The 66,385-nt window shown below is 41.8% G+C and overlaps 2 long non-coding RNA genes across 4 annotated transcripts; one reads left to right on the forward strand and one right to left on the reverse strand.

Moving 5' to 3' along the window:
- Positions 1 to 18,650: 18,650 nt before the first annotated feature.
- On the forward strand, positions 18,651 to 27,440 carry LOC109197371 (uncharacterized). The gene is made up of 3 exons (XR_002058490.2): positions 18,651 to 21,079; positions 23,915 to 24,029; positions 26,847 to 27,440. It is a non-coding gene; the product is annotated as an uncharacterized LOC109197371 (long non-coding RNA).
- Positions 27,441 to 47,773: 20,333 nt separating this feature from the next.
- LOC102081689 (uncharacterized) lies at positions 47,774 to 57,255 on the reverse strand. 3 transcript variants are annotated; one of them, XR_003216723.1, is made up of 6 exons: positions 56,992 to 57,255; positions 55,432 to 55,500; positions 55,199 to 55,273; positions 54,055 to 54,204; positions 53,366 to 53,521; positions 47,774 to 48,389 (listed from the first exon to the last, which is right to left on the reverse strand). It is a non-coding gene; the product is annotated as an uncharacterized LOC102081689 (long non-coding RNA). The 3 variants fall into 3 exon arrangements; XR_265970.3 differs by lacking the exon at positions 47,774 to 48,389 and adding an exon at positions 51,721 to 52,455 and having other exon boundaries at positions 54,055 to 54,158; XR_003216722.1 differs by lacking the exon at positions 47,774 to 48,389 and adding an exon at positions 51,721 to 52,455.
- Positions 57,256 to 66,385: the final 9,130 nt, after the last annotated feature.

The following is a 66,385-nucleotide window of genomic DNA, read 5'->3' on the forward strand; positions in this document are numbered from 1 at the left end:
CTGTGTGTGTGCAGTCAGTGGACCAGTGTGGAAGGCAGTCATAATTGGGGACACACATTCGGCACTGGGGACGTAGAGGAAGTAAAACCCTAATTCCAAAAGAATGCAATCGTCTGGAAATCTCACAAACCCACATTTTATCTACAGTAGAACAGATCACATTTAAACACTGTTTAAACTGAGTTCCTTTTAAACTTTGATGGCAGAAACATGAAAAAACTATTATATTTCATCTGCTTTGGTTTGAGAACCTGCTACAGACAGTTGGCCCCAGTACCATCGTTTGTCCACTGATGGTGGCAGACTGGTAAACCTCTGCCTACCTCAGAGAAACTGATCAGCTGCCGGTTAACCTAATCAGTCACATAATGTTCTCATAGATGGTTCATGTTAATATCACTTACTGTTTTTGTTGCTCCCACTAAATTCAACATGAGCAAATATTTTATATGAAATAGTAAAATGTCTCTATTTAAACCTTTAATATGTTTCTATGTTCTAATGTGGAAATATATAGTTTTATGGGATCAAATCATGGTGTTCTCTTCCTGTTTACAAGTTTTTTGGAACAGGGTTGTAAAAGTTTGGACAGTCTGAACAAAGCAGCACATAACACAGAGCTAACCCTCCTCACCAAACCATCAGTATCTGTTGTCATTGTGCGTAATGATGACGTGCACAGTGGGTCGATGTCGCCTGCATACAGACTCACTGACTCCTGCTACAGCAGCATCACACCAGGATCTCTGTTTGTCAGCTCATAGCAGGAGCCTGACACTGCACTTCAAACAGACTCTGGACTATGGAAGATTAAGATTAAGGTTTATTTCTTCAAGTAACTGAGAAAACAGTAATTTGAAGAATTTTGATATGTAATTTCAAAGTGTGTTGGAGACTGTGATACTGTTGTCAGTTTCACTGGATGATCAATAAACACAACAAAGTGCTTGGAGAAGAAAACAAGACCAAAAAATTGCAATGATTAAAAAATGTAAATGTAAATTAGATAAAAGTTTGTGACTTGTGACTCTGAGCTGTGAAACCAGCCTGACACGAGTAAATACATGAAGGTGATAAACTGAATTACAACCATACTGACTGTAGTGTTCATGCTAGACAGCCCATAAATCCTGTTGTTTAGAACATCTGGGAAGCATCCTGAATGGTGATTGTAAAGAAGAGAGAAAGACATAAACGATGTCTTCTACATTTAGCAGCAGGGCTTCAGACGGCAAACAGCCTTCAAAGACACGTGTGACCGGTCTGTGCCCAAAGCTGGCTCCACTGGACGCCGAACACGACCGTTTAGTCCGATATAAACACCGTGTGGGGCTCAGCTCCTAAATCTGGTTTGAATCTTTGTTTCTTCTTTTTGGCTGATGTGTAGTGTTGGTGTGCCACAACGATGAGATGGGTCACGCACATGTATTCCTCTTTAAACTAAGCTCTGTGAGCCTATTAAGGTTTAATAAAAGGACAAATGCAATAATATCAGAAATGAAACCATGAAACAGCGCTGACAGCACTGTCTGTCTTATCGCTGTGATTCCAATGAAAATGAACCATTTCCAGTAGTTTGTCATGCTTGTTGTTTGTGAGTGATGCAGTGATTCAAACTCACTCTAGTTCTGTTTGACTTTTTAAAGGTTCGACATGTTGCCGTGTCGCCGTCTGGCTTGTTTGTGGCTACGTCCACACGTACACGGGTATTTTTGAAAACGGAGATTTTCCGTTTTCGTTTTAAAAAATAATCCCGTCCACACGTAAACGCAGAAATGAAGGAAAACGCTGCTAGGAGCATGCCAAAGCAACAGGTGGCGATATATTCCTAACCGTGTAGAAATGTTGGCCAATCAGAAGTCTAGAAGCCTCGGTGGGAAATAGTAAACAAAGATGGGGAGTAGAAGCAGAACCGAGTCGTATGTGTGGAGGGACAGTAACTGTGTGTGTATATGTAAGCATTTAAACACTGCAGAGAGTACAATTAACAGTAACAGTATTGTAGAAATTCATTTTACCGAAACAAAACGTGGCGCACAGTGTGACGTCAAAAGAGGCGCACACCTTTGACGCTGCGTTTTCTCCGTTTTTCTTGTCCACACGTAAATGCAAAAACGGAGTTTTCGAAAATATCCACCCTGGCAGGCGTTTTTAAAAATCTCCGTTTTCAGTGACCGAAAACGCCGTTTACGTGTGGACGAAAGGTGCAAACGCATAGAAAAATCTGCGTTTTCAAAAATACCCGGGTACGTGTGGACGTAGCCTGTGTCTAACGTTTGCTGTTGAGAGCAGCTCTGCATTGATAAAGGTACAGTAGAGGGCAGTAGAGCACAGTAGAGGACAGTAGAGCGCAGTAGAGGGCAGTAGAGGGCAGTAGAGCGCAGTAGAGCGCAGTAGAGGGCAGTAGAGCGCAGTAGAGCGCAGTAGAGGGCAGTAGAGCGCAGTAGAGCGCAGTAGAGGGCAGTAGAGCGCAGTAGAGCGCAGTAGAGGACAGTAGAGCGCAGTAGAGGGCACTAGAGCACAGTAGAGCGCAGTAGAGGACAGTAGAGCGCAGTAGAGGGCACTAGAGCACAGTAGAGCGCAGTAGAGGACAGTAGAGGGCAGTAGCGCGCAGTAGCGCGCAGTAGAGGACAGTAGAGCGCAGTAGAGCGCAGTAGCGCGCAGTAGAGGGCAGTAGCGCGCAGTAGAGGACAATAGAGCGCAGTAGAGCGCAGTAGAGCACAGTAGCGCGCAGTAGAGGACAGTAGAGCGCAGTAGAGCGCAGTAGAGGGCAGTAGAGCGCAGTAGAGGACAGTAGAGGGCAGTAGAGGGCACTAGAGCACAGTAGCGCGCAGTAGAGGACAGTAGAGCGCAGTAGAGCGCAGTAGAGGGCAGTAGAGCGCAGTAGAGGACAGTAGAGCGCAGTAGAGGGCACTAGAGCACAGTAGCGCGCAGTAGAGGACAGTAGAGCGCAGTAGAGCGCAGTAGCGCGCAGTAGAGGGCAGTAGCGCGCAGTAGAGGACAATAGAGCGCAGTAGAGCGCAGTAGAGCACAGTAGCGCGCAGTAGAGGACAGTAGAGCGCAGTAGAGCGCAGTAGAGGGCAGTAGAGCGCAGTAGAGGACAGTAGAGGGCAGTAGAGCGCAGTAGAGGACAGTAGAGCGCAGTAGAGCGCAGTAGAGGGCAGTAGAGCGCAGTAGAGGGCAGTAGAGCGCAGTAGAGGGCACTAGAGCACAGTAGAGCGCAGTAGAGGACAGTAGAGCGCAGTAGAGGGCAGTAGCACGCAGTAGCGCGCAGTAGAGGACAGTAGAGCGCAGTAGAGGGCACTAGAGCACAGTAGAGCGCAGTAGAGGACAGTAGAGCGCAGTAGAGGGCACTAGAGCACAGTAGAGCGCAGTAGAGGACAGTAGAGCGCATTAGAGGGCAGTAGCGCGCAGTAGAGGACAGTAGAGCGCAGTAGAGGGCACTAGAGCACAGTAGAGCGCAGTAGAGGACAGTAGAGCGCAGTAGAGGGCAGTAGAGCGCAGTAGAGGGCACTAGAGCACAGTAGAGCGCAGTAGAGGGCACTAGAGCACAGTAGAGCGCAGTAGAGGACAGTAGAGGGCAGTAGAGCGCAGTAGAGGGCAGTAGAGCGCAGTAGAGGGCAGTAGAGCGCAGTAGAGCGCAGTAGAGGGCAGTAGAGCGCAGTAGAGCGCAGTAGAGGACAGTAGAGCGCAGTAGAGCGCAGTAGAGTACAGTAGAGAACAGTAGAGTATATCACAGGTGTTTAGGGGAAGTAAAGCTTGGCCAGGCACATGAACATCTCTCTGCTGAGGTCTGAGTTTCTCTCATCGGTTAACTAAGAACACGGCGCATGTTGTGATAAAACAAATTTAAAGAGTTTGACTGGAATCAGATACTTTGATGCTTCAAAGCTTCATGCATGGAGGCTCTGATCGCTGTGTGCAGCTCTCCTAACAGCAGTTAGACGTGTAAACAGATGGTTCCTGTTGTCAAAATCCTAAAAAACACACTGCTGCATTATTTTGCTGACAGTAAGAATAAACATCTGGACACACGTCTTTATGTTCATGTATTCTTTTTATTCAGCGCACATGCCGACACACTCACTTGTGTTTGTATTTATGCATTTCTGTAGTTTCACACTGATATTCAGGACGTGTTATTGAATCATATACTTATATATCCTCACACTGGAATTAGTTGGTTGGCAGCTGCATTTAAAATGCTGGTGAGATGTAAAATAATCCAGTTTGTGTAACTGATTCATGCACAGCCCGTAAGATGCTGTGAGACAGGAACACACGTGTGCACTGGACACACGTGTGTTGCTTTGCTTGCACTGTGCAGTGAAAGTGTTTCTGTGTTTCTGCCACACGGCTGAGCTGCTTTATAAAGGATGTTTTTCAGTGCAGCTCTCTCTGCAATAGTCTGCTAAATAATTTAAAAATGAATCCAATATGAGAGATCACTCACCTTATTTTCCAGCTTAGCTGTATTAGATGCCATTCTGTCCTGTTGTTTGCATACAGACTATCTCATATAAAATAATCTCTGAACTGGAGACTCTTCCTGTGCCCACTGAAGGCTCTGAGTGTCAGTCCCACTTAATCTTTGTCATTCTGTAATGTATTATTCCAAAGATAATCCTACAGCAGCTTCATTCATTTGCATGTGATAATTGGTTTGCATCGGCGAGTGCAGCAGGTAATTGCCAATAACCAAGTATTTGGGCTTCTCACCAACTACGAGGCGCAGACAAATAAATTGATGGTGAAGTCAACCGACGCGACTCAAGGTGAGCTTTCCACTTCACAGTCTGAGCATAATGCATGCATATGTGGAGATGCAGCCTCAATCCTATCAGTATGTGTCAGACACAGAGTCCCTGCCGAGGCCTTAATTGCATCTCTCGCTAATCCCGTTGCTTGTTGGGTCCGCGGCTGCTGATGGCCCTTTACAGATGGATAATCGTCAAAGCTCGTTGGGAAAGACCGTGCACACCTGCCTGCCTCGTGCACTTTGATGAACATTTTTTTGCATTGCAGGCGTTTCGGTGTGAGTCTGAACTCAGACGTCCACATTACTGTTTAAGTGAAAAAGTGAAGATCAGATTTTAGACGTTATAATCGCAGGTCGTTATCCAACAGCGATAAATGACAAAGAGGATGCACGTAGCTCTTATATGGTGAAAAAGGGGAAAAATCATTTTTATTGAGTTCATTGTGTAACAACAACAAAAAATGAACTGTTATGTCTGCCTACTGACATCTGATCAAAGTACAGGTTTAATATTATATTTCGAGTACTTGCTGACTCATAAGTCACTTTGTCAGTGCCTGAGTTCATTCACAGCGTTTCTGAAATACACACTTTTCTTTTCACATTCATCAGAGTCCAGGGAGGAAACACAAGTGACTCAGCTTTGCTTGTGATGTTATATTTTACCAGTAAAATCATCTGATATGATTATACCGTTCAACCTTTTAATACTTCATGGTGACTGGGAGGACGAAGCAGTGGTCCAGACTGGTTCTCAGTGACTGGTACCAAAGGGAACAGTGCAGCCAAAGTCCTGCTTTAACCTGGATTTTAACATCTTTAAGTACTAAATTAAAGAAGGTTTCACTTTCTGGCTTCTTACATTTGAATCTTTGATGTTTTGTCAAACGTTCCTCATCTGTGAGGTCCTGCTACTGTTTGCATTCACACTGTCGAGAGCCAACCCCAGTATGGGCTCCTGTAATCCTGTGAGTGAAGTGCTGCACCTGGATATTTGATTGGTTTTCACTGGAAGGAAGCAGACGTGCTGATATCACCAGTTACATTAACGATGCTCTCCAGGGAGCTTCTGGTACCTGCGACGGTTTATGAGTTTATATTTCGATATCAAAGCCACCAGTGCCACACCTGCTAATCCCACTTTCCCTACATTCACAATAGGAGCTTATGTGCTCTGACCCATCCAGCTCCACCCGAGGCTTATTGCCGGCATCCAGGGCTCGGACCTCTGGCAGGCAGATTAGTCCTTCAGCAAGTCATCGGTGCAAACATCAGGAGGAGAAAAAGGATGATCTCATTCAGCGCCAACACTAAATATTAGACCAAAAGATCGTATAACCGCATGAATCCTAGAAGCCATTGTTATTTATCAGGCACAAGTCTGGGCTGTTAAATCAGGACTGTGGCCTTCTGCTGCTACTCTGCATTTAACGCACATAAAACCTCACTTCAGCTGAAGGACTCTCTGACAGAAACTGAGGTTTCAGCTGTAACAGTGATCGTCAGTTAGCCAACACCTCGTGGTTCAGGCAGCATGTAATTACATGTTCACAGACGTGACTGTCAGTGACTCGTGTGGTTTCTGCATGTGCTTTACAAACATGGACGCTGCATTTCGAGTACGATCCTGTGCATCAGCAGCTTTAACAGAAATGCTGTGATTGAAAATATTTAGCCTTTTTGTTCATAATGTCACAAAAACATAAAAAACGTACAAAATGTTCCTGCTAAAGCTGCTTTACCTGTCGAAGTATAATTAATAAGTACGGCAGGTGCAGTGGTGCTGAGACAGAGACAGGCTATTCATCCATGTTTCTCAGTTTGTGTGTTTGTTAACGTCCTTCTCACAGAGGAAACCGTCGGCATGTCTGCGTCTCTCACAGGTTTTAAGAGCTAAGGTGGGTGTAACGCAAACTCACTCGCAGTCGCATGTTTTTCATGTCGCTGTCAGAAGGAGCAAGTTTGATCTGAATCAGACCGAGTAACCCGAGCTGCTGATGTTAGACGAGGTTAGCTGCAGTGTTGCATGAGAGGAGTCGCCGTCCTATCAGTGCAGAGGCACAAGAAGGACACGGACACTCGGCTTTGCCACTGTGGTGTGAGAATGAGGTCTGTAACCCTGGAAACAGCAAAATCACAATTGCAAAAACATTAAACCTTTTGATACAAAGGACACATGAAATTATTGGTTTAATCAATCTGTTAAATCGATGGCGTGGCTCGGGTCGAGGCTGCATTAGCACAGAGCACTGACAGCACATCAAATACATTTAGAGTTTTGGTGTCTTTGTTTAATAGTTGCAGATTTTAGGTAGTACATGAAAGCTCACATGTCTTAACTGAATAGGAACAGAGTATCATTTGTAGTGAGATCCTCATTAATCATAATGTATTGAGAGCATATTATCAGTGCTGCAGACATAAGTGAGTGTGTGTCATATGTGTGAAAGGTTTCCTGGGACTGTGGAGGTCTGTGTGCACCCTGGAAACTAAAAGCATGCAGAATGTGATTTTCATGCTCTCTGTGGTGTTCTTGGTAAAATGTGGGAGTGCGTCATGATGTGCACTTTGTGTACAACCTTTTTTTCATAAAGGAGCAGCTTCGGTTTAGCTACAGTGGGACTTTTAAAATGTTATTATAATGATCTCAGGAAAAAAGTATTTTAATGAGTGGATGAACTGAAGACGCCTCAGATTGGATCCAATCCAGACAAACAAACTCATCCACCTTTTCTCCGGCTGCTTGGGGTGGCTGAGTTGGGATCTGGAAACTATTCCAGCGGTCAGGTGAGAGGTGGAGTGCACCACAGCACTGACACAGACACACAAACACACATGCTCTCTGATGATGTCACCAGTTTGCCTCACAAGCATGTGTTTGAACTGTGCAGGAAAATCAACACAGCACAGGGACAACATGCTGACATGTGCTTGCCCACAAGGAGGCTCAAACCCAGAACCTTCTCTCCGCTGCACCTCTGTGAAAACCAAATCACTGAAATACATCTGTGAAGGTTCCAGGTCACCCAGGTCATCGTAGTCTGAGGAGCTTGGAAAGAAAAGCGTCTGGACTTCTTCAAGTTTCTTGGAGATGTTTCATCCGAGAAGCTTCTTCAGTTCTAAGATCAACTGGTGTAGAGGAGTGTCCCCAAGAGGGTCGTGGACCCCCTGTTGATCCTCTACCTAATCACACGCGGCAAGGTGTGGAAATGGGGGTGGCTCACAATCAGCCAAAGCTTCAGGTGAGCCCACAGTAACACATGCTGCCCGTGGATGTGAACACTGAGAGTATGAATAACCTGTTTGATGCTACACTGAGAATCTCTGCAGGCGTACTGACCAAAATGTGCTGACCGAGACAAACAAATGTAATTGGTACAGAGTGGGGCTGCTTTCAGCCATGTAAACAGAGACAGATGCAGACATCGTTAAAACTGTCTGGCTTGTCATCATGTTGTCTTCTCATAAAGCTTCTCGGGTAAACAGCGTGTGCAGAGTTGTTCTTGTGAAAACTGATATCTACCTTTGTTCACATACACGACTGCGTCTATCGGGCTTCTCCATGTGCAGCTAAACACAAGAAGTTCTCTGATATTTCAACACACTTTCTTCTGAAAGTAAAATTTTACACGTGCATAAAGTTAAGGGGTTAAAATCACACAATGCTGATAAACAAATAACCATAAAGTATTGACCAAGACAGAGAGGGCTGTTAACAAATCTAATATGTACAAAGCACGCCTGCTTTCAGCCATGTGATGGATGCAGACAGATGAAAACACCATTAGACCTGTGGTGAAAACTGATATCTGCTGTTATACCTGCACCTCTGTTTATAGGCAACAGTCAGAGAGTGAAAACACTCACATCTGCACAGTCTGTGTACTGCACTGCATGCCCTTCTGTTGGAAAGCATCACTACAGCCAGAGAGGCTTAAAGAGTGTTTAAAATGTGTTTCTGATGGAGGTGGTGGAGTGCTGTGTGTAGCCCTCTGTGTTACAGCGACCTGCCTGTGCCTGTCATTATATTTACTGTTGATGCTCCAAACGAATCCAGAGTTTGACCTGTCGTTGGGAAAACAGGAGCAGGCTTAGTTTAAGCACAGAGTAAATGATGTTATTCCCTGTATGTGCATGTTCCTAATGTTTTGGTCTACAGACATGTTAAATGATGCAAAGAGCCGGGACAGCGTCGTCATCTTAGTTTGAACACTTTCTTAATAATCTGTGGGATTATTTTGGTGACACTGCTTTTGTAAGATCTGAGCTTTAAATCATTTCACTTTGAACTCGTTACCTCTCAGAGTTCCCTGCAGTTATTCTCCTTTCCTACTATGAAAGTGTGACATTTTCTCCAGTGGACTTTAGTCAGATGTGACTTCTCATGTTTTTTCACAAACACTACAAGCAGGGCCCCTGCTTGTAGTGTTGTAGCCAGTGCAGGTTAATTTCCTCAGTTGTATTCTGTGCTCCACTCCAGTATCCAGTAGTAAAATCTGTATTGGTCTCATCTACAGGATAGAGGCAGCCTGGGGTTTATAATGGACGTATACTATTCTTATACTATTTTATTTCTACGGTGTAATAATATTATAATGTAATACTATTATTGTACAAGTATTCATATAATACAATTCAGGTAGCAGTGCTACTTGGGCACCACAGCAAGTGGCATGGACCACAGACAACGGTAAGGATGGTTTAGGCCAGCGGCCCCCAACCTTTTTGCACCACGGTCCGGTTTATGTCCGACAATATTTTCACGGACCGGCCTTTAAGGTGCCGCGGATAAATACAACAAAATAAAACCAGTACTGGTACCAATAAAAGAAGATTTATTCATAACACACGGGAAAAGACCCAGGGAAACCGAGTTAAAAAACAATTAAAGAATAACGATAAAAACGACTCGCAGCCCGGTACCGGTCCATGGCCCGGGGGCTGGGGACCGCTGGTTTAAGCTGTTTGGAAGCAGATCTGCAGTTGCGTTCAAGTGATGATGATGATGATTATTTATATGAAATTATTTTTTTAAATATATGATTTAGAGTTGGATTAGACACAGAGTGAAACATTTTATTGACCATATATGTGTTTCTTTAGCTTTCGCCTCACCTGTGTGGACAGGCTTTGGGGTTGGGTGTGGTGTGAGGTGGGTGGCAGCCAAAGTTGGGGGCCTGGGTGTGGGAACCCTGGCATCACAGACTGGTCTCTGGGACTGGAACCACACTGGCAGGGGTGGAACCTGCACTGTCGCAGGAGGTGGAGCTCTGCTGAGCAGATCTGGTTGGGCTCAGCTGTGCAGGCAAGTGTTCAGGATCCTGCAGAAGGGCTGGACTCGTTCCCTTTCTGTGGATCGCTGTGGGGATACTTACAACCATTCTGAAGGGTTCAGAAAGTGAGAAGGTGACCTCTGTGTGACTTCAAGCCAAGGTAAAAGGTAGAAGGTAAGGCTTTGACTGTTGTCTGTGCATGTACTTCAGAGTACTCTGCCTTTTTGGAGTCTTTGGACGGATCATAGAGGGCGCGCCATCTGTGGACTCCATAGTTCTCCTGTGAGACTTCATTGGTCACATGGACAACGATGAAGATACCTGGAGACGGGTGATTGGGAAGCCTGATCTAAACCTGAGTGGTGTTTTGTTCATGAACGTCTGTGCTAGACAAGGGCTGACCATAACACACACCACGTTTGACCACAAGGTCAAACAACAGTGCATTTGGTAGCAGAGCAACTGGACTGAGGCAGGACGTCCTGGACACTCGAGTGAAGACAGAAGCAGAGCTCTTGGTTGGTGAGATGGATCAGATGGCAGGGAAGTCTGCCGGACAAACCTGGAAAACCCAAATGAGTACTGAGGATGAACTGGAAACATCTTACTGAAGCTTTTGTCTGTAGTGGATTTAACTCCCACATCTGGAAGGATTTCTCTTCCATCCCAGGAGAGATTAGGGACGTGGTTGGGTGGGTAATGCCGAAGATTGATGATGATGTTTTGTTTTATTGAGATAAAATGATCTGTTTAACATGATGAAGGTTAATCATAAAAGTAGATACACTTGTAACATCCTGAAGGATCCAAACAAACCAGCCAGCAATGAGAAAAGTAATAATCTAATATTCTTGGAAAATAAAAATGTATTTTCAAAGTTTCTGTGTTTTGGGAGAAGGACGGGGTAAAAATGGCGGTGCCTCTCCATGTGTGTCGAATCATAAAGAGGAAGAAAGACCAAATGATCATTATGCTTCAGTTCTAATGACTTCCACACTGAAATGTGCTTCAGTCTTTTGAATGAAATATCAATCTGTGCTCCATGAAAGGCGAAAAATCCTTCTTCTTATTGTCACGCCTTTTCTAGCAGTCCGCAGAAAGATGATCTAAAGTGTCATTATGTGGTTTCATTATGTAATCGCAGAGTTTCTGCAGAGTTTAGGAAGCTTAGATCTTATCTGGTCAGCGCCCATTCGGACTCGTTTCAGGATCCTTTTGGCAGTTTTATCCTTGTTATCCTTGAGAGTATGATGGACTCCCATGCAGAAGAAAATTCCTTTGTTCTGTTTTGAGTCTATTTATGTTGGGAACAGAAGGTCCTTGAAACGCCAAGTGTGGCTGCAGGGCTGCAGGCCCCCCCCCCCGCTGTGCTTGAATCACTTCTACTGATAGGTAGCACCAGATGCATCATCCTCTGACTCTCTGGGGTCATAAAATGCAGGGTTTGGTGGCTGGCTTCAAAGAAAGTTGAGAAAGGCCTGTCAGAAGGCATGAAGAACATCTCCCATTAAACTCTTTTTCAGAAAGTCTCTTGGGGTAAAAAGATATTTCTGAACTCCTCAGATGAATTGTTGAGAAGAAAGCGTGAGAGAGAAAGGAGCAGCAGGAACTCGTACACAAGTCCAGTAATAAAACACATCTGACAACATGTCAGCTGCTCTGAGAGGATTCACAAAAGTAACAAGCTAGTCAAATCAAAGTAGAGCAACGTGTGCAGCATTTGTCATTTTTTAATGGTATCAATATAACTTTGCAAAGACGAGCTAGTTTATTCACTGCTGGCACGCTCTTTGCTCTCTTTTATCACGAGGATCTGAGCAAGTTCCTGGACTCCACAGCAAACAGCAATGTCTGGGGCTGAAAACACACACGCCAACACAACGCAGCCAACAATGCAGCTCCTCTAGGCTGGCCTGAACGAATGAGTCGATCCCAAAAGACCTTCTTGTAAAAGTGTCCAATTTTAGAGGAGAAGTAAACACGCTGGCAGCCTGGTTGCACTCTATTACTAATTTCCCCTTTCATAGCAGCTACATAGGTGCGATTTATTAATACTGCATTAAGGCTTAAACACAGACTATTAGAGCTTTGGCACCTTGGAGTGACGCGAGGCTGCAGCTGTATCTGTGCACGAGGCTTTGCTAGATAATTCAGGTCATTGTGCTATCAGACGGTTTATCCTTAGTGCCAGTTATCCATACAATAATATGACCTGTTGAGCAATGCATTGTACTGAGACACAGCATCCAATCAGTCTGTAGGTCTACTCCAGTTTTGGTAACTGCGTGATACTCCTGTAACTAGCAGGAATATGCACCTGTACAGCAGCTAGCAGTTTATGAGTAGCTTGCTAATGAAGCTTGCTAGTGTTAGCTGACTTAGCACTCCACCATCTGATGGGACGTTGCAAACCAGTGGGTGATGTCATGGGTGGCTACATCCATCCTTTATATACAGTGTATGCCCCGGAGTAGCACAGCGTAATGCTAATCGTCCTCGTCTCTTATGACAAGCAGGGCACACTACACTTCCTCCACACTCGCCTCATCTCGTCTTATTTCTGCTGGATGCTAACGAAGGATCTGTCACGTCTCTGGTTTTTGCAGCACCTTGATCGGCCTGTCTTTTTGGACCAGTAACCTCTCTCTGCACCGCCCTGCAGTTTCATCTTATCTATTTTGGCACATTTTTTCTTTTGGTGCACCGTTTAATGAAGCAGCTGAGCCAAAGAGGGGGACGAATTTCAAGATATGATTGGAGCAGCCAGGTGTCAGGTAAGAAAGAAACCCCACAGCAGGCTGTACTACCTGTTTTTACTGAGCCGGGAGAAAAAGAAACGTCCATGCTGGCCTGCTGGGAATTCGCTCTGTTGGCCAGATGGCCGGTCTTGCCTGAGTACAACAGAAAATGACAAACAGCAGCACCAAAATCAACCGAAGCTTCATTATTAAAAAGAACTTAACGTGTTTTTTACCGTGTCGCATTCAACTGGAGCTGAGAAAGCCGTACGCGTAAACGGTTGGAGACGCTGTGTATGCACAACTTGGCTTAGCCAGGGGCTAACCCACATGTGATGTATATTTTTCTGTTAAGAAGTCTGTGTTCTGTATTCTGTGGATAAGTGCCAGCGTGTGCATCTATTATCAAAGCAACAAATTTCAGAGAATAATGACAACACCATATCCCAGAGGCTCCATGTCAGTTCCTTCAGTCGCTGTCAATCCGGATGAAAACACTTACAATAACATCATCGAGTCCCTTGTTAGCAGAAAAAAGAAGAAAAACACACAGACTCACATTAATACGGAGAACAACAGCAACACCACAGAGATTCCTCTGCTGTTAAAGAGTGAACGTGATCTCCCCGAGCACGACCACCTCAGGTGTGATTTTGCAGTATGTGACATAAATGTCAAATATTATCTTGTGTAATATCTGCAGCAGCAATTATGTCTATTTTTAGGTGAAGTGGTACCTGCTTCTGCTTAAGCGGCCATCATTATTCTGCACAGCTCCTCGGCTGGGTTGTCATTCTTTATAAATTGTTACCTCAGCGGATCTCCTGAGAAGCTGCTCTTACTGCTTGATTGACACACACACACACACACACACACACACACACACACTCTAAGCGGTAAAAGCTTTGTGGCTTGGCTGTCAACTTTTATGTGAGTGTTAGCTTTTATGCCCTTTTCCTATTACTTTAGCCTTGAAGCAAAGCGACGCCCCATCTGCAGATTATGCTGCTGCTGATAATTATGGCACAAACATTAAGAGGTAAAATGATTTACAACCATTTAATCACTGAGATACACTCAGAGGTGGGTAGAGTAGACCAAAAATGTACTCAAGTAATAGTAGCACTACCTCAACATAGTTTTACTCAAGTAAGAGGAAAAAGTGTTTAGTAAAAAAGGCTGTGAGTGTACTGAGTGATCATAAAGTGCGATTTAATGTTTAAAAATGAGAAAATCAGACACAGTACAAATATTGGTATTTTAAAGACTGAAAAGCAAAAATAAAAAAAGCAACATATAAACAACATGTTTACAACATGATAACTTTTCCAAATCATTATTAAACTAAAATTTAAGAGTAGCTAATATACCTCATATATGTGCTCATATAAGTATGAGCACATTACCCCCATTTTAATTTCACTCCACTGGCTGCCTGTACATTTTAGGATTGTTTTTAAATCTCTTAATGCCCCGCCCCCACCTCTCGGAGCTGCTACAGCCATATACACCTGCCTCGTTCCCTTAGGGCCGCCAATCAGCAGCTCCTTAAGGTACCAAAAACTAAGTATAAATTTAGAGGTGACCGTGCTTTTGCTGCTCCAAAGGATACTTTCACTTTGTGTTGTACTTGCATAACTATAAAACTCTTCTTAAAACATATTTATTCTTTAAGGGGTTGACTCAACTTGTTTATCAACTTGTTTTAACATGTTTTATTTTATTTTATTGTGTTTATGCTATTTACATATGTACAGCACTGTGTGAACCCTGGCTTTGTGTTAAAGTGCTTCATAAATAAAGCTGGAGCTGGATATATATATATATATATACATATACATATAGATAGATGGGTAATGTAAGAACAGGGTAAAGTACCTCCAGTTACATTCATGGTGTTACTTTACCAGGAACATAAACTGCAGGTTTGTGTCAGGGTTTTAATAGTTTTGCAATTTTCATTAGTTTTTATTTTTATTTCGTTTTGACTTCATTTTTTCAATTTTATATTAGTTTTAATTAGTTTTTACCAATTGTTTGCTAGTTTAGTTTAGTTTTTATTTTTTGGAAAATCCTTAGTTTCAGTTTAGTTTTGATTAGTTTCAGTTATAGTTTTAGTTGTGTTTGCAATAAAGTGTAACAAAATCCCAGTTTCATCATATCAGTCATGCTCTTCTGCTTATCCTTGGGTATGTTGCTATTCCAGCTACCATACCCTGCACCCTGGACAGGTCGCCTGTCTGTCGCAGGACTAACATGCAGAGACAGACAACTCACATTCCCACCTATGGGTTCTTTAAATAAATAAATAAAGGCAGATGAACAACCATTGATACCAGGCAACTATAAAATGTATATCTTGGCCCCAATGAGACTATTAACTCTTGCAGCACCGGGTGTTAAGGCAATTGACTCACACAGTTATGTAGATATCCCAGTCCTGTTGTCTCGGGATGCATCACGCTGCCTTGCCTGGTGTTAGCTTCTGTTTCTGGGGATGAGGGTTGAGTGTGCTCGATTAGCCTTCTTGTGTGAGCTTTTCAAGTGCACTTTAAGGTTTGTGGGATTTCTTTCCCTTTAGAAATGTCCCTCATAATTTGTCTCGTTCCACTACAAGACACTTGCTTTATCCAAAACACAGTCATATTCAAAGTAATCCCAAATTGGACTCTGGCGCTTTCTCCAGACTTTTCCTGACATGATTCTGCGCGTGGACGGAGCAGCGACACAGACGACTCGACTAACGTACTGCCACCTGCTGGCATAATGAGACACAGCAAGAAAAAAACCTGGAAACTAAACTTCATTTTCACCCTTGACTATTGTATGACACGCAAACATCAACGAAAACTAAACGCATTTTTGCTATAAATTCAGTTAATTTTAGTTAGTTTTGTGAACACTCATTACAGTTTTAGTTAGTTTTCCTTTTTTTGTTTTTATTTTTATTTCCGTTAACGAAAATGTTTTTTCACTTCTAGTTTTTGTTATTTCGTTAGTTTTCGTTAACGATAATAACCTTGGTTTGTGTCTGTGTCTCCATTTTTGGTTAAAACGTGTTCATTATTCACTGAACTTACTCACTCTGAGTAGAGTAGTGATACTTTGTATTTGTCCTTGAGTATTATTAGTATAATCTAGTAAAACTACACCTGAAAGTATTTTTTTTTCCAAAAAATTACTCAAGGAAATGCAACCGAGTAAATGTAATTAGTTACTAACTCATTGATTAATCAAAGCACAGACTGTAAATATCAAAATCCAGTGACGGTGATCTACATTTATTATTCTGTGAAATGTGAATTGCCGCCTAAACGTGGGGGTTGTGATGGAATAGCAGAGCCAATCAGGAGCAAAGAAAATGTGAACGTGGCTCCGGTCTCACCTGTTTGTCCTGTCAGGTCTCTGCATCAGTAACAAAGGCGGCTGCTGGAATCCGTTAATCACGCCTTGCTACGTTACAGCACGGCTATAAATATTCTCTCAGGTTTTAATTAGGCTTTGATCTTGTTAACAATCAGAGGCGGGACGCGGCACCTTACACACACCTGACCGCTTTCGCCGCTCGGCTGCGAGATGGGGTGACCTCTCCAGGGGCGCGTAGAGAGAAAGAGTGGATCTTATTCTTTCTTTCCATTTCCTGCATGAGTGGATCTGAGCGCGAGCTTTGGTCTGCTTTTGTCTTTACTCTCTCATCTGCTCCCGGCCTTACGCTTGACATTTCTTTTCCATATAGGTCAGTCTCCGTAGGACACAGAGGGGAGGGAACAAACAGAACACCAGGACAACAATGAAAAACAACTATTTAGGCAACCTGCGAAGTTACGTGCCACCAAGGAAAAGATGCTAATTGCCTCTACTCAGAGCACGATCCACGCTTCGTTTTATTTCTCGCCTCCACAAACCCCTGCGCTGGTTAATTAGGAAATGAAGGATCATGTTCTTGTCTGTTGAAGGAAAAATAAATGAGAGACAGAAGCACACAGAGGTTTCTTGATTACACAGAAGTATCTTTTAATAGAAAAGGACCTGAAACGAAGACCTGATCAAATGTGATTAGCAGCACGTTCAATGAGAGCTGCAAGTGAAGAAAAATACCTGTTTTGGAACTAATGGGAGGAGGCTTGGTGAATTTTAAGTGCCACTGAGTGAAAAAAGAAAATGACAAGACATAGAGAGGAAGCGCGTGGAGATCAGATCAGTTCTACACCCTCTTAATCATCCAGCTGTGAAGTCAAACACCAGCGCCTGGAGATAGAGTCATTTGTAAGATAAATAAAGCTAGATGCAGAGGCCTGCCCTCCTGAACCAGACTAAAGCAGAGTAGCTGGGCGTCTCTGTCATCTGTCGCAGGGCCGAAGCTCAGCCTAGAAACTATCAGGAGGATGATGTGTCTCCAGAGACGCCGACGCCTGGGGAAAGAGGTGGCTCTTAATCATCTGAGACCCACTTCTCTGGCGTTTCTCTCATTGTTCCAGGACACTCCGAGTCACGCACACACACACCGCCTCCTTATAATGCTATTTGCATACTTGCAAATCCTCACAAAATGCAATTTTGAGCTCCCATTTGTTTTGGACTTTCAGACAAAGGCATCTCTAAACTGCGAGTGTTAGTTATTTCCTTTCATGGCTCTGCAGCGGCTGCTATTAGGCAGTGTAATAACTCTCCGAACAAGGCAAAGGCCTATGTGGCTAATTAGAGATGTGAATTCAAACATGGCTCATCTCTTCAAATAGAGTCTGGCATGCTCGAGTGGAGAATGACAGAGGGAATCCATCTCCCGTCATCTCCTCCCTCCATTAGGTCTGTATGGGAGCGCTAGCCAGCCACTGTGGGCCATTTTAGTGAGGCTGCAGAGAGCAGCCGGGAGGATGATCATTTGTTAGGAGTCAGTCAAGAGGCTCTAGACCACACTGAGACAGGATGGTGTGACCTCAGGCAAATCTGCCAGACGCCAACTGTGAGAGAAATTAGGTATGATATGTGATCAATAAGGACGGTGTGAGTCTGTTTGAAATCGAGCTGCCAGACTCTATGAATCCTCTGCAGTTCGTTGTGCCTTATAATGTTATAGCAACTCACTATAGATCAAAGCATCTCTAACATATGCATGTTATATATATGTGCTCTAGTCCTAATACTCCATGAGCATCATTAGCATTTGCATGTTCAAATAATCCCAATTAACAGTGCTAATGTTGGAGTATTACGAGCAGCTATGCTGGTGTGTTCTGACTGTAGTATAATATCTGCACGGAGGCTCGTCAGACTCATTCTCGTGTTTGTTGTTACTGGTGTGGCCTACAGGGGGCAGTAAGCCACCAGAAACAGACATCTCTGCAGTCAGAACCAAGGAGAAGTAAGGACAAGCAGTATCTGTCTGCTCCTCCCTCGCTCTCCTTCTCTGTCACACAGCCACACAGGAAAATGACTCGTATGAGGCAAAAGAGAAAAAAATCTGCATTCATTGTTAGTTTAGGGGCTCATTTAATACTGCCTGAGATGAAGCCCCTCTCAAATGCTAACCTGTTAAGTAAACAATCAATGGGTGAATGAGGGAAGGGAAAAGCTGCCCTCATTTTGCCTTGTTTGGGAAACAAGGGGATCCAATAAAGGCTGCAGACACAAGGTGGGACTGCAATTAATATTCCTGTGCTGAGAAGTGGGCTTGATTTTAGGCTGGTCACGAGGACCTGCAGGCTGCCTCTCGCTCTCTCTCTGCCTCCGCTTCACACAAGTCAGATAATTACCTATTTAGATTTCACCCTGACAGCCTTTCTACCACAAGTGAAGAAGAGCCCCAGTGTGTGAGTGATGGTGAGAGGGCAGGGTGAGGCTGAGCAGGGATGAAATTCATACGCCGTCTTTCCCGCACATGTAAAAAAACGGCGGAGGCGGTTTCTATAGTTGGGAAGTGTTTTAGACGATATTTGTTTTCCACTAAAAGACAGCTAACAGATGTACTTTGATGAGCAGAGCGCCAGCCTGACCAATTGGATGTTGATGTCCTTTGGCTGATTCATCTAAATCAGTGGAAAAGGAGGGGACATTTGTTTTCAGCGGAGAGGGCTATTTATCAGCAGTGATTGATATCCAGCAACACCGGACCGCCTCAGGCTGCAGCCATCCATCCGCTGCCAATCACCGAGGTTTGCCAGAGAAATTCACAGCACCTTCAGCGGTGCAGCCGGTCTGCTGTACAGGCACACACTGGGGACGCCGCGTTCATACATTTCATTCACGGAGATGGAAAACTGTGGCATATATAAACACACAGCACTGAATTATTAGCGCTGCTTACATTTATGGTGAATTCGATTGAAAGAAGCACAACAAACAGGACCTCTCTGTGTCTTTGGAGGACTGAGTGAGGCCAGTCCAGTGTTTTTCAAACTGGTTGGCACGAGTCAAGACCGCTAACTTCAAGAAAGAGTACAATCACTTTGTATCACAATGACTGTTTGCATGCTGGCCATGCTGCCTGCTCGCCACCGTTAGCTAAAGAGGAAAAAGAAGAAAGGAGCCTTTTGAAATCCTGCCTGTGTGTACTCGGCTCTCCTGTGGTTATCTGGCCTGGTCCTCTCCGTTTTTCTCCTGTTTGTATGTCTGCTCACTGCTGTGCACATGTGAGCAGCATTTTGCTGTTAAACTAGCACTTTCTTTAAGGTGACTGGTATCTGCATTTTTTACTTTGGCTTAATTGCTTAGCTGGAATACAAATATTTAAGTATGGAGCTGCGTATACATGTCCATGTAACTGTTATCGCTCTCCTGTCATGCACACTTGAGGTCCTGCTTTGTTGGTCTTATTACGTTAAAAACTGTCTCAGTGGTGCGTCGTCCTCACTGACAGGTCCGGAGTGCCAACAGAGCAGTCTAAGGAACGCTGCTTTAAACTTGTTAGAGCAGCAATGCAGACAGTGTTATGGATGCAGGCTTAACTTGGACCGGATGGAAGTGTGTGCTTGTTACATTGATTAGAGCTTAGGAACAGAAGGGATTACATCTCAAGAGGAGTCCTGAATTGATTTTGGCCTTCGCTGTGCATGTTGTTAATGACTGAGAACTTTCAGTTTGTCAGTAAAAACAACAGGGCGGTTAAAATTAAAGACAAATAATGCTAACGCTGAGAGCGCTAACATGAATGTTTCAGCCTTCTGAAAGTGACTTCTGCACACGATTCAGGAGCTCGTAGAACCACATTTAGCAGCCATAACTCTTTCTTTTTCACTCTCTCGCGTTGCTGTGGAGGAGTTTGGGTCCACTCTTCAGTTCACTGAAGGTCTCAGCACAGCGTCTCAGCTAGGATGAGGCCTGGACTTTGGACCATTGCAGGTGATGCTTTTCTTTTCCAGCCGTTCTGTGTTTGGGTTCATTGTCCTGTTGGTTGAATGAGTTCAGACTTTGGCTGTCGGCCTCACATTTGACTCTAAAATTCTTTGGTGTGCAGACGAGTCCACGGCCGACTCAACGACTGCACGGTGCCCGGGTTCTGTGGCCCTCCACCCCCGGCCGATCGTTTGTGCCCATGCGCTGTGTTTGCTGTTCGTCAAACATGGCTTTATGCATTATTACCAAAAGTCTCCCCTTTGGTCTTGTCTGCTCAGAGGACATTGTTCCAGAAGTTTTTACTTTGTTTCAGATGCAACTTTGCAAATCTCCAATGTGCTGCCATGTTCTTTTTACAGAGGAGACGATGTTTTTCCTGACTAACTTCTGGTGTTCACACATATCGATGTTGGTGCTAAGATGTCCAATAAAAACTTTCTTTTCATATGACTGCATCTTGAGCTGCAGGTAAATAGATTCTCACAAGATCCATATAATGACATGCTACCCTCATGTGCTCACACTGATGCTAATATGCACCAACTGCCTGCTTTCTTTCAAACCTCCTGAGGCTGTCTTGGTTTCCTCTTTGGCTCCTAAAGTTTACTCACAGTAGGCACGGTTGCCTTGTACCATGCCTGAGCACGATTAGCTGCTCACACTGTGCGTAACGATCCAGGCCAAGCATGCTTCAGTTTGTCTCAGCATCTCACCCTCTCACATTTGTTCTCTGTCGCTTCCTAAAGCAGTCTTGCAGAGCACACTGGGATCTTGTTCATTTTGTAGACTGAGGCCATTTGTAGAAGCTATGACACACGCTGTCCTCTCACATGCCTTACAGAGTTTACTAATTACATATATTTCTGTTTTTGGTGTTTTGGAGTTCTGTGTTAGGGTGCAGATAGCAACCAGTCCAACAGCACCCAGGCCCAGCTCCTCAAACCAGTCAAATCAACTGGATCTGAAACCTGCACGAGGTAAAGGACTCTGCAGTGCTACAGCGCTATCATTTCACATGGTTATCTTATTGAGAAGTTAGCTATGCTCTGAAAACACTCCCAGGTTAGCTGTTAGGTGTAACGTCACAATGATCGATGATGCAAAACCTTTTCACTGGATGGAAAAATATTAATTAAACGTGAGAAAACTGAACTGTTTTAAAGTTTAAGGCTACCAGAATGTATTATGTATGTTATTAAACTATCAAATATACCAAGTGCATTTCCCTCCTCATGAAACACTAACAGAGCGTGCATGCAGTCTCTGTTAGACAGATCTATGCACGGTATTTCAGCATCGCCACCTGCAGATAAGACAGATTATGTGACACCCGATGCCAGCTCTGTATACTGCATCACCGCTGTGCATAAATATGTGCACATGTGCATGTGTGTCCTTATGCATATGCGATGGATAAAACTGGAGGCACCGTAGTGCTACAAGAGGCCAAGAATGATCTCACTAATATATTCCTACCACTAAGAGTGTTTTATTCACATGGTCCAGTGCGTACAATATAACCACACGTAACAACAAACGAATAGATTTGCTACTAACAAACCAGCCGCGGATGACTCCGGGGATCCTGTGGCACAGTTTAGGTAAAGTTGGTATGCAACAGTAAATTTAATCATTGTCAAATAATGTGAGTTGGCTGCTGTTTACCAGATGTCATTTCATATTCAGAGCGAATCCCATCACGGAGATACAACAAACATTTAGTCCCATTAATGTATCTTTGATATAATAAAGCACTGTGGGAAATATACAAATACAATATACAAACACACTGCCTGTGTCGTTCCTTTGAAAGTGCTTATTACGGTTTATTCGAGTTGTGGAAACTGAGCTGTTGTAATATTGTAATATAGGTAATATTGCACAGACCTGCTGGTGCTCTGGGACAGGGAGGCGTGTCAACTGCAGGGAAACTCTTTCTCTTGTTTTTAATAGCGCATAACTGATTAATTTAGCTTTCATAGTAAATAAATTCAAATGAGCCCATCAAGTTTGCATGAAGTATATTCATAAGTTACATCTCCAGCCTTCAGGCAGAGACTCAGTGAAGCGGCTGGCCCAGTGGCTCTGACTGACTGTCTGCCCTGATAAAGAGATGCATGAAAGATAGATAAACAAGTTTAAACTGCCAGTGGAGTTGTATCATGACACTTTTGATATAATTTAAAATTCTCAAAGACAGCTCAAAAGCTTATGTTTCACCAGTATCCCAAAATGATATTAAATTGGCTTTTTACCCAGTTTTGTTTAATGACTTTGCTCGAAATGTCACACAGAGTTCGACAGCTGGACACGGAGGCGTTCGTTTCTTTTTAGAATAGATCTGTAGAGAGACTCTCTAACTCATCTGCTTTTGTTTGTTTGTTTGTTTGTTACCAGATTCTGTTGATTAAGAATCAAGTATGTGGATATTAATTCAGTTCTGTACCTGCACCAGTCTGTTCACACTGGAGCGTGCAGTAGTTTCCAACATTAAAATGTAAATGATCCAGTCACTGTTAGATGCTTTGTTCTGAGCGTGTGTGTGTGCAACAGTATCACGGGCCTCTCCTCAACACTTCAGCTCAAAGTCATTCATATGTGCACAAACTGTGGGCCTAACAGCAGTCCTTGATGTGCGCCCATTGTATATCAATAGGCAGTGACTCACAGAAATCTGCACGTTCAGGTGACGTTTAAATAAAAATCAGTGAAACAATAAATAAATCTGAGCCAATATCATTTTTATTCCCTTCAGTTTGAACTGAGGCAGCAGAACGTTAAATATAGCGTTAGTGTTATGAGTAAATGAAGTTTACTGCAGAGGACAGAGCAGTGTGGATGTTTTTGATCTGCGCTGACAGTAAATAGCTGACGAGATTCAGTGACAGTACAAAACTGTGCAGCACGTGGAATAATTTCTTTTGTTAGCACAGATACTTTCTATTCTGCAGAAACGAGAAAAAATCTGCTTCCTTTTAAGAAGCAGCTACAGCCTCTAAATGACGGCTATTATTTCCTCCTTTGATTTAAAAAAAATACCCATTTCATTTCTCGTAGCTTCAAGCAGCAATTTAATGAGAGTTATTCTACAGTAGAGAAAGGTGTGGGTTTTTTATTATGTCTTGATACAGAAAACCTTGAACTGAAAGAGAGTATACTTTCTTTTTCACAGGACTGTGTAAAAGGTGTGGACTGTACAGGCACTTCATTTTTGATCCATCAAGCGCGTCCAGCCTTTATGCTTTTGTGCCGTTTGGTATAATACAGCCGACGTTATAGACACACACACACATCATATATATGTACTGGAAGTTTAGAGCGTTGTCTTTGGCTTCATTCTTATCTTTTGAACGAGGCTGCAAACATCATTTATCCCTTGATAAAATGTCTCTGGCATTAACAGGGTAGAAACAAACAGTGAGCAGGTAATTCTCTTTGCTCTGCCTGTATCCAAACATAAAACAAACAAAGGAAGAAACTGCCTGCTCAGAATTCATGCACAGCCCTCCCGCGCCGTCGCTGCGCGTCATTTTCTATATGAAACTGACATGAAGCAAAGTTCTTATTCTCAGTGCGACGAATGTTTAGTGTCCCGAGCTGCATTTAGAAAAGGAATCAAAAAGCTACAAAACATCAAGGTTTTCTTCACAGAGCTGCTTATTTTAGCTAACTTCAGGTCCTGAAAGCAAACGCTGCATGCAAACCGCTGTTTCTGTCTGTCAGCAGGATTTGAAAAATATTCCCCAAACTGTGACAATCAGTCGTTAATTGTACACTAATTGTGTATATTTTTGTCCTTTTGGTGTGCAAAGATGAAATGAAGACGAGGACAGAGCAGTGCTGCGGTGCGTCCCTGTAAACGGTGACCACACCAGCACAGAGATGGCGCCCCTGCAGCCTGCACCTGTACCACAGTCGTCTCTTCAGGTAGAAGACTTTGAGTATCATATACGGTCAGAGGATGATGATGATGAGAAGTTACAAGTTCTTATGAAATTTAGCAGCTAGCATCACTTTCCCTGCAACCTGCACATATCTGCAAATGTAAAGTGGGCCTGACTGCAGGTCCTCAGTTAAAAGAGATCAGAATAACTCACTGGGTCGCTGACTTTATAACACCCGAGTGCACAAACCTCATAGATTGTGTTCCAGTTACACAGTTTTACTCTTTTTGTACAGAAATGAGTTTTTGTGTCCGTTATGTCACTTTGTGTCCCAGTGTTCCCACCATGAACCCGTCTGCCACATTTATATTAGAAGCTGGTGTTGAGTGAGACAGCTGTGTGACGCAGTTTGTTGTGGATCATTCAAACAGCATCTGTCAGATTCTGCTTTTACTTACATTTTAATGGGCCGGCGCTTCCATTCCCGTCCACATTACATTAGCTGAGCGCGCCGTGCTTCAAAGTCAATGAGACGAACGCTGAGCTGGAGCGCCGTTACAGGTAATGGCAAATGTACAACACCTACAGTTCCCCTGAAGTGTCCTTTGTACGACATCTGTTTACGTCTGGATCAGAATGGCGTGACTGTCTGTTACAGCGGCGTAATTAACGGTATAGACGGGCACGCGCAAATGCTCGTAGCTTATTTCAGATATGTCACGAGGACAGGAGCTTTCAAGGACTTTGAGAACGATTTGTCATTATATGATCAATTTATAGCTGCAGGAAACTACAGAGGAAACTGAATTTCACCCACTTCCAGCCGAGATTACATTTTTCCGGGTGCATTATAATGACAGATCGCTTCTTTTTATTGCACAGTAGATTAATTCAAATACGTACGATCTGTAAAACACCTTGCCACACCGACCTTATGCAGTTTCTGCTTAAATGAGGATTTATGCACAGCTTTGCTGTCCCGAGGTTATCCCTCTCCTTTTGCCTCCGGTGCGGTGTACCTCGCATTAATTCTACCAGTGATGAATATATTCTTTAGTTTTCGTGGCCGTGTGGGGAGAACTGTTTCCTGACTGTTTCCAAAGAAGTCTAGCTTCACGTTTAGATGGTAGTTTCATATGACACCACTCAGTGTAACGCCACTATCTCAGTAAGACCAGCCACCTGGCATCGCGTCACTGTACAGGGAATAAATATATGCTTTTGTAAGCTGTGTTTTTATTTATTTATTTATTAAAAAATCAGCAACTATGGAAATTAATCTTCACTAGTATATTGGATTTATCCAGTCTCTTCTGTGCTGTGAAAACTAATTTCATTTCATTTTAATTTGTTAGGAAAGATCATAAACGGTTGATGTGGACAGTGGCTTTTTAATCAAATCCCTTCTGGGGATGGAGAAAGTTTTGAATGCACAGCAGAAGGTGGTGTTTGATGGATGCATGAGCCCTCCAGTGATGTGAGCACTGACTGCTGGACCATAGAAGTAAAAACGGTGCAGTTTGTTTTTGTGTGTGCATGCTGTCCCTGCATGCACATATACATGAGTACATATGCACTAAACACTGGATGCTTCTGCTAACTGCTGAACCAAAGAATGCTGAGGAGAATGCCTTTGAGATGTGTTCATGTGCCAGAGCTGCAGCAGACAAAGTGCTTGGCTGATACAATAATTAGTTTTGTTTGTGTAAATAGCATTAATTTTTCTAATTTATGTGGAAGTTGTTGTTTTCCTTTTTGCATAGTTAATTGAGTTGGCACCAAACTCTCTGTTCTCCACACAAAGAAGAGAGAAACATCTTAGTTTCCACATAAGACTCGTGTGCTTCGGCTAACCCGCGTCGAAAGGGGAAAAGCTCAGTTTTGCCAGCTGATGTAAACAGAATGATGTTAAAAGAAGGAGTGATTTAGCATAAGGTTTAACTGTATGGATGCAGATTACTGACAGAAACTTTGCTCGTCCAAAGTTGTCTACATTTAAAGGCGTTAAGGACAAAATCCAATCCCGAGAGAATGAAAACGTTTAGAGCTTTTTTACTTATTTGAAGAGTTTCAATTTTCACTTTCTGAGGAATTCTCAGTTGATTTCGGAGAGAATGGGCTTTCACTCAGAGCTGCGTGGGGTGAGGACAGTATTGATGCTGCCTGCTCTCACCGAGGAGCTTCCTGAAAGCAGGAGGGGTAGATACGACTGATTGAGAGCAGAGACACCTCATGATAGCTTATCCAAAGGTGAGCTTCATACCACCCACCCACCCAGGGGAATGAGCTGTTTCCACTTAGATGTCTCCCCAGAGAAGGTGGCTGCACTGGGATACAACATCATTTAATCTTGCAGGGGTGGGATGAAGATGAGACACCTCCTCCCTCTGATCTTCATCCTCTAAATGAAGTGAGAGTGAAGATCATCATCATCACCTGAAACCATGTGGAGTCTAATAAATCAGACATTATGAACTTTGGCTCCTCCTTCCTGTCACTGTGCGAGGAAAAAACAGAAACGCATGAACTGCAGCTGTCATGTTGAGCTGCGTCTGATTGCTTTTGATTTTTTTCGGCTGTGCTTTGCAAAGAGGATATGAATGAGCTTCTGAATATTGGAGTTAATAATATTGAACTGCTTCAGCATCTACAACAGAATAGAAGAATAGAATAGCCCTTTACTGTCATTGTTCAATTATGGAAATAGAAGGAACTTTTTAAAAAATCGGAAAAGTACAATCTGAAGAGAAGGGATGAGATTTTTAATATTGCTACAGTAAAAATCAGTTTTTAACTATGTTGTCATTTAATGTTCTGTCGTTCTAACCAATCAAACTTAAAATATCCTCTTTATCTTCAGGTTTAGGTGACCTGTGTGAGAATTTGGCGTCTCTGCAGGTAACAGGAAGTGCTTGTATATAAAATGGATCCACTGATGTCTAAACGAATGGGCTCGGATGCTTTGGTGTTTAGAAGATGTCCTTGTGCCTGCAGAGCCGAGCAAAGAGGCCGGTGCAGGATTCACATCTCAGGGATTCAGCTGTGATCTGAATAGTGAAATACAAATCGATAAAGCACCTTATACCCGTACAGACAGCGCTTCACAGGGTGAGCTTTTTGTTCCTGTCTCTGTTTTCTGCACGGGGTTTTTATCAATAAGACGAGTGACACCAGCCCGAGGCTTTGATGAAGGGCGGCTCAGGAGGCCTTCTAATTTTAGGACAGTTAAAGAGTTCACGCTGATGCTACAGCACAGTTATATAAACAGGCCTGCTCTCTGTTATCATCTGTGTTTGAATATTGATCAGATTTTTTGTTTTGATTGCTTATTTTTGTGTTTTGATGGTTTGCCAAGTTAACATGAATAAAGAGAAGTTTGCATGAATTTAAATCTTTATGGATGTATATACGTGCATTTATGTTACAACTGGTTTCACATTTGTTTTAATTTGTGTAACTGTAATTGTTTCCTGTTTCCTGTCAGTCTGCCCCAGGGCAGCTGTGGCTACAACTGTAGCTTGCCTCCACCAGTGTGTGAATGTGTGTGTGAATGGGTGGATGACTGGGTATGTAAAGCGCTTTGGGGTCCTTAGGCGGGGCTAGTAAAAGCGCTATACAAATACAGGCCATTTACCATTTACCATTTTTTACCATCATGATGTCTGTATTGTAAGGGGAGAAAACATGCTAATTGGCCGTGGGTTGGTGTAAGAAGGGTACTGCATGCAGATGATTGGCTCCTACCTGAGGACCACACTAAGGAGCCAAGATGTCCTCCACCTGCAAGGCCTCTTCCTTCCCTTTCACCCCAGTCAGCCTGGTCAGTAGTAGTTTGTGTCTGGGAGGAAGCAGGGGTAAGGTGTTTTCTCCTGTTGTTGGTGTCACTGAGCTCCCGTGTTAGTTTTAAACAGGTCAGGTTGGGTCTTGTTTGTTTGGCCGTAGCACATTGTGATGTTATTTTACCCTCCTGGTTTTGTAAATCTACAGAACAATAAATACAGCATTGATCTTGTAATATTACCACTTAAAAAAATCAAAATAAATACCATACATGTTTTTTAGGGTAAGATGAACTTCCCAAACAGTTTCTCCCTGATCCTGAGATTAAAAATGTCTGTTTTTAAAAATATCAGATATATTGAAGTTTCACAGAAAAACAAAAACAAACAACAGATGAATGTACACAATAACAGCTCAACTGGAAACACATGGATCAGTTTCTTTTCCACAGACAAGAACCAGAGTTCAGTAATACAGCTTCACTAGTTTTCCCTTCTTGCTCATATATTTGAATAAAAGTCATTTTTATCCAGACACGCAGCCGTGTTCTCGTATATGACGTGAACCGGTGACTGTCTCAGACCCTGATGTTAGAGTTTAACAGCACAGCCACCAGAGAGAAGACGTCTGGGCACATTTTGTTGAAGTGTCTCTTAAAATAATGAGAGCGGAGAGAAGCTACGTCACATTTAGCAACGTGGTCTAAAATTCAGAGTTGGAGGATGAGATTTGTGTCAGGATGGTTGCTTGTAGTACCTTACCCTTAAATATTAGAATGAGCAGGTAGTGTCGTTCTGCCATCAGCATCAATAGATTATTTTTCATTAAATATTCAACCAGAAGCCACAAACCAAATCCGGTCTTGCAGGGATACAATTCAAAGGCTCTAAGATGCTACAGAGGAATACTCAGCTTTGACTGTGACGGTGTTTAATGTGGCACCAGAGGAGTGTGACAGTTTGGAAATGTGGAAGTATGTTTAGGGACCACGGTGCGTGATCTCAGTGAGGACTTTGACCAAATTATGTTGAAATGATCTAAAGCCAATAGGATGGGCTGATGGATGGATTTCTTCTAAAAAGCAAGTTCCTGTCATGAAAATAAAGTTATGTATTTGTTTCAGAGACTTTAAAAAGACGGCAGAACGCTTTGCTGTTCCAGCACTTTCAAATCCCATCTGCAGAAATCAAGGGTGACCTCCATTAGCTGCCGCTTGATGCTAAAGCAAAGCACTAAAGCAAAAATGTTGGACAAAAAAAGTGATAGTAATAGGAAACTGAACATCCAGAGACATCAGTGCTGATATTAAATGGGATATCTGGCTCTGTCCCAAGACTCACACTTGTGGTTTGTGGATTTTTTCCAGGTTCCGACCTGCGTCTCAGGTTTCTGGTAATTACCAACGATGTTAAAGTGATAAAGTGAGAGATGTGGAGGTTTTTCAGAACAGGCTGGGACGCTCCGGGACAATGAGATCAATCCATCCCTTGGGCAAAAGCACTACTCACTGTCACATGATTTTTTTTTCTTCTGGAAATACGATCGGCTATGAATAATACATATGTGCAATTACACTCTTTGAAAAACATCCAGCCGCGAGCTGCATGCATGTCTCACAGTTTATAGTTCAATGCACTTGAACCTAAATTCAGATTAACTTCTCTTTTTTTTTTTTTTGCATTTTACCTCATTTCTTCTGCGTTGCTGCAAACACATAAGCAAACACAGCTGTCAATCAGCTTTTTGCCCTTATGACCTCTGAGCTACAGTACATGGACTCAAAGACAAACATGGACTCAAAGACAAACATGGACTCAAAGACAAACATGGACTCAAAGACAGTCTTGTAAAAAGCACATGTCCCTGAGGTAATGATGGTGACAAACAACAGAGAAGGATCTGGAAGGCGCGGTCCTCTGGATGATGCCTCGTTGGTCCACGGGACAACAGCCAGGACCTTCAGCCTCACAGGGAGGAGGCTCTAACTCACAGTCTGATCGACTAAATATCAGAAGATTATCATAGATTCAATCTGAATTTGATTCCTTGATGAAAACAGTGTTTGTCCTGTCTTGATGCATTCTCAATCATCCAGGAAATAATAATAATAATAATAATAATAATAATAATAAATTTTATTTATGAGCGCCTTTCAAGTCACCCAAGGACACTTTACAATAGGATAAAACACTTAGTAAAACAATGACAGAATAAGAACAATAAAACAAAAGCACAAGCTAAAATTAACAAACAGTGGATTCGCAGTGAATATGCAGATTTGAACAGATGAGTTTTGAGTTGGGATTTAAACTGGGGGAGAGAACCAATGTTTCTTATTTCTGGGGGTAGAGAGTTCCACAGCCTGGGAGCAGAGCAGCTGAAAGCTCTGCTTCCCATGGTGGTGAGGCGGAAGGAAGGAACAGCAAGCTGGATAGAAGAGGAAGATCGAAGTGAACGGGCAGAACAGGTAGTGGTTAACAGGTCAGAAAGGTAAGGAGGAGCGAGCTTATGAATGGCCTTGAAGGTGAGCAGAAGAAGTTTGAATATTATCTGGAATTTCACAGGGAGCCAGTGAAGTTCCTGCACTGTAAAATGTAATTCTAGCTGTTTGTTATTTCAACATATTATTCTATATCAGTTTGACGATAGATGACTGAAGTTGTTGTTATAACATAGAATTACAAGTTAAAAACGTCCCAATTACACCAAAAAAAGCTAACTTGAAAACTCATGTCCAGCTAAATCAGAAACTTATGTGAACTTGACAATGCGGGTAAGTTGAGCACAGCAGGATTCAAAACTGCCTCACGTGACTGCTACCGAGGTGCATCATGGGGAATTGGCGGTTAACGACATGCTCACTTTACTTGGACGTTTTCTAATCGTCTTCTTTGGAATATGCTTTCAAGGTGAGTAACATTGGTTATAACTATAAGGAAAGAGAGCTACAAAAGTTGGAACATGTTTTGAATTTATGGCATGATGTGTGTTTTTCTCTTTTACCGAAATGTTTGCTTTAGCTAATGTAACTTTAGCCAACAAGGTCCAGCTTGTGTGTCATGACCAAACTTGACCTAATAAACTGACACATGGCCTTTTTTTATGGGTTTAATGTGGCGCTGAGCAAATCACAAGTATTGTGCCGCTAGCTTTAAGGTTGTGCACTCACCCTGTTGCGATATTAGCAAGCTAACTCAGCTAATTAATAAAGCTTATTTCATATTGTCTCTGTACTTGTAAATTTCTTTCAAGTTCACAGGCTGTTGTATTTTGGTGGAAGTTCATTTTGGCAATATTTCCAATAACTGGCTGGGTTCAAAAAGAATTTTTTGGCAGGACTCGGATGCTTGTTGTCATCTGTTTATCCCTATGTAATCACTTAAGTTGTTATTAACTGCTGCATGCTAAGCTGCAAGAGTGCACTGAGGACTGAGACAAAATATGGTCTACAAACCAGCATTATATTAGTTTTTATCAGATAGTCCTCCAGTGTGCTTATTTTTTGCTTTAATTATATTGTGCAGTTATTTGTTACCCTGAAATGCTTTATGCTTAACAACAGCTCACTATTTTGACTTATTTTTGAACTCTTGTGATCAGTATGACTAGTTTGTGTGAGTTTCCATACTAAAAGAGCTGTAGTGATAAAATAATTGGCATCAGAGACACTGATTTTTGGCATGGTATACTGCAGAAGTTTGTTTTTTTTTGCATAATTTACCTTTTAATTAAACTGCATTCTCTGTATTGTAACAAAACTAACATTGTTTATATGTCAGAAAATTAGCAAACATGAATAAATGGCGAAAACAATATAATTATAACATATATTTTTATTTTACTTATTTTAGGTCTGTGAAGCCAAACTTGATGCTGGGGATTTATTTTTGTCAGTGGAGTCAAATGGTAAGTTACAATTTGTGCATTTTGTCATACTGGAAACACCTCAGATTATATTGTAATTTAATAGCTCTGTAGAACAAATGATATAAAGATTGTAGTGTCAGGGTACTTCTTAAGAAGTAATATGGCACTGTTGATGATCACATGCAGGTGGCATAAACTAAATATTCAGACGTGTTACCAACAAATGATTCATTAACAAAAGCAATGGAGCAGACTGTTTAGGTTCTTGTGGTTGTAATAACATCCATAACTGCAAGTTTGTCATTAATTTATTTTCACAGGTCTAGATGATCACATCTGACTTTGTCATTTAAATGAGGTGGACTTGCAAACTTTGCGCTCTTTGGGGTAAATTGCTGTCCACTACATATACACAGAATCTGCACAGTATTTCAGATCTAAAAAGGGAGTATGTAATGGACTTGCTGGCTTTAATGTAAAAAGCCTGTTGTGTAACTTTAATGAGGCAGTTGGACTAAAACAGTATTGCTCATCAAGGTAAACATCTGAGGAATAAGGAAATTGTTACTTGTCCTTTTACTCAGTGTTCTTTTAATCGCACGTTTACTAAAGTTTTACATCACATAAGTCATTTTCACAATCATTCTACTTTAAAAGATTTCAAGACAGAGCTTATTGTTCTCTGAACTTCCTTGTTTGCTGAACGGCAGGTAAAGTGCATCTTTTTGTTTGTTTGCTTTTGTGTGTTTGTGTTTTCTCTAATGGGCCTCAGATGACTGTTTGCTTAAATTTGGGTCTCAAAGAATCTTTTTTTAATTCTGCCTGTACTCTCCACCCCTCTTCTTCTATTGCTCAGGTTGAAGCAGAATTTGCCCGTCTTACATCTGTTGACCTGAAAGGGTTCCTTTTTGCTGTGCTTGACCATTATGGAGAGGTTCGTGGAGCTGTACAAAATCAAGAGCGGCATAGGAGGGCTAACTAGGCTCATAAGATGCTTCGGAGATGATGTAAGTGTTCAACTGCGAAATCTAATCCTTTGTTTAAGTTTTAGGTTATCCAGTTCAACTGATGAACTCATTGAAAGAAAGCTGATAAGTAAAGTCTGTCATCATATTTCACAACTGGACATTTAGTGTGGTAACTTTTACAGAATCTATGTATATTGGTGGTAGGTTGGATATCATATTCTACTTGAATGTCCTGATAAGCCTGATTCAAAATCTCCAATGATAATCATATATTGATGGAATTATGCATCAAAAAGCTGTGAATTTGGAGCTGTCTACATGCTTCATAAACACTGTTTAAAAAGTGTTTTTGTTTTCTTTTTGACTTCTTTGACCAGAGCCCTACACAAAGGAAGAGGACAGAGGACCTCATTTTCTAAAGGAAGATCCCTCACACACTTTCAAGACTGTGAAGGTTAGCATTGTTTCTTTTAGTAAATTTAATAATGACAGCACCACAGTGGATTTTAAATTAAAAAGTACATGTGTACTTTTTCCTCACCAAATGTATTATTACAAGATCTTTGACACTGGATTTGGTCTGGGTTTCAGAGAAACTAACTGGCAAGCTAGCATTGATATTATTAGTGTCTTGTGTTTATTCATGTCTTCACCAGGGTCTTTGACATTTCGCTGCTGTACTGTTCACTTCAGCTTTACGTTTGATTTCTCACATTGTATATTGTAATGGCAGAGATATTAGGATATTTAAGGGGCTGCAGTGGCTGCTACAGCTGTGGGGGGCAATACTTTGGTGAAATGTCCTGGACCCTGGAAAAGAGACTGTGTAGACTGGGTAAGCAATTAAAGGTTACTGGCCGAGAGTCATTGGGCAGCTGGGTAAAGGTGGATGTTGATATTCAGTGCCAATTATGCAACCTGTTCAGCCATGTCTATATGCTCTTTTTTCATGCTGTTAATATAGGGGGAAAAAATAAACTTTAATCAATAAACTGATTAAAGAAGCATTGTCTATGGAGCCATAATCTGATCCTGTAGTGTAGCTGCAGTTTGCACATTTCATGTATTCTCAGCCAGATTTGGTTTAGAGCACAGCCAATATTTAGCATAAGTAGATTTAAATTCACACACTGGTGATGGCAAGCTACATTGTAGCCACAGCCACCCTGGGGCGCACTGACAGAGGCGAGGCTGCCGGACACTGGCACCACCGGGCCCTCTGACCACCACCAGTAGGCAACAGGTGAAGTGTCTTGCCCAAGGACACAACGACTGAAACTGTCGGAGCCGGGGCTCGAACCGGCAACCTTCCAATTATAAGACGAACTGTCAACTCTTGAGTCACGATTCAGTCATCCACCCATGTGTGTGAATGACTGAATGTGTAAAGCACTTTGGAGTCCTTAGGGGACTAGTAAAGCACTATACAAATACAGGCCATTTACCATTTAAATTGAAAATTTTGTTTGAATTCTGCAATTGAAGACATGCTCAGTTATTTATGAACATGGTCTTTGTTTAAAGCAAGAAATGGATTTGTAACATGGGGGTGCATATCTCATTCTGAAAAAACTTTAACAACTAATAAGTGTTACCCAAAGCCAATCACCATCATCCAAAGCATCAGTATGGCTCTTCTTTGGAAAGACATGAATTGTTAAGCACAAGGGATATTGTGTAATTGTAATTGTGTAATTTTTTTTTTTTTTTTGTCTTTGAACCCTTTTATAGCCGACAGGTATTGAAGACACGTTTTCTAAGAGGATGAAAGTTGGCATTGCGATGGTGAAAGAAGAAGACATCATCGATGTGTTGGTTGTCCTTGAGGCGGCAGTAATCCTGTCTAATCTGAGGGATGTCTCAAGTGCCATTTCCATGCTGATGGGCCTTCTTTTTGCCCTCAACATACACTATCCAAAGGAACTTAAGGACATCTTTGAAGTCATTCAGAACATCCTAATGAACATTGGTGGAAGGCAGTGCATCTCACTAGTGCATGGTCTAAGAAACAGACTCTTGCAGAAAGCCATGCAGAACTGTAATTGTATGATCCTTAGTGTTAAGGACAGTTTTTATTTTACTGTTTGTTTTTTTATTCTTGCAAGTTCTCATTCTCACTTTTGTATGTCACTAAATGACTACACTTTACATTCCAGATTAGACAATTACTCATTTGTTCATGGTTTAAGAAACTTATGTGAACAACAATATAATGCTGGACTTTGCAGATGCTTATCTCATGCAAGTCAGTAGTTTTTCCTTTGTTTTGCAATTGAGCAGACTCAAACTAATGTTTCTGAAATATCCATATTATCAAATGTTTCAGAAGCATGCAGTCATTTTCAGAGATATTGGTTCTGTGGAATTTGTTGCAATTGTAAACGAAGACAAATACAAGAGTTTGATGTCTTAGTTATTATAAACTGATCTTTACTGTCACTTATCAAAGGTTTTGTACTATTTTAATATTTCAAGTTTTATGCTAACAGGTGTGACTGAGCACAATGAAGTTTAAAAATTTTGTAAATGTAAAGAATAACTTTTCTAAAATAGCAAGTGTCCCGTTGATACATTACATTAATGCAGACTTTATGTTGTTACTTCACAAGAATCACTACTGCTCCTAGAGTATTGGTCAGAATTTAATCTTCACCCAAACTGGGCTCAAGACCAAGTTCAAATTTATTGTTTCACAGGGAGCAGCCTTTGAGTTTTGATGGATTGTGAGCCTGATGAGCTACGTCACTGATTTTTCTGTTTCTCAGATGACTAAGATGGCACAATAAATGGTGAATGTTGGGTGCTCATGAGTAATTGTCTTGTCATGTTCTTAAAACAAACTTTCTGTATGAAATGATCAGATAGACTTTAATGGAATCTGTGGGGTTTTATTTTTTTTCTGTAAACAACAGAAAATTAATTTAAAGGAATGTAGATATTTAAACCTGAGATCTAAGATAAACCTAACAGGTAGTTTTGCTGAAATGGATGTTAGAAAGCCAAAAAAAACAAAACAAAACTTAAGATGTTTAATACACATTTTTCTTTACATCCAGTCAATCAACTCTGATAATTAAAATGAAACTGATTTACAAGTTCACTCAGCTACCTTAAGGAGCTCAGTTAATTAATAAACTTAAATCAACTTAGCTAACAAATTATGTTAGTTAAGCTAAAATAGATTCCTAAGTTAAAAGAACTACTAAAGTATTTGAATTAACTAAAAAACCCAAGTCAACTGAACTAGGACAAGAGTTTAAACAATAGATTATTTTAATTTAGCTGAAAGGGTTTTCCCAAGTAAAGATGACAATTAAAGGAGTTGAACTGACTAATAAATCTCAGTCAACTAAACTAAGATGAAAGTTTAGACAACATGTGATTTTTCATTAAGATAACAATTGGTTGTGTTATAAGAACAAACTCTATTTCTTGACTTAACTTAAAATTTTAAGGCAGCCCTTTACCTCATATTTTTAAGTTGAAACAACAAGTTATATTTTACAGTGTGAAGAACAGGGGTGATGTGCTGGTAGGAGGGGTTCTGGTGATAATGCGAGCAGCAGAGTTCTGAACCAGTTGAAGCTTATGGAGGGATTTTTGGGGGAGACCATGCAGAAGAGAATTGCAGTAGTCAATACAGGAGGTAACAAGACTGTGGACAGGAATGGACGTAGACTGGGTGGAAAGAGAAGGAAGCAATCTGTTAATGTTACGTAGATGGAAGTAGGCAGAACGGGTGAGATTATTGATGTGAGATTTGTAGGAAAGTGAACTGTCTAGGATGACACCGAGGCTCTTAACCTGAGGAGAAGGGAAAACTGTGGAGTTATCGATGGTGATTTGGTGCCAATAAGGAGGATCTCAGTTTTATCCTCATTGAGCTTTAGAAAATTAGATAAACCAGGATTTTAACTCGGATAGACATTCTGAAAGGGAGGAAGGTGGGAGGGAGGAGTCAGGTCTGCAAGAGAGATATAACTGGGTGTCATCAGCAAAACAGTGAAACTGGAGATCAAATTTGCGGAAAATGGTACCTAGAGGGAGGATGTATATTATGAAGAGAAGAGGGCCTAAGACTGAGCCTTGGGGTACACCAGAGGTGACGAGGAATAGACGAGAGCGGAATGATCTTAGTTGAATAAACTGGGAACGGTCGAGGAGATATGATTGAAACCAGGCGAGGGGTGTGTCAGAGATGCCGAGAGAGGAAAGTTTGCTTAGAAGTACAGAGTGAGAAATAGTGTCGAAGGCTGAGCTCAGATCTAAAAGGACGAGAATGGTGAGAAGACCAGAGTCAGCTCCGATTAGAAGATCGTTAGTGACTTTAAGTAAAGCAGTTTCTGTACTGTGACATGAGCGAAAACCAGATTGAAATCTCTCGTAGATGTTATTATTAACCAGCTGTGAATGAAGTTGAGCTGCAACCACTTTTTCGAGTATTTTATAAATGAAGGGTAGACTGGAAATCGGACGGAGGTCGTTAAAGTTGTTAGGATCTAAAGAAGGTTTTTTCAGTATAGGAGTGACTAGAGCAGTCTTGAATAAGGAGGGAACGATACCAGTGGTGAGAGAAGAGTGAATGATAGCAGAGATAAGTGGGAGTAAAGAAGAGAGGCAGGATTTCACAAGCCCTGTGGGCATGGGGTCAAGATGACATGTGGCAGGCTTTGATTTACATATGAACTCGGAAATATCAGATAAATCAGGAAGATGAAAAGTGGAAAACGGCTCAAAAAGGAGAAAAGGTTCTGGAGAGGACGTAGACACAACATTTGATCTGAGTTGCTGGTGGATGTTATTGATTTTCGTAGTCCAGAACAGCATCAAGGAGTTGCAGGTTTCAGAGGAACAGAAGTGTGGTGGTAAAGCGTTGGGGGGTTGAATTGGAAAGTAAATCTCCAAAAGTTGAATCTGTTCATCTGGACATAGCGTTTTGTGGGAGAAACGTTTCGTCACTCATCCAGGTGACTTCTTCAGTCTCAGCTGACTACAGGTCTTACAATGCTGTGATTGCAGCCATTCTCCAAATCTTTGTGAATGGTACTCATGGCCATTGATCAGTGACCATTGATCAGTGGGTTTTGGTCAGTGATTGGATCTCGAATCTCACGTGTCTCCATCTTACAATGCTGTGGTTGTAGCCATGCCCCAACTCTGTGAATTGCCACTGATCAATGATCTTTGATCAATCATCATGACAGTTTGCATATTAATGATCAATGAACTGACCTCACAGCCCATTGTTCCTTCAGTGGTGCTGGTTTCAGTCATTGTACAAATGTCCTGTTTATAAGGTTGAAACCTGCAGTCAGCTGAGACTGAAGAAGATGATGATGATGAAACGTTTCTCCCGCTGAAAACATCCAGATGAACAGAATCAACTTTTTGGATCTCCAGAACATTTTCATCGTTTTTATTAGTCGACGAAGGCGTGAACACGTGTCGTCACGGCTGCCGTGAAGCGGGTCATTCACACTGAGCATGTGCAGCAGCCGTGTGACGCTGTCATCTTAACATGGACCAAAGTCTCTGAGTGGTTCACGTCAGCCTCTGTGGTTCTGAAGGCAGTGGGAGGTCCAGCTTTATCAGTGCGTTCACTTCAGTCACATAACAAACTAGAATTCAGTTGTTTTAATGCTTTTTGAATCCCATAAAACACGTTTTAAGCTTAGAGGCTCAGTTGGCCATCTGGCATAGCAGGCAGCTTCCCAGTGGGCTGACATACCTCAGGGACACATTCAGCTATTTTCCTTTTTTTCACGCTCTGAACAGCTGATAAAACACGTCGAGTCACTATTGTTCTTTTTTCTTTTCTTCCTTTTTGTTTCATCGATGTCAGTCTGGCCCCGTCAGCTCTGTAAAGCCTTACGCTTTGGTTTCACTTTCTTTACGAGGGCCAGACTGGGTCAGCCGAGATGCAAGGAGTGCATGGGGAAACTGTGGGGTTAAAAAAGATGCCGATGGAGAATCCTGTTCAGCAGCCGTGGATGCTGTTAGCAGTCAGGCAGAGATGGTGAAAGCTGAGAAAATGTGAAACTAACGATGGGCCGACTGACTCAACAAAATGAGGATTGATTAGTTAGACAATGATGATGACGATGAGTCCAGAAACTCACACAGACTAATTAAAGCGAGCAAAGAGACAAACTAGCAGGTGTTTGTAAAGGTGCGCTGAGGTTTCGAGTCAAACGAACTGCAGGCTTCACGTCTTTGTTACTCTGTGTATTTATCCATACTTTTATTGCTATGTAAATGAAACATTTTACACGTCTCTCACAGGATGCCAGTGACTTGTTTGTTAAAGTCTAAATTCACCCCAAGCTGTGAGTCCACCTCCACCCACTGCAGAATTTTAAAAAATGCTAAAAGGTGTGAAAAAGGGGCTGAAGAACAGGAACTGATGTGTGAGGCAAGAGTTGTTCATTTTTCCCTGGGCCAGAGGAAAATGGAGAGCGAAACAGAATCACACGGCACCTGTGCAACAGAGGACTCTTTCTAGATGGAGGACTTTTCCCCTCAAGAATCCCCTGAAGCAGGCATTAGTGTGGTGGAGGACGCTGGTGGACCCGAGCGGTATCAATTTGAGCTGTTCTCTCCAGCCCCAGTAATGCCCAAAGTCAAAGCCCCCCCTCGTTCTCTGTCTCCCCCCCACTCACTATCAAGGGGCCGTCCTGCATTTCTGAGCTGTGTGAATGTGTGAAAGAACAGGATGTAGCCCAGCTGAGCTTCTGCAGCCACAGACAGCACACGTCTGAAACACTGCACCGAGTCATTCTCAATCAGGACGCAGTTTTAATGACTCCACAGCAAAGATCCAAACGCCTGACTCTGTGCAGCCCGGCTTCGTCTGCATCAGGAGGATTTAAAACAGTTAACATGCAAAATGATATACTGTGCACTCGCACCCACAGCGTCCTGTGAGATCCGGTGACTGTGGACGCCATGTGAACACACTGTCACGTTCAAGAGAGCAGTTTGAGTTTCAGCCCTCCATCAGAGGATGGACACGGGCAGCTCCAACAGTAAAGTAGGTGGTGTTGTTCAAACTTGGTAAAATGCTGGGTTGGTGCTAAAGAGCCTAAAGTGTGCCAGGAAACTGTCCCCCCACCATCACACCGACAGCAGCCTGGACCGTTGATGCGAGGCGGGGTGGACCCACGCTTTCATGTTGTTTACCTCACGCTCTGACCCTGCCATCAGAGCGTCACAGCAGACATGGACACTCTTCAGAGCCGCTGCTTTTTGTCAATGATTTGATTGATTCTGGTGAATATTGCCTCTGTTTCCTGCTCTTAGCTGTCAGGAGCTGCACTCGGTGTGCTCTACATGCTTTCAGATGTTCTTCTGCATATGTTGGTTGTAATGAGTTACTGTCGCCGTCCTATCACCTCAGAGCAGCCTGGTCATTCTCGTCTCACTGCTAGCATCAACAAATCATTTTCTTCATTCATTTTCAGAGAAGTGCTGCTTGCTGGATGTTTTTCTCTTTTCTCTGTAACTCCTGAAAAAGTCAGAGCAGCAGGTCTGGGACCGCCAACCATGCAGTGTTCAAGGTCACTTAAATCATGTTTCTTCCCCGTTCTGATCAGTTTGATATTCAGCAGCTAATCTGGGCCATGTCTGAACTGCAGATTAGATATTTGGTTAGTTAACAGGTTTACCTAATACGTAGGTGGTGTGTGAGTGTACACTTTGAAAGAGTTGTCAATAAACACCGGCTTCATCTCACGGCAGTAGAATCACTCAGGACTGTGCGATTGATGGTGGCGTGAAATGGATGCAGGTCTGACTGGTTCAGATGCTGAACAGGATCATCGAGTGTTTATTAGTGTTTTTCATGAACACAGGTGTAATCAAGATGATTAATTAAGGGAAAAATGAATTAAGTTTTTCCACAACAAAAGGCTAATATTACTCATTATTTATGCACAGATCACAATATTTCTCTTATAAATATTAAAACTGATCCAACCAGATGCAGTTTATGATAACCTGGCACTGCAGAGTGAGCGTGGTCACCCGCACTGCTGTGAGAAGCATCATTATTCATCAGTTTCACAGGAGTGCTGATAGTTGCATTGCTGTGACAGTAGGAACGTATAAGAAGCCGTACGATGCCACACGAGGTTTCCTCCACCTTTGGGAAGCAGCACTCGTGTCCCCGAGGTTTCCCAGTCTGCATTTGTCACTGAGGCTGTGCAGTGAGGATGTCGCACAGCAGCTGTTGGGAAGGTTACTTTTAAAATGTATTCCACTACAGATTACAGATTACATGCCCCAAAATGTATTTTGTAACGTATTCCGTTACGTTACTCAATGACAGTAACGTATTCTGAATACTTTGGATTACCTATTATATTATCATGCTTTTTACAACTACATGAATGTCCTATTGCTGTGTGATTTATTACTATTACTGAAGGTTACTCACCATACCAACACCAACTAGATGTTTAAACCTTAATATAAATGAGTAACAGTAGGTGGACATTAGGTAAGGCTGCACTTTTTGCAGCGATCTCGTATAGAAAACTATTCCGCGCGTATATAAAACAGGTCCGCGGCTCCGAACCGTAGTAAAGGGACCTCTGGCTGATACGTCGGGTTCGTGTCGGGCTCAGAGCTGAAAACTAGCTTTACTTTGTTGTCTGGGTCACTTTGCTAGTTAGAGACAGAGAGAGGCGTTGAAAGGCTCCAACAGAACTTATTGTTTCGGAGGAAAACACGAACACAGTGTACAGTCGAGTCTTAATAGCTTACTTACAGCTGGGCTCATCAGGCACTCTTCTTGGCTGCAGTGGTTATTATTATATTTACATGCTTCCAGCTCCCGTTTCTGCTCCGTGACAGCTCGGACTTTTCCTTTCTCTCCCTCCCTCGCTCACAGACACATCACGGGTATGACAGTCCATTCTCCCTGCAGCACGGACTACACTGCCCATGATGCTACACTCTTTATTATATTGTGTATATTGTGCATTTTGCTATTTATCATACTGTTTATTTTAATCTTTGTGTACAGCACTTTGTGACTACCTGTCTATGAAAAGCGCTTAATAAATTAACTTTACTTACTTACATGCTTTAGGGCGATGCCTGTAACACTTTGCCTGTTGCCTTCATATTAAATCATTTTTGTGAATAATTTTATAAAATATTTCTTCACGTCATTATGCGGCCACAAGTAGGCGTGACACGGCTGCGCGATTGAGACACAGACATTAGAGGCTCTTAATGCGTGTTTTGTTTGAGGCGTGGAAACCAAAAATAGAGATGGCGTAGCCGAACATATGAAACAGGAAAGTACCGCCGTGTAATCCCTTTATTTCAGCAAAGTAACTGTATTCTGAATACCACCTTTTTAAACGGTAACTGTAACGGAATACAGTTACTCATATTTTGTATTTTAAAGACGTAACGGCGGTACATGTATTCTGTTACTCCCCAACACTGATAGATAGAGATATATCTATCAGTGATAGATAGATATTGATAGATATTTAGAGGAAACATGGCGAACGTCTCTCATATACAGGTAGCGGCTACATTTTTTTTTTTTACAGAAATCTTCTTTATCAGAGTCAAACATTTGTAATCTGGTGCCAGAAGAAGCTGCAGGATATCAGGATTAGGCTGATGTGTGAGATGAATATTCCTGCCACAGCTTCTAGAAAATGTAATTAATGCTCATTTTGGAAATCACTGTTGCCAGTGCGATTTTTCAATGTGTGCTTTTCAAAGTGACTCTGCAGAAACTTCTGCTTTATTTACACCATCAGTGACAGCTACCGCTTCATCTCAGCATCCGCCCTGGACACTCCCTTTAATTCTTACTCTAATTAAGTGCAATTAGACAATAGGCACCTAAAATATTCATGCTGCGATTAACCTCACCAGTTGTTTCAACATATAATTTACAAGTACTGCAGTGGGAACTGCGATGTGCTTCTTGAGTGTCTTAATGTCAACGTGGCACCAGTGTGTGAAACAGACCTGTAGGTGTCTTCAGAGGCTCTGACAGTATTATAGCAGCTGCTGACTGGAGTTTATGCATCATGTTCTCAATGATAATCAAAGGACAACATGAGACATAAAGTGACAAGATGCCACTTGGCAAAGGCAGGACACACAGTGTATCATTGTGGACGCTCTCGTCTGCAGAAACTATCTCCCTCTTCACATGAAAGGTGGAGTGACCATCTGACAATTTTGGCTCACAGTGATGTGAACACAGGCACAGAATGGATGGATGTGTTATTAGTGCTGTCCTCATATTGTAATCCCATCTGTCTCGTGGCGGGCCGTCGAGGGGTTCGCCACCAGTTTGACTGTGTGGATTTTTGTGCCCTTTGTTTTCTTTCCAAAGTTAAAAGAAATGTTTTAATGTTAAAAGATTAAAGAGGCGGAAACGTGTCACTGACCACAAATGCGTCTGACTTTTAGTAATATTCACACTGTGACTGAGTCCAGGCGGCAGCTGCATGTGAAACATCTCCAGTCTTTGTCATAGAACGTAATGAGAGTCATAAAGGGCTTAAAAACAGAGCTCACATTTGCAAAAACCTTTACAGAACACAAATGCAATAACTCACAGGCTGTTTGTATATTATGTGTTAGTGCCCATGTTTGTTTGTATTCTATTAAGAACCACTCAGTGCTTATTATTGTGCCTTGAAAAGAGTAGAGGTCAATTTTTCTCCCTTTCACTATTGAATTGAAAACAGTCAGATAATAGATTCTCTCTGCATATTCCTATAAACATAATTTATCACCAGGAAGGCAAAAGAAATTAGGTTTCTGTGCGGTGTGAGATAAACAAAAGAGCTGATATTACATGAGCAGCACACACGGGCGCGTCGATAGGTCGTCTGACCTCATCTTGGGAGGAAATGCGGGGACGTTTTGGTTCCCAGACAGCTAACACACCTGTCCATTTCTTATGTTTGCTTTCCTCAAAACTACATCAGCTGATTTATTGTTGCGATTTGAGGCAAAAAGTTGTGAGAAAATACAAAGTATCCAGTTTAAAGCTGACGCAGACGTCACACTTCTTGGCAAACGGTTGCTTATTTACACATCTGACACTAACACTGTGATTTATTCAGAGTAGAGTTTCTGACCATCTGGCAAATTTAAAGCCAATATTTATTCTGCTGTACTTTTGTTTCTGGCCTCTGCAACACTTTTTAACCATTATGTAAATAAGCTAGCCAGTAAGTTTCTCGGATTTTGGATGCTGAATGGATAATGCGGAGCAGGAAAACAGCAAACTCCCTGAACGCAGCGCAGTGAGGAAGCTGAGGGTGGACCAGGAAAGTAAAGTGCAGCTGAAATTTGCTGTGAAACTCCATAAAGCTCGAGGTTCATATTGAAGGTTCGCCACTGCGAGCGACCCCTTTTAAGTTGCACCGTTGTTCTTTGGCCTTTGTTACATCATTATTAAAATATTGATTTTGTCCACTTTAAAGCAGTTCAGAAAGTGTCTCTGCATGAGCGATGTCACTGGAGCGAGGACAGCTGACAGCTAAACTGTAGTCATTAGACCAAGTGGCCGCTTCACTCCAGACTCTCCGGCTTTACAGCCATGAAAGGAAACTCACATACTTGCAGATTTGAAGCTCTCAGCAAAGCGCTTATGATAATTTGACTTGTTAAATTGTCACAAAAAAGTCTGACATTTACAAATTAGTTTAAAAGATTATTTTAGGAAACTTGTGCTTTAATTTCTTTTCCCAGTCAGGTATAATGAATCCCTCTGATAACCCTCAACCTTCTCTTTTATAACTTTCCCCAAACCTGTCATGTAAGTAGTGACACAGCACTGTCACAAGTCAACAAGAGTTTAATTAAACGGTGTGATTTTTGTGTTTTCCACTCTGTGTTCTGCCACTGATATTAGAGCAGTCGGGACCGGATGAGGCCAGATTCTGCCTGTAAGCGTTAATCGTGAGTCTCACAGAGTCTCCCATGACACGAGCAGGAATATTGCGAGTGGGAGCAATGGACTGTGTCATTTTAATTTCAGCTGGAGCTCAGACCTCCTGCCAACCAAATCAATTGCTTTTTCACTGCTGGGCATTTGTTGATGAGTTATGTCAGACAGAAGAAGCAATAAGCCTTAATCAGGAGCACATTGTGTTGCCTCCGACACATGAAGACATCTGGAAGTCTACAGATAAAAGATATTTAAGGGTTAGGGCTCGCTCCGGCCGACCAAAAGCCCAAAATCCAGAATTCATTTAGAAAGAAATTATCCTCCAAAGTGCCATCGTCCTCGTGTCAAACCCAACCGGAGCACATCTGTACCTGTTTTATTCATGGAAATGATGATGGCAGTAATAACACCTGCAGGGTTTTCTCTGATTTTGAGCAAACACTTTGATGCACATCGACGTGCCACCCAGTTCCCTGATGGAAGAGAGCTAAGTGCAAAGGGAACAGCTCATTCAGGGCTAAATATCCAAAAACTCCGTCTGCTTTAATTGGACTGTTTGTTTGGAGCAACGATTGCTTGAAGAACGTTGTCAGACGTGATTGCTGTATCAGGTGAAGACGCACAGAGGGCCGATGCGTAGACGGGGAAGAGGAAAAGATTAATTAAGTGTGGCCAGCTGAGAATACGGTATATTAAATATCAGCTGCAAACAGGGGAGGCCCATTCATGCTGAACAAGGCACAGCGGAGTGCGTGCACCACCTCACCACTGACATTTATGTTTTATCCTCTAAGAACCACAAAATTAGTGCTGAGAGAATCAGACGTCATTCTGAATTAAACTGAGTAAAATATAAAATACAGGAATGAAATCTGTCACTGTGAGAGAGGGATGCTGGATACTACAGCCTGCGAGCTAAGTTACCCCAGCCGAAGTGTCCTCGAGCAAGACACTGAGTCACCATGAAGCACATAAGAGCGAGAACATCTGTGTGAACGAGTGAACGTGGAGTGAAACGACACATAAAGACGTAACCTCAGACTGATGACTGTCAGCGCCCGCCTGCTCTCGGTCTGTGTGCCTGGAGCTGCTAACGTAAAGCAGCCTCAGTTTTCCTCAACATGACATAAAAATAAAATTAATAATTAAAAATAATAAAAAGGATAGTAACAGCAGAGCTGTGTAACTCCCTGTAGTGCTGATATTTCTGTCATTTCCTTAAACAGCTGTCAGGGATCAGTCAGTTTTTTAGTGTTTATTATGAAGTAATCACACATTCAGAACTTGCTAATTATGAACAGATGAAAGTAGCAGTAAACTGAAAAACGAGAGCAGCTATATCAATATTGCATGTTATGAGGAGCTCAACATTTGGGAAAAAAGTTTTAAATGAATTTTAATTAGACTCAAACAAACTTTATACGAGCACGGGGAACAACCTGACAGCGCCTCTCCGTCATTGGACGACGATTACCTCACAAAGATCCATTAGTGGTAACAGAAATGACAAAGTGTAAGCGAGATCCAGTTTATATAAATCATATATATTTGTTAATCACCACAAGTCCCCCCGTCTCCTTAAATTATCCTGAGAATACGGCCGACGAGACAGTTTTTAATGATGGATGCCATATTGTCTCCATCTTGGCATGCTCATGGGAAGCCTAAAAACGATTTCTAATTTTAATGGTATCATCCTGTGGCAGATTTCCAAGTGACATTTATGAAATATTTAAAGAGGAACTAATGGGCTCATTGTTAAACATGTAGTAAAACTGAACCTGGCAACACTGCCTGTCCTCACAACTACCAAACACTTATTTCAGTTTAAGGGGACAGAAAATACATTATTACATTCATTTAATTCACTTTTATTTATACAACAAAGTACAGAGCCTACTATAGAATATGGAAATCTGTAATCAGATAGTCTGCTATAGGTGAGACTTTTGGAAAGTTGGGGAAGAAAAACTCCCTTAAAAGAGGAAGAGAGCCAGGCTCAGGGAGTGGCAGCCATCGACAGTGACTGTTCGGGCGCTGAGCTGTAACTGTAACACTCAATAAGGACGCCTGCAGTGTGAGAGCGGAGTGCTCTAATGGGGTGATATGAAACCAAGATTTTAAAGATATGATAGAATAATTGTTCTGGATTTTGCCTTTTTTAAAAATTCAGTTGTTGAATTTAACAATGAGCCAAATACGAGAAGCCAATATGAGAGAACTGTGATCTCATTGCTGTGTTTGGATCATTTTAATGCTTTTCAGATCACTTTTAGAAGCAACAAATGCACAAACAGTTTCTCTGCATACATCTGAGACAGAAAGCTGCTAATTTTAGCAGATGACCACAGCATGACCCTGATGAAGGCCACAAGCCGAAACGTGTTGGTCAGTCAATAAAGTTGTTCCTCTTCCCTTAAGTGTTGCTGGAGTTCCTGCATTGTGAATTTTAGCAGATGACACAGTTCAGTCTCAGACATTTGTTTAAATAAACTCCTCACAGTGAGTCTGGAGGTTAAGGTTACACCATCCAGAATAAATATCTCTTCAGAACCATTGTTTTTTTTTCTTAAGAGATTTATAGGCACAAATCTCAGTTTTGTAAGTAGAAAATTACAGACTTTCAGACTAACTTAACTAATTAAACTAATTAGTCTGTCTCACCTGTATTCATAGAAATGTATAGCTGGGTATCATCTGCATAGCAACAAGTGCAGAATGAATATATATGAATAATGTGAAAAGCACCGACATCCTGGGAACTCGGACTAATGTGTGTCTATGAGGAAAACTCTTCACTCACATTAACAAACTGAATCTATTGGATATAAAGACCATCTGTGGAAAACATGATGAGCAGTACTGAATGAGTCCACAATCAGAGGCCATTCATAACCTTCACTAGTGTCTGTGCTGTGATGATTCATGACTGATATTCTTCACATAAACCATTTTCTGCTAATGACCACAGTTACAGAAGAATTATGGCTGATTTAAAACAGTGCTAACATTGTCTGTGACATGTAGCCTGTTAATAAAGGTAAATATTTAAAGCAGAGCAGTCCTGTTTGGACCAGGTGTGAAAGATCCCACATGTACAACAAGAGCATCTGGGTACAAGGATTACAATGAGGACTGGATTTTTTCTTAATGGAAATGAAATAGCAGTAGATTTTATTTCATTAAAGTCCATAAAAATAAGCAAACAAACAAAAAGTCTTATTAGAAGAAAACCTTAGCTAAGCAGAAAAGGAAAAGCAGTGTGACACGATATCAGCAGCAAAGCTCATGTGGAACGAGTGAATTCTGCAGGACTAAAGAGTCCAGTTAGTGTGCTCAAATTAATAAGAATAATTTGCATATTGCAGGTAAATCTCTAAGGTGTTTCCAGGCCAAAGGCAGGTGAATAAAGCACAGATATGCATAGCATTAATGTGTTTTTTGTATGAGAAGTATTCAGTGTTTCACATGAGCACACTGTGGACTCATTAACAAAAACAGAAGAACTGAATTTTTACTTATGCTGGAGAAAAATAATAAGAAAATGTGGACTTTGCTTTTTAAGTGCACGGCTATTTAATTTATAAAAACATTTAATAAGAAGCTTGCAGAGACACACTCATGTGAAAACCTTTACTTTGTATTCAGTTATACTGCAGCTGGACTGAAGCGACCGGCCGGGGTCCATTAAAAACATCTCATGCTGATGTGAGAGTTTTAATTGGCAGCAGTGGTAACATCCTGTAGAAGCGAGGCATCGAGCCGCAGGGTGTTGGTTTCATCCACACATTGGATGGATGGAGAGCTGTTTCATTAGTCACCAGAGCCTGACTAATGCCAAAACACAGACCTGTCAATTAAACGCTGATATCAGTCCGACGAGACATGCATGAGAAAGAGGAAAGCAGGGGTTAACGTGTAATTTGATATTAATCCTGAAACTCCTCTGACGAGGTCAGGAGTCATTGTTTCTAAATCAGCACCAACGCCTGATCGTATCATGTTTTATAAGAGTTGTACTTTAGTAAATGTAAACATAAAACTGGAGTCTGTCCCAGCTGTGGAGGGTAAGAGGTGTCCCGTCCATCACAGGGCTTACACAGGCAGACACACAGCCAATCACATGCAGTTCAGGAAGGTGACGCGATGGCGCCAACCACCATGACAGCGTGACAAAGAGGAACTGTGCAAAACTAACTGTCATTACAGCCGCGTAGTAAAAGTGAAAATGCTTGTAAGGTTTGGACATTCTTATGAGTTACTCCAAATTTAAAATGAAATGTTCACATAATGATATTCAATAATCACATCCTTTGCTTTATTTCCACTAAATAAACAAAAATCTGCAGTGCAGTATTTCGCTTCAAGGTCAGAATTACTGTTAAATTACTGCAGTCCCCTCAGGTAGATACACCAGCAGAGCCAGCTCTGTCTATTGATGCCTGCAGATGCTGAGTGGAGGTTTGTGGCACATCCGACGGCTGAGAGAGAGCGTGAAGTCTCCAGCAACACTTCAATAGTATAGATTTACCTTTTTGCTACAACAGGTTTTGGCTTGTTGCCTTCAAAAGTTTCATTTATCATCAGAATCATATTGAAAACAAAACATCAATGAAGATAAGCAAGAAGCAGAAAAAGGGACAAACACAGTGATGGGCTGGAGCCGGGGGGGGGGGGTGTCACTGTAAAGGAACTGCCTGCACCAATAAACCAATAAAGCAGTTTGGTCTACAAAGTGGAAGATGCTGCAAATCAGTCTTGTAGCATATGCAGTTGCAGATGTTGCTGCTGGGTGTAGCATGCTAGCATGCTAGAGGAGGTCATTAGCTGCTGGTGTCATAGCTGTCCTGGAGCACGTATGTTCGATGTTTGTCAGCGTATTTTAAAATGTTTGGCATCTCACTGGCCCATCCCGTGACTTTGACTGATCTCATTAGTTTGCCACCCGCTGTGATGTCATCATGAATAAACACCAAACATGTAACGCAGTAATTAAACAGTTACAGAGCAGCATTTCCACCTCTGTGTCTGTTCAGCTGTTCTATCTTATTTGGCATTTTCTTTTCCTGCTGGAACTCTGGGCTTCAGCATCGTGCTGGTGGAGGCACTGCTATAAAGGGATCAGGGGATCAAGCTGATGTGTGATACTCTACTAGCCTCTAACCTGCCTCTTCCGCTGAGCGCGATAATATATGATAATAGATTCCTCCAAATCCCACCCTGTTTTCCGAGCACGATGCTGGTTTGCATCTACGCCTTCATATTTCACTCAGCTGTGTCTTCTGGACATAAACAACAAATCATGCAGGAGTGAACTCTAATTCAGGTTATTCTACGTGAGCATGAATATGATCCCAGAACAAATAATAATAAAATAATACAAAATGCAGTAATTTACTAAATTACTCCCTACTGCTGTGTTACTGGAGGGCACGGGTGCATAAAACCTGGTTTATCCGCTCCCCTTCGGTTTTGTCGGGTCCAGCTTCCCACACGTCCCTTCGGTGCATCATTTCTGTGAGTTTGGACAGTAGTTGTATGTTTATAGACCTGGATCAGAAACACATGACTGTTTAACTGCTCAGAGCCCTCCTACAGACATTAGAGAGAGCAGTGGGAGTGCTGGGTTTGAGGAGAAGGGGTCAGGTGCTTGAATAAGACAGCAGCTGTAAATCTTTGTGCTGAACAGCAGCTTTTTGCTGGTGGCAAAAAGAAAAGCAAAGACAGATAAAACACACTGGCTGTTTCTATACATACGAACCGTGTTCGTCGTCACCTGCAGTGTGAGGAGATGATGAGCAGCAGCGAACAACTAGCTTTTAAAAACAGCCGTTGCTGCTCTTTGCTGTGGTTAAAATAAGGGCTGCGATATTGTAATGCATGGAAAATAAGCTCACCATCACCAGTTTCCTACTTTAAGAGGGTGAACAATTCATTTTTGTCCCTGACGAGCATGGCACATTCTCCTCTTACAGTGTGATTATGTTAAAAAGAACTAATGTGATTGGTTTGAATATCATTGAATTTAGTCGTGATGTTTAGGATTAATGTCAGAACGGTTTGACCAAACTTCTATAAGGAGACCCAATGACAGCTGGTTCAGTCAGCAGCATTAAAGCGATGCTGGTCCCTGTTTGCGCCGTGATCCTGAACAATTTACTGAGAATATTTTTGCAGCATCGAGATAAAGAGGACCAGAAACTCCACATCATTAAAAAAGTGTGAGTGCACTAACAGCAGGCTTTTAAGAACACAGTTAACTGTCATTACAGAGCTAAAGTTCAGCCTATTCTCTAAGGCAACAGGGCAGAGTCACAGAGGCTGCTGATAAAACAACAGGAAGTCTGCACTTGGATTACAAATGTGATTATCTGATCATGGCAGGATTGTGCTGGGTTGTTTCTTTCATAGACATGATAATTGAATTTTTGCATATTAACTGGAACAAGTGAGTTTATTATCTGGTTGACTAACTGAAATATGTTGTTGCGTTTACCTCTGCACCAGCAGTGACTGTCATTACAGAGCTAACGTGCAGCCTTTCAGGTGTAACAGTGAAGCCAAAAACATCCTATTCTCTAAAGCAATAAGGCCTCAGAGTCTCAGGCTGCTGATAGACAACAACAGAAAGTCTCCCGGGTGTGACTGTGATTACAAATGTGATTATCTGCTCATCTGTTCATGGTGGAAGTGAGCTGGCTTGTTTTTGCATTGAAATGATAATCGAAATTTTGCATATTAACTGAAAACATTGAGTGTATTATGTGGGTGACCAGCAGAAATACATCTCTCAGTTTATGTGTTTTTACATCATCAGTGCTGTGAGTCTGTAGCAGCGAGGCCAGTCTGAGATATACGTTCAGTATTACCCAGAGGAAGTTATATTAGACGCCCAGGGTCACGCAGCAAATACAATTCAGTGTTTGTCAAACGTTGAGTGGCTGTGATGAAAGCAAAAGCAGCAACGCATCTGTTGTTCAAAGAGATGATGAAAAACATATTTTAGCAAATGTGAATGTTGAGAGTTTATGTTAGCATAGCAGCTGTTAGCATCGGTCACTCAGGAGTTACTGTTAGTTACTCGTGATTCACCATCACAGGCTCTATCAGACTTTCTGCTTTCACGTCGTTGTGACAGACAGGTTCATAAAAATTCCATCACAGCGTAATTTCACCTGTCATTTTAATTTTCAGACTGTTTCATAGTCAGACATATTTAATAGCTTTACATTTTCAGGGGTGGGAGGGGCGGGGAGCAGAGCCGGTGTTCTGACAAACCATCCTACTTTGGCAAAACATCCTACTGTAAGTAGTTTATGCACATTTCTGCTGTCACAGAGTAATTCCAGCACAAATGTAAGTAGGTATGACGGTTTGCCACTTAACTTTGCCCATCAGAGTATGCTTGTAGCTCATATTCAGCCAGGATGGTTCGCCACTTAATTTCGTGTTGTGTGCATGCGCAGAAACAACGGGTAGGATGGTTTGTCAGGTAGGATGGATTCCCAGAACACCCGGTGTGCTCCTAGTGCCGGTGTTCTGGGAATCCATAGGCAGGGTGGAGTGGGTGGAGGCGAGTGCTGGGTGATTATGACAGAAGGATAGAGAGAGAGAGGTTTACAAGATGGTAGTGAGACCTGCTGGGATGTACAGTTTGGAGACGGTGGCAGTAAGGAGGCCCAGCTGAAGGTGCTCAGTCCATCAGACGGACAGCTGAGAGTCAGAGAGGTGGAGGTGGGCTGGACATGTGCAGGGGGACAAAGGCTGTTAAAGATGGAGCTGCCAGGCTGGAGGAAAGGAGCAAGATCTCAGAGGAGGGTCATGGATGAAGGAGGACATGCAGAGGGCTGGTGTGACAGAGGAGGATGCTGGGATAGGAGGAGATCATTCGCCGTGGTGACACATAAAGGGAGCAGCTGACAGAAGGAGAAATTTCCCAAAACAACACAAATTTACAATAATCAGTATAGAAAAAAGACTGTGTAATCACACCTGCAAGAAGACTGTTAGTGCTAACATTAAGTGGACCTGCATGAGTGTTATTAAAATAGAGATGTACGAGTTTTAATTTTAATAAATTTTTAAAAACATAATTCTCCTCCTCCTGCCTCACAGGAAACTGAAAAGTGTAATTTCATGCACAGTCGGTCAGTTTCTCCCACAGAAGCGATCGGTCTCTTTTATACTGTTGCAGAGACGAGCTGTCAAAATGATACACAGCTTTCAGATTTCTGTCTTTGTTTGAATAAATTCCATCAGTGAAAATCTTGCTTAAAGTGACCTGCTGTCCTTATATAGTCTGCTGTGGTGCAAAATGTTTATGGAGCTCCTACTCACAGCTACTTCTTCATTATGACAGCCAGTGTTTCTCTCCAACTGCGGTAATGGTGTTGCAGAGAATAACTCTGTTATTAGAGGGAGTGCTTTACCACACGTTTTGAAATTAACGTTGAGATTTAATCACAGCTTGGATCAGGTCCTTTGTTTTCTGGTCATCATCCAGCTGTTAATAACCACTGCATTTGTTGAGTTAGACACATGCAAAGGTTAGACTGCAGATGCTGAGGTGATGCTTTTGCTTCTTTTTTGTGTAACTTCATAATCCAAGTGAGTGGTGCGGATTTAAAACACTCTTTACTCAAAACATTAGCGAGCAACGGTCATTGCTGTTACTCAAAGAGTGTGCTAATGTATATGTAAAGTGTAGAGGTAAGTTTGGGTGTCGTTTGATACACAAAGTGTTTGCAGGGGCTGTGGAGCTGGTACCCATTTATTGATGTTTGCACGTGCATGTTCGGGGCAGTGATGGGTGTGTGTTGAATCTACCTAGTTGTTTTCCCTGCATTGGTCCGAGTGTGGGGTTTCCTGGCTCCTGGGTGGCCAGTGGGGTGTTCGTGAGGTCTGTGCGCAGGAAGTGTTCGGTTGCTGTTGCTAGGAGTGGACAGGCTGCTGGGAGGGTTGTCCGTCTCCATCTTGCTGTTTCTGGTCATTCGGAGAGATTCCAAACCACACAGCAAGCCCTCACGTTACATATACTTGTGCTCTGAATAGCAGAACAAATGTTAAAAATGTTAGCCAACATGGGGACTGCTAGAGGTTATTACAGTGGCTAATTTTAGCAGCTAGCTTTAGCAGCTCCCAGCTGACATATGTTAACAGCCGGCAGCCTAGATTCATTAGAATATTGTTATGAACTGATTTACATCAATTTATGCCTGACATTTACCTTTGGGGTGACAGCACAAAGGCTGACAGGCAGGGACAGAGCGCAAAGACAGAACAAGAAAGAGGAAACAAAAGGCAAAAGCAAAAGTCCACACATGATGCCAAGGAAGCATCCTCATCCACTCATGATGATTTCACATAATTAAGCAGTGTGTTACTGTTACTGTTATCACATGTGGATCGTCAACCTGCTCTTATAATATGATTATTTTTCTTCATTTCTACGTAAATACAGAGTTTTACAGACACCCCCAGAGCATTGTGTGCTTGATATTATCGTTGGGTCTCACCTGTAAAGATTCGCTCCTAGAATCTTTCACGCGACGGCTGAAATCACAAATCTGTAATCGCCGCTTGTTTTGTTTTCTTCCACCCGTCTTGGAAGCAGCTCAGCCTGTGAGTACGAGGTTTGCATCAAATCCCACGAAGTGACTTATTCTCTCAGAACCAAGAAATGGAGGTTTAGGTTATGTGTTTCACATCACAACGAAATGCAAAAGTATCTGCAGTCAGACATTATCAAATATCTAAAAGCGTATTTTTACCAACATTCACTTTCATTGTATCATCTTATGAGCAATCTTTGTATAAAAAAGGTGAGTTATAACTCACTTGGAGTCATGTTGAAAACTGTAACCATCTTGCAGATGACTTAAACAGAGATCTTGTGTGTGACCTTCTATACATGTGCTGTGTGGCTGAACTACAGAAGTGTTGGAGCCAAAGAAAGCAAAGGGAAATAATATTCGGAGACAGCCTGATGGGAACCATAAGACCATGAAATGGAACCTCAGTTCTAGTGTGTCAGCTGGCCAATTTTCTACCATGTGAGGTCAGACAAATTCACAGAAAGCTTCCCGATGCCTTTGTGTAAAATTTCACAGGAGGGTAATTCTTCAGAAGATCTCTCAGGATTGTTGTGGCTGCACGTGTCAGAACCTTCAGTTTCTTTTTCTGTGTTCAAATAAAATATGTTCAGTCTCAAAGCAACACCAGTTTTATGTGCTTGTGTGCTGTGTGTGTTTGCGAAATGCAAATTGACTGTTGTCGTTCTAATATTTGCACTGAAAAGAAACCATCTGTCCGATCCATGTGTGCTGGATCAAACTCTCGATGCATTCATCGTGTGCCAGGCTGTGATTTCTGCTAGACATGAGAGTTATACCAAAACGCAGTGAGCGTCTCTCTTTCTCCTGATATTAACTTGTGATAGAAACGTGTTGACACCAGAGTGACTATCACAATTATTTTTCATCAGTACTGAGATAAAATTATTTATCACGTTGATTGATTTTAGTGAGTGAATGATTTTTACTGCACTGTCATGTAAACCTAACAAGGCCTTAACACCCACATGGTGCAGCGTCCATGTTTAAACCTGATCTTGTTAATTCAGTGCAGGTAGAAGAAAAGTGTAAATAAAGCTTTACTCACTCTGTCATTGTGCTTCACTTCTGTTAATGAAAACGTCTTTACAGACCAATAAGATGTTTATTCCCGATGCAGCTCCTGAAAGCAAAAATGCAAAATGAATGGATGCGACATCTCTGGGGTCCCTCTGTGTTTCCACACAGCACAGGCGTCACCACTGTGGAGACGTGTGATATTTAATGTAATGATATGTTTGTTACAGTCTTGTTTGCTGGTCATGTTAACCGGACACTAACCTTCAGCCTGCAGCTGTGTTGGTGACTTCAGTGTGTGTTGGTGAGATGAAAGGATGCGTCGCTGCCAGGCTGATGGAACATTTGCATTAACAACCACTGCATTGTTTTTCTTTGCCTTCATGCAATCATTGTAATACAGTCAGTGATGAGTTTTCAGGTGGTTGCATAAGATCCTTGTGCTGCTCTGTAGCACACACACACACGCACGCACACGCACACGCACACACACACACGCACACACACACACACGCACACACACACGCACGCACACACACACACACACACACGCCTCTACAGCTGCATGTGACTCCTGTTAGCTTCAGTATCTCCAAACGAGGGACGAGCTCTTCACCTCCTCTTCGATTTTGTTTTACTGATCAGTTATTTGTAACAGCGCCTTTAATGTTACTCAGTCAGGATACATACAGGGAACAGCTGTGATGGCTTACTCAGGCATGGGCAGTTACTGTTGGTGGAGTATACATTTTCATTTAATTGTGGGAAACAACTGAGAATAAAATCATAATAACTGTGATATTACAGGTTATTACAGGTTATGTATAGAACAGATTAAATGCTGGGACAGTCGTTACTCCTGCTGCGTTCATGTTGACAGTGTTGGATACCGACTTCTCAACTCTCTGATGAATATCACGTGATTTTTATTTGGTGTAAAAGGGGCAATGATATTTCTTTATTCTTATTGATCTCAAAGTAGCATTTTAAGTATAATAATAAAACTATGAAATGAAGGGAAAACTTCGATACTGGTACTTCTTCTGAGGTAAATCCTAATTTCAGTTTAACTAATTAGAATTTCAAAATTGTTCCGTTTTCTTTTTTCTTGCTTGTTTATTTTCTAAACCGATGTTTGATTTCAGTAAAGATGACGCTTGAAGGTCGGCTGTCAGATAACCAACTAGCATTTCTGCAGAGGAAATAATTACTGCAAATGTCAAACGCTAAACTGACTTCTATTTATACAAGGAAGTGCTAACACACAGTTCACAATTAATTACTAATCACACCCTTCAGAATGTGAAAAAGGCATGCTAGACAGCTTAAAAGGTAATTACACTGTGATGGTTTTTTAGTTTCAGTCACTTTGTGGTTGCTCGAGCCTGCAGACACATTTGGCCTCATTGCGTTTAGAATGACATCCATACTGTGAAAAAAGGTTTTAACAGAGTTTCGTTTGAGGCCTTAAATCTGCCAGATTTATGGAGACAACCTACAATTTTCCTTCATTCTGAGGAGCCATTATAATCCCAAACACACTGTCAAATAATTTACACTAACTTCATTATGAAATCACTTGGTTGGTATTTAGGAGGTTTTCTCTGCTTCGATCCATCTTTTTACTGTTTATGCTAAGAACACGTGTTTTGCTTTATGTTTGGCTGTAGCGAGCGATGAGACTGATGTTTGCTACAGAGGTGCACTGAGTGTGAAATATCAAGACTTTAAACCAGTGTGAACACAATGGAGATACACACCAACACAAAGGAAACTAGAGTCACACTGAAGTGTTTGAACATTACATTAATAGTCTTCACTCACTGTGTCTTTAGGGATTCACTAGCTTGCGAAGCTATTAGCGTAGCTCTTAGCGTAGCTGAATCACTAGCAGTAAGGCTTCTTCATCCGTCCTCCTGCACTTTCCTGCTCAGTATGTCACATTTTCAGCTCCTCCTTTTGTAACAATGATACTTATAATATGGCCTGTTTATAGCTTTGGAGGCCAGGCTCAGCGAACCAGGCTCTGCACCCTTGAAAAACCAGACCCTCGTTCAGGTTCAGGCAAAGCTAACAGCTAATAGTTAGCTGTGACGTTCTCCTTTATCTCATAGTGGACAGAAATGATTTTTTGGACTGGTACAAATAATTTGTCTGGCATCTTATTTGATGCAGAGGGATTATGTAATTGGTCCTGTTTGTCTGTCTGTTTGTTTGTTAGCAGTCTTATCAGTTTTCAAGAACTCGAGTTAATTTAATTTTGGTGAAAATAAGTCAAGGTTAAGTTCACATTAACTGTAAAAATTCAAATGTCATATTATTATTTGTGTTACAGCATCACTGCATATGACTCTGGATACTGTGGGTCCTTAAATTAAAAGCACTTGACTCCCTGGTGTAACGCAAACAGGGACCTTAAAGCAGATCAACAAGCAGCCATCAGCACGTCTATTAGAACCTGTTCCTACAAGACTGCTCTAAGAACTCCAAGCACCGATTTATACTTTGATGTTAAACATGATCAAGAAATCTCAATTATCAAAGACAGTAACCACTGATCATTACTATTATTATTGCCAATATGATCATAGTAGTTGAATCTATCATTAGCCATATTTACTGTAGCATAGGTTGTGATAAATCGTGTTTCTGATGCAGAGGCTGTGCTAAGATGATTCACAGTAAGGACGAGAGTAAAGAACGACGTTCCTGTTCTGTTCCTATTGTGGATCCTGACTATCCGACATAATTTAAAGGCTTATTGGACAAGTGAATGGAAATAAGACATAAAATAATAATTATTATTATTATTATTGTTATCATTATTGTTATTGTTATTATTATTATTATTTCTGCCAAAATTCAACAACTCAAACTGTCAGCTTTGAAATATGTTGTATTGAAATAGTATTTGTATATAATATTTTTTAACTGCAATATTCTTGTGATATTTTTTCTCCTGTCGTTGCAGTTTTTGTCTCGGCTGGTGTCGGGCTGGAGTTTAGATCAGGCCAACTGTTTTCACATTTGAAGTAAATTATTGACGTGTTTTGAAAATGTTATTTTCAACAGATCTCTTTAAATTCAAACCGCAGCTGCTGCTGATCTTCTGGGCAAACCTCACCCGTTATAGAACTACACAACAGGCTTTTATTTTCACCTCAAACTTCCAATACAAGTTATAAAATCAATGTTGTCTTTTTGCTTTTCCCCGACTCTCAGCCTCTTTACAATCCAACTGAGGCTCTGACAGACTCACACACTTAGACACAGTCTGTGAGATTAGTTTCCATGTTTTTATCTCCTCGCCCAGCTATGCTTACCTGCACATTTTTTCACTGCCAACATCTCTGACTGGCCTTCGCAGAATTTATATGTTTTCATGTTGTAATGTTAACAGTTAAAAAATAAATATTTAAATCCTTTCATGGTCTGTGATTCATGGCAATCAAGAAACAACAACGATGTGAGTCCAAAGTCTGAATGTCATATAACATTAAATTCTTTGTGTTTTTCCACAGTCACAAAAAATCATTGAGAAATTAGGTTAATAAAGGATAGAAGTGTCAGCTTTATGTCCTCTTATGGTGTGTGTGTGTGTGTGTGTGTGTGTGTGTGTGCGCACTAACCCTGGTGACCGTTTGTCTGATCCTATTCCCAAATATATCTCTTGCCTGAAGTCTCACCAAAAATAAATTAAGAAATTACATGAGGGAAGTAAAGGAAACAAAGGTTTCAGATGAGGAGCGTCGTGATTTATTACTGGTTTAGAAGGTGGCCCCCAGTTAAACCACGGCAGAGCACAGGAATAAATCTCCCTGATCTGACTGAGCCTGACTCAGATATAACAGTCCGTTTGGCCCCCGTGGTCGAGTCCACCGGCCTTTGGTCATGGCAGTATTTAATCTTCACTCCTTCAGCTAAGCTAAAGCTTGGATAATCCAGAGTCCCCTCACCATTCACACAGGGTTTCTCCAGCAAACCAGTCTTCACAGTGAAGCTGGATCTCCATCTGTAGTTTTGGAACTATTTGGAAAGACAATGTGGGGCGAATTATGCTGAGCAAACAGAGTATTGTCTAATATCTTGGGGGAGATATGAATTTCTGCTGGAAGTGAATGACAATCCATCCAGTACACGCCAAGTTATTTCTCTGGAGTGCAGAGCCGCACATATGAATTTCATGATCGTGCTACATGAAAAGTGTGAGGATCCAAAGTGGGATGATCGTTCGATCATGAATATCTGTGCAGATATTTCTGCCAGGACCAAGAAACCACCTTCATGGCTAAACACTGTTGGCTTCATTGTATATTTACCACTAATGCATGACTCATTTATGACACATTGCTTTCTTTATTTGACCTCTTTAGATCAAACCTGAAATGCAGCCATCCATGCGTAAAACACCCCACCTTATAATATTTGCTTATTCATGCAGTCATCTTTTCTGTGATGTCTCTTTCTAATTGCCATTTCCTTTTGAAGTCATGATAAATTAAATGCTCAGCTTTGATTTCAGCCGGAGTCATTTCATCTTTGGAGCACTTGGTTACGGTTATCTTCCTACCTCGGACGCACCGGGGAGCACCGTCCTCGGGGTATAGCATCATCTGACTTACATTTTTAGCAGTACTTTATCCAAATAAAGGAATCTGGTGCCTGACAGCATTTCTCTCCCTGTCCAGGTGTTACTCACAGTTTATGACCCTCGTCAATGTATGGAAGTCTGTGTGCGACGGGGGTCGAGGGAGCCAGAGCGGCAGACACTGGAGGAGAGAGGACATGTAATTGAATTAGTAATGATTGAGTTCATTGACACGCACAATCCTAATCACCTACCATTTAAAGGACCCTTGAGTAAAAGCCATGGCTTGCAAGAGGGCAGATGGATAAGCAGGATAGTCTCAGTGGGCTAAATGTCAAAGGCAGACGTAAACCCCCCGAGTGTTCACACGTATCGCCGTCCTTGCACAAGAACACTGTGAAGGACAAACACCGGCCCACATTTAATTTAAAGTAGACTGTATGTGATATTTTTTTAACCAAACAATAAATAACAGTGTTTTTCTCCATCACTTTCTTCCTTTCAGCATTTGCTTGCATTAAATTTCATCAGCTAAATTCCCATTACACACTTACAGCAGCCCAAAGACAAAAGTCTAGTTTACAGCTGTGGTTTATGAGGTTTAGTGTAACACTGTAAATCTAGGGTGAGTAGTTTGACTAGTTTGTCCTGATTTTTTAACCTTAACACATCTCAGCTTGTTTAAAATGCACAGCATCTGCCTCTGCATACCAATGCTCCCATAAATTAGTCTTTGTTTCCACCTCCAAATACTCGCAGCAGGTCTCTGAAGAATTTCAATGCCTTTCTTTTTATTCGCCCATCACATAAGTTGGTGAAGATTTGAATTTGCATTATTTACTAGATTTTGCATAAAATATTTTTGCTTATATGTGCATCGTACGCCAAAAGAGTTTGGTAGAAGACAACAGTGTCGCGATGATCATCAGCTAATAGCCGTCTTATTCCCAGTGAGCCTGACAGGAGCTCTAAAGGACAGACATGTTCATGATATTCATGAGGAACAAAGGAGCTTCAGAGCACAGAGCTTGGATTCCAGCATGAACTTTAACAACACAACTTTACTTAAAGAGCCACTGTCTTAACACCAAAGCTCACAGAGCCACAAAGCATCACAGAGTCGCCGACACAGAAGACAAAAAGATTCAATCACGCTGCTTTAACACGCCGCGGCCATAACCGCAGCTTATTAGAGGGGATAAAACGTTGGCGAGAGGGGAACAAAAGGCCTCAGCTAATACAAAGAGACTTTGAACAACCTTTTATATGTTTTTTAATACGCAACTTATGGCGTTTGAAAACCCATTCACACAAACGCAGTGATAAAAGTACAATATCTAATAATTGATCCCCTCAGCAGAAATTGACAGCCTTGGGCATTTTGATTGAACAGAATCAGCTTGCTTTGGTGAGATTAGCTGATGTCCACTTCATTTAACAAAGGCAGTCGTGGGCTAACAAAGAGCCCAGGAGAAGGTTTGGGGTGGCTGCTCGGTAAACAACATATGTGACCTTTTTGAAGGTTTCTTTAAACTAAAGTCTCACAAATAAAACTTTAGTCTGTCTTTGCAAGTGTTCCCCGGGGGTTCATCTCCTCCTTTATTTCCCTTCATTGAGACGCTGAGATGATCCCTTATTACACCACACGTTCCACCTATCACCTGTGATACTCTGTTGATGCCATGTGCAGAGCGCTGAGTAATCCACTTCAACTGGCATTTTGTCAGCATGCAATTAGAATAACAACAAGGACCTAATCTTGATGAACAAGAAAATCACACATTTCACAAACACACAAACTGATTTCTACACTCCAGACAGAAGTGTGAAGGAGGAGGTGGGTGGGGTGAGAAACAACAACACCTTCACTGTAACACGTCTGGACAATGAAACAAAGGATGGATCATATACATCCACACAGTGGGACTAGACGACACACACAGAGAGACAGATGGATATATAAACCTGAATTAACATAAATATTATACATTAAATTTTTCTTTTCTCTTTTATGAACAGAAACCTAGATTACCATGCACACAAACAATGTTATAAATGCACACTGCAAGTATTTACTGTGTAAGAAATGAAACACAGATTAAGTTGTGGCCACTGGTTTTCCTTTCTTCCTCTTTTTTCTTACCTCTGACAGAGTTTGTTAGAGAAAGTTGTTCACATCTTTAGCTCAGTAGCTTTTTTCGGTTAAAGATAACGCAGACCTGCAAATATGCATTTCCTTTTCTCCAATTCTCTGCCGAGTGTCTGTGTTTCAGGTCCAGAGGAATTACACCGCCTGGCTGGAGATGGGAAGAAATCAGAGTTGTGCATGCATGTACAGTTTCATCTGAATGTGTGTTTGCTTTGTGTGTGCATGGACGTGCCTCCGAGGTTTGGACAGAAATGCCAGTTAAAAGTGGACAAACAGCAAACCAGCGATGTCACTGGGAAGGTTTGTGCTGCAGAGGCATTTTACAGGCTGACATCAAAAAGCTCTTCACAACATCATCAACAACAACAGCAACAATAACAATAATAATAATAACAAGAAATAAATGTAAATGATTATATTTGGTCGATCTCGTGTTCACGATCGTCTCGTTGTCCTGTTTGCTTCCAGCGGGACTATTTTTTACATAATTCATCCTTTTTGCACTTTTTCAGTGTCGAGAGTTAACCTCATGTTCTGTTTCAGACTGACCCAGATTTCATGTTCAAACTTATATTTTTAGTGTTATTTATTTGTTTTTTCAGCCACACACAGAAAAGGTTTTTTTGTGGTGGATCGCACTTAGTGAAAAGACACAGCAGAGAGGAGGTTAATGACTTAAAATATATAAGACACACCAGTGGATTCAACAAATTACGGCAGGTATTAAAAATCTACTTATGCAAACACTGATCTCTGAATATAAATATAGTTACCCCTGTAACCGTCATAAAATGTGATTATACTTAATTTGGCTCCAAGTGAAAAATCAACTGAAAATGAAACTGAAAGATCTTCGTTTTGAACACGGGATGGGGCGCAGGGGGGGCAGAGCAGGGCGTCCATGGAGCGATCTAAAAAAAGCAGCCCTGCAGGACTTTATGTATATTTAAACCAGGTTAGGATTCTGGACCAACTCCCAGGACTTTTATCACACCTCATGTTCTTTGTCGGACCTGGAAAAAGAGCGACAGATGCACTTTGAGCATTAGTGCTGAAGTGACCGAACGGGTACAGGGCTTTGCTTTTACTCTCCCCAAAATAAATTTGTTATTTAAAACAAAAAACTATACCACAAATAAATAAATGAGCTGAACAGAAAAAAACAAAAACAGGTGTTTCAGCAAACTGAACCCAGAGCATTATATTTATAAAAAGAGACCAGAGGACCGGTGGCTCAGTTTTTCTCCAGAAGCAAAGGCAGCACCAGGAAAATGTTGCTTACATGCAATTTTCCATGAAAAATAAGTTTGATGTATTTCTTTTCTTTTTTCTTCACGTCTGCACCTGCAGGTTAATTTCCTGCATCAAACTAACATGTTTGTGGAGAGCCTGCTGAGCCTTGGTATAACCTGGTGTGGTATCAAACAATGTTACATTACACCCGCTCAGGCCACCGTGTACCACAGAAGGAGGACAGATTCAGTAAAGGTGCACGTGTGAGGATGTAAATACTGTAACATGAAAAACAGACAAGAAACGAGTCATATTTAGGTTAATAAGTGAATCCTGTTCATTTGTTGTCTTTTTCTTTGTTTTATGGTTACTTAAAGTTTGTCTGAAAAACAAAACATGTTTGACTAAACTGTTTTTGATGTATCCACATCACCTCGCGGTATGCTGGGTGTTTTTCTGCTGTTAGTGGGAGCCGACTCGACAGACTGGATCTGTTCTGGGTTTTCTGAGACGTTTGTTGAAAGTGTTTAGCAGCAAAATCACTTTGAATACTGTTCGTGTCCCCAGGATGAACCTTGAGCTCCATCAGATGCAAATCTCCAAACTCCAAATCAAAGTATTTATTTTTGTCAGTGGAGCTGATATGTAAGGTATTCGTGTTGTTTGCATGAGTCCAGCAAACCTGTGCAAAGCTCATCATGAGCCCCTCTTCTCAGGAATTATCTGTAAATCGATTCAGGACCAAGAGAAGACAAAGTTTCAGGTGTGGAGTCCTGCTGGGTGGTCAGCGGTGAGAAGACACATGATGGGTGAAGATGCAGAACTAAGAGAAATATGCTAACCTCGGTTTCCTTCTGTTCAGACCAGCTGCAGATGAAGGATAATAACATTCATACCTCTGAAATCTTTCATCTTACTTGAAAAACTCCAGAGAAGAAGAATCGCTGCATGCTATGTTTCATATATTTTATGCTTCCTGTAGCTCTCTGTATCCTCTTTACAGCAGGTTACAGGGTTTATCGTCTTAATTACAATTTAAAATGAAAATATATTTTGGACCTTGCTGCATAGAGAGGATTTTTTCTCATAGATTTCAGCTTCTCTGCTCTTATCTCACCTGCTTCTACTTTCAAGGTGAATGTGAGGTCATTGCTGAAGCTTTTCCCGACTCCACCTAATAAATGATCTCAGTTTCACATTCTTCTGATTTGTGATCATGCAAGTTCCAAAACTGCTAAAATGTGCTGTTTACGGCCCCTTGTGTTTGTGTCTGTAGATTTTACCCGTCTGTGTTCGATTTCAGGGAACTAGAGTCTTCCCATGTGGCCATGGAGCACTGCAACAATACTGCACCGTGTTCCTGAATGAATCACTTCTCAAGACACTGCAATGAAGCAGGTGGTGTTGGACTGATTCATGGTGTGTAACACGTCAGAGGTTGGGAGTGTTGAATTTTATGCAACAAAGGGCAAAATCTGCAAGCTGCAGAGTGATTCTGCAAACGTCTGACAGGAATATCTGCAGTCTGCGGTGTTTGGACATCTGGCTGCACTGAATATGAAAAACAGTTGTGATAGGACTCACTTGTATGATTGCACCCTCTAATAAAAGTAAGATGGTTTGTTGATTATTAACACAAAAATGAGTAGTTGTTACTGCATCAGTGTGGTGGCGGCCCGTGATGTTTTCTACTGAGTTAGATTGTCAATTTCTTCTCGTTCTTGTTGAACCAAACCCAAGAAGGAAGAAGAATAACGAGCAAACATCCAGCTGCAGTCCACCCCATCATTAAAAAGGTGTTACAAGTGCAGCAACAGTCAGTCTGTCACAAACAAACGCTTTGGTAACATTTTATAACACGACCTGTAAATAAGACGTAGGCACCCTGTGCTTACGTTCTATAAAGTGTTATCCTTATCATAGTAACCTCAAGGTGCTTCACACTGTCAGGTAAAGACCCCAGCGATCAGATGGACCTCTAAGAACAAGCTCTGGGTGACAGCGGGAAGGAAAAAACTCCCTTTTAACAGGAAGAAACCAAGAGCAGAAGCAGGTTCAGCGAGGGGCGGTCACTGGGGTGTGAAGGGAGAGAGGAGGAGAAAGGGCATTATTTCTTTTTCTCATCTCCTGAGAAATAGAAATAATAAAAGCTGCTAAATGGCGCAGTAGTTCAGTACTTCACACTGAAGAGTTCTGATTGGCTAGAGCCTTCCTGTGTGGGGTTTGCATGTTGTCTCTCCGTCTTCATTTTCCTGCTCAAAGCCATGCATGTTATGTTCATGTGTGATTCTCAGGTGGCCATAGGTGGAGATGCTGTCCTGGTGCCCTGTCGAGGATGTTGTGATTGCTGGTATATAAAGCAGTGCAGTGAGCGTGATGATGCCACAGTATGGAAGCAAACTGTAAAGGTGCCGTTTCTCTCTGTGTATTTAAACATGAAGCTGGCCGCGTGGGTTTCTAAAGACGAGCTTTAATTTATTTATGTTATCACAGAGTAACGAACATCATTAACGAGTGCTGCCTAACCAGATACAGCGTGGTTAAAAGTCAGCCTTGTCAAGCTGCCCTGCTGTAAGTATAAAGTAGGTGCAGATTTCTAATCGTGGCTTCATCTGAACAAACATAGCTGCATATGTGATTTCCAGTCGCTGGTGACAGCATGATGTGAGCGGCTGTCATCATAAAAAGCTTTGGATACCGATGATTGATAGTGAGCCGGCCTGTCCGGTGATGGTGTCTTTACACATAGGTTATTTTGACTGCAATCATCTGCAGATAGCACTGTGCAAATTATTGATCATTATGTTTCCAGCACTGCACATATTTTCTTGGCAGACTGTACTTTATATGACATCCCTTCCCTAACCACTGGCATATCCACGCTATTACTGAAATGTGGAGACATAGCAGGATGGCTTTCTGAGTCTGCTATCCCTCTAATTGGCGAGACACGGCTTCAGCTGTGTCTGACAATAGAAGACGGAGAGAGCAGAGGGTTTGTCAGTCAGCAGCACTGAAGTGAAAACAAGAGAAATTTAAGAATAATTCTGCAGTATGAGGTAGATAAGGCACACACTGACCACCCTCCATTTGCTTTAACTGCTTCGCATTTCCCCGTATTAGAAAATCTCAACATTTTGTAAAATATGGCGTTTGGTTAAAACGCTCTCTTCAATGGAACAGAGTTTGTAAGGATCATTGGCACGGGCGCCCAGAGACTTCAAACCCAAGACTACACATTGGCTAAT

The sequence above is a fragment of the Oreochromis niloticus genome, linkage group LG16 (genome assembly GCF_001858045.2).
Source record: "Oreochromis niloticus isolate F11D_XX linkage group LG16, O_niloticus_UMD_NMBU, whole genome shotgun sequence".
Classification (NCBI taxonomy): Eukaryota; Metazoa; Chordata; class Actinopteri; order Cichliformes; family Cichlidae; genus Oreochromis; species Oreochromis niloticus.